The 62323-nt window shown below is 45.5% G+C and overlaps 1 protein-coding gene and 1 long non-coding RNA gene across 4 annotated transcripts in view; both read left to right on the top strand.

Annotated features, from left to right (window-relative positions):
* LOC121038906 (uncharacterized) overlaps positions 1 to 20552 on the top strand; it is a 21739-nt gene extending 1187 nt beyond the window's left edge. The window contains exons 2-3 of the long non-coding RNA XR_005794562.1: positions 15551 to 15682; positions 20542 to 20552. This is a non-coding gene — a long non-coding RNA (uncharacterized LOC121038906). The remainder of the gene's footprint in view (positions 1 to 15550; positions 15683 to 20541) is intronic.
* Positions 20553 to 37074: 16522 nt separating this feature from the next.
* Positions 37075 to 55386, top strand: GPRC5A (G protein-coupled receptor class C group 5 member A). 3 transcript variants are annotated; one of them, XM_040488873.1, is made up of 5 exons: positions 37247 to 37356; positions 37839 to 38022; positions 50818 to 51746; positions 54060 to 54118; positions 54412 to 55386. In XM_040488873.1, exons 3-5 carry the CDS (start codon positions 50825 to 50827, stop codon positions 54502 to 54504), a joined length of 1074 nt encoding a protein of 357 aa, XP_040344807.1. In that variant the 5' UTR covers positions 37247 to 37356; positions 37839 to 38022; positions 50818 to 50824; the 3' UTR covers positions 54505 to 55386. The 3 variants fall into 3 exon arrangements, with proteins under 3 accessions (XP_040344806.1, XP_040344807.1, XP_040344808.1); XM_040488872.1 differs by lacking the exon at positions 37839 to 38022 and having other exon boundaries at positions 37075 to 37356; XM_040488874.1 differs by lacking the exons at positions 37247 to 37356; positions 37839 to 38022 and adding an exon at positions 45038 to 45078.
* The last annotated feature ends 6937 nt before the right edge of the window (positions 55387 to 62323 follow it).

Raw genomic sequence — 62323 nt, 5'->3', positions numbered from 1 at the left:
CTCCCCTGTCATCTTGTCTGTCTTTTGTATTTTTGTCAACATACTGTATTCTGGCTCCAAAGTTTTTGATGAGAAACATGCTGGATTTATTGAAGATCACTTGTATGTGATAATTTGCTTCTCTCTTGCTGATTTCAAGATTCTGTGTTTGCTTTTGTTTTTGTTTGTTTTTTTTTGTGTGTGTTTGCTTTTGAAAGTTTGATTATAGTCTTGGTGTGGATCTCTTTGAGTTCATCTTATTTGGAGTACTTTGAGTTTTTTGTGTGTTTATACTTAAGTATTTCATCAAATTTGGGAAGTTTTCAGCCATTATTTCTTCAAATATTCTGCCTCTTTTTCTCTCTTCTCCTTTTGGGATTCCTCCCTTCCATGTGAATGTTTGTTGTCTAGGTTCTGTTTCACAGGTCCCTTAGGTTTTGTTCACTCTTCAATCTTTTTTCTTTCTGTTCCTCAGACCCGATAATTTCTATTTCCTCTCTTCAAGTTTGCTGATTCTTTCTTCTGCCTTCTCAAATCTGCCTTTGAATCCCTCAAATGAATTTTTACTTTCAGTTCTTGTACTTTTTAAGCTCTCAATTTTCTTTTTGGTTTCTTTTTAGGTTGTCTCTATTTTTATTGATCTTTCCATTCTGTTCACACATCATCTTCTTGACTTTCTCTGTATTTTCCCTTAGTTCTTTGCAGTTATTTTAAAGTCTGTGTCTCATAGATCTGTTGTCTTTTTCAGAGACAATTTTTGTTGATTTTCTTCCCCTTTGAATGGACCATGCTTTTTTATTTGTATGCCTTGTGATTTGTTGTTGCTGAACACTGTTGGATTTAATAATGTAGTAACTGTGGGGATTTTGCTGGGATTGGATTGGGATTGGATGGAATCTATAGATCAAATTGGGAAGAGCTGATATCTTGAAGGTATTGAGTCTCTTATCCATGAACATGGAATATCACTTCATTTATTTAGTTCTTTGATTTTGTTCATTAGAGTTTGTAGTTTTCTTTACATGGAGCTTGTATATGTTTCATTAGATTTATATCTAAGCTTTTCATTTTTTTCTGAGTACTCATATAAATGTGTTTTTAATGTCAAATTCCACTTGTTCATTGCTGATATTTAGGAAATCAGTTGACTTAAAAAATTTTTTTTATGTTTTATTTTATTTTGGGGGGAGAGAGAAAGCGAGAGAGAGGGAGAGTGAGCACAAGCAGGGGAGGGGCAGAGAGAGGGGGAGACACAGAATCTGAAATAGGATCTAGGCTCTGAGCTGTCAGCACAGAGCCTGACATGGGGCTTGAACTCATGAACTGCAAGATCATGACCTGAGCTGAAGTTGGATGCTTAACTGACTGAGCCACCCAGGTGCCCTTCAATTGACTTTTTTATATTAACTTTGGTTTGTTAATGTTTTGTTGAGAATTCTTGCTCTGTGTTCATGGGAGAAATTTATAGTTTTTTTGTAATGTCTGTGTCTGGTTTTGGTAATGGGGTAAGGCTGGTCTTAGAATGAATTAGGAAGTATTACCTCTTCCATCCTCTGAAAGAGATTTTAGAGGATTGGTGTAATTTTTTTCCTTAAATGTTTGGTAGACTTCACCAGAGAAGTCTGGGTCTGTTTTGGAAGGTTTTAACTATTGATTAAATGTCTTTAATAGGTATCGGTCTGTTCACATAGTCTGTATTTTTTCAGTCCTTGGACATTCTCTTCTTTTGTTTTCAGTTTGTGTTCTCTTTGCTTTTCAGGTTTGGAAGTTTGTACTAAGATTTCCTCAAGCTCAGATATTCTTTACTCAGCTATGTCTAGCCTATAAACCCATCAAAGGCATTCTTCTTTTTTGTTACCGTGTTTTTCATCTCTAGCATTTCATTTTTGTTCTTTCTTAGGATTTATGTCTCTCTGCACACGTTGCCCATCTATTTTTGCATGCTGTCTATTTTATCCATTAGAGTCTTGAGCATGTTAATCGTAATTGTTTGAATTCCCATTCTGATAATTTCAACTTCTTGCCATGTTTGGTTTTGATGCTTATCTGTGTCTTCAAGTTCTCTTTTCTTTTTTCCTTTTGGTATGCCTTGTAGTTTTTTCTTGATAGCTGGATAGGATGTACTGAATAAAAAGCCCTTTAGTGAGTTTATGTCTCTGCACTGTGCACTTCAAGGTTCTTCTACATAGAAGGCTGGAGAAGTTCAGCTCCAGCCTACACTAGCTTTCTATGTAGAAGAAGGGGAATACCCAACTCCAGCCCACCCTAGCCATCCTGTCTCATCTAAAGGGGGAGGAAAAAAACTGAGACACACCTTGAAGTTCACAGTCCAGAGACATAGGCTCACTAAAGGACTGAAACCTAATCATAGGACTATAGAACACTTCTCTTTTCCCTATACCTTACCACATTACTGAAGGTCTGATAACGTCCTAGTAGGTTAGGCTCTGTTTGACTAGTTTCTCTTGAAGATAGCCCTTATTAAGAAGAACAGCATACTCTGATGTGTTTCAAATCGTTCTTCTTCCCTTCCCCCTGCTGGAAGCACAGGAGGATTTTTCTCTTATATTCATTGTGAGAACCTGGTTGAACTCCTGCAGGTAGATCTCACAAATGTGGGGCTCCCCGTGACCGGGCCCGCCTGGAGGTTTTTTTTTTTTTTTTAATGTTTATTTATTTTTGAAAGCGAGAGAGAGAGAGAGCAAGAGAGAGATAGCATGAGCATGGGAGGGGCAGAGAGAGGGAGACATAGAATCTGAAGCAGGCTCCAGGCTTTAAGCTGTCAGCACAGAGCCTGACATGGGCCTTGAACTCATGAACTGCAAGATCATGACCTGAGCCGAAGTTGGACGCTCAACCAACTGAGCCACCCAGGCGCCCCCTGGAGTTTTTTTTTTTAACTTAAAAAAAATTTGTTTTTAATGTTTTATTTATTTTTGAGAGAGAGAGACAGAGTGTGAGCGGGGGAAGGGCAGAGAGAGAGGGAGACATAGAATCTGAAGCAGGCTCCAGGCTCCCAGCTGACAGCATAGAGCCCGACACAGGGCTCGAACTCACAAACCATGAGATCATGACTGAGCTGAAGTCGACACTTAACCGACTGAGCCACCCAGGTGCCTCTTTTTTTCAAACTTAAAAAAAAATAATTTATTTATTTTGAGAGACAGAGAGACAGAGAGTGAACAGGGGAGGGGCAGATAGAGAGGAAGAGAGAATTCCAAGCATGCCCTGCACTGTTAGTGCAAAGCCCAATGCAGGGCTTGAACTCATGAACTGTGAGATCATGACCTGAGCCAAAATCAAGAGTTGGATGCTCAGATGACTAAGCCACCAGGTGCCCCACCCCAACCACCTGGAGTTTTAACTCTCTGAGTTGTCCACACTCTCAGTTACAGTTCAGGTTTTCCTACCCTGGCAGTGGTTCCCACCATGGTTTCTGTTTTGAGTCTCTCCTCCAGGAAGCCATGACTTCCTGTATTCACTCATCTCTCTCCAATCTTGGGGCAGCAGTTTGACATTATCCTCACCTCTCTTATAGACCCTAAAAGAATTGTTGATTTATCAGTGTGTTTAGCTTTAACTTATTAGGGTGCAACTTCCAAGCTCCTTACATGGTTGAAGTAGAAATGGGAAAACGTAAGTCCACTCTTACGTTTTTAGATACATAGGTTGTTAGAATTTAGTGCAGCTTCCAAATTCTAGTTTCAAACCACAGATTTTTCTTCAGTTCCCTAAGAGTTCACAGAAGTTGTATGAGTTATTTTCACTGTTTCTAGAGCCTAAGAGAAGTCTTATATTTATCTGAAATAAGACTGCATGGGCCAACTTAAAGGTCAAGGGCTTTGTGTTGGTTAGAAATAACTAAGTAGTTGGAGTGGTCCTCTCATGCTGATAAGGAAATGTAGCTAGTTATGGGCATGGAGTTTACATTTGCTGCTTTGTTGACTGCCCAGCATGCCAACTCCCCTTCTTTCTTGAGGGAGTTCCTCAGAAGGATAAAGTGGGGGGCACCAATCCCACATCATGATTCCTGGACATCCCAGGAGTTTAAAACTGAACAAGCGAGGCCCTCCTCCATGCAGGCCCTCCTCCTGCTTCTCAGGACTCCCCACACTTTGGAGTGTGTTTCTTAAAATTTTCTAGGTCTCCCCTTCCTCTTTGTGTCTTCATATTTATAGTGTGTTTCTTTCAAATAGCAGATACCTGGGTGTTTTCTCCCCAGTGTGAAAATTTCTGTTTTCTTATTGGAGGGCAGCTCATTTATATTTAATGTAACTATTGATATGTTTAGGTTTAATTCTAAACAGTTTGGTTAGGTGATATTTTGTTCCTGTTTGTCCTTACTATTTGTTTCTCTGTTCGTCTTTTCCTGCCCTCTTTGGGCAAATTGAATGTTTTTAAATATACCATTGACTTTTTAGCTAAACATCACCTGTTACTTTGGTGGTTTTTCTAGAGATTACAAATATCTCTAGTTTTTCCCAGTCTACCTTTAAATAACATCATCCTAGTTCTTAAACAATGTATATATGACTCTTGTGGCACTATAATTTCATTTACTAAACTCCCATTCTTTGAGCCCTGATTGTCATATATTTTACTTCCATATGCTATATATTGTACAATATGTCATTATCGTATTGCTTGAACAGCCAGTCTTTAAACAGTCTTAAAAAACATATAGATGTCTTTTATATTTAGCTTTATATTTATAGTCTCTGGGGCTCTTATTCCTTCCTGCAGATCTACACTTCAATCTGTATCCTTTCCTTTCTTGTAAAGCAGGTTTTATGAACATAAATTCCCCCAGCTTTGCCTGAAAATGTCTTTAGTTTACCTTCATGTTTGAAATACATAGATTTCTAGGTTGATGAGTTTCTTTTTTTGTTTAGTTCTTTAAGAGAACTTTTCTATTGTCCTTTGACCTCCACTGTTTCTGATAAGAAGTCAGCCATCATTCATGATTGTTCTTTTTTTTTCCTTTGGATGCTTTTAAGATTTTATTTTTATCTTTGTTTTTCAGTACATTAACTATGATAGGTTCACTGAGATACTGTGGTCTGTGGATTGATTTCTGTAATCAATTTTGAAAAATTTGTGTCTATTATCTCTTCAAATATTGTCTCATTCTTTCTCTCTTTTCTTTCTGGGACTTCAAATACAAATACGTTAGTCCATTTAATATCATCCCAGCATCTTAGATGCTCTGTTTTATTCCACCCCCACCCTTTTCTATTTCTGTTTTAGTTTGGATAATTTCTATTGATATGTCTTTAGGTTTACTGATTCTTTCCTCTGCTGTGCCCATAATTAAGACCATCAAAGGACTTCTTCCTTTCTGATATCATATTTTTTATTTTTAGCAATTTCTTCCTTCCTTCCTTCCTTCCTTTCTTAAAAGTTTATTTATTTTGAGAGAAAGATAGAGAGAGAGAGATGATGATGATGATGATGATGATGAAGAACAGGGGAGGGGCAAAGAGAGAGAGGGAGAGAGAGAAAGAATCCCAAGCAGAGCTCTGAGCTGTCAGTGCAGAGCCTGATGCAGGGCTCGAACTTGTGAACTGTGAGATCATGACCTGAGCTAAAACCAAGAGTCGGGATGCTTAAACGACTGAGCTACCCAGACATCCCATCCCTCCTTTTCTTTTTCCTTCCTTCCTCCTCCCTTCCTCTCTCTCTCTCTTTTCCTTCCTCCCTCCCCTTTTCTTTCTTTCTTTCTTTCTCTTTCTTTCTTTCTTTCTTTCTTTCTTTCTTTCTTTCTTTCTCTTTCTTTCTTTCTTTCTTTCTTTCTTTCTTTCTTTCTTTCTTTCTTTCTTTCTTTCTTCTCTTTCTGTGTCTCCCTCCTACCATCCCTCTCTCTCTCTCTCTTATCTTTTTGATAAAATTTCTCATTTGTTCTCATGGTGTCTATTTTTTCCAAAAAACTTTTTTTTTTTTTTTAGTGTTTATTTTTGAGAGAGAGAGAGAGAGAGAGAGAGAGCACAGGGGAGGGGCAGAGAGAGAGGGAGACACAGAATCTGAAGCAGGCTCCAGGCTCTGAGCTGTCAGCAGAGAGCCTGATGTGAGGCTCAAACTCATGAGCCAAACCGTGAGATCATGACCTGAGCCGAAGTCAGACGTTTAACCAACTGAGCCACCCAGGTGCCCCTATTCCTTTATCATATTTATCAAAGATATTTTAAAGTCCCTGTCTGATAATTACAAAATTTAGACCTGCTCTATGCCTGCTATTATTGGCTGTTTCCTCTCTTGATAATGGATAATATTTTCTTCCCTCTTTATGTGCCTTATAATTTTAGATTGTATGCTGGACATTATATGTATGACAGAAAATAAAAATTGACGTAATGTTTATTCTCAACAAAGGACACACCCAATAGGAGGCTGGAATTTAAAAAAATTTTTTTTCAACGTTTATTTTTATTTTTGGGACAGAGAGAGACAGAGCATGAACGGGGGAGGGGCAGAGAGAGAGGGAGACACAGAATCGGAAACAGGCTCCAGGCTCTGAGCCATCAGCCCAGAGCCTGACGCGGGGCTCGAACTCACGGACCGCGAGATCGTGACCTGGCTGAAGTCAGATGCTTAACCGACTGTGCCACCCAGGCGCCCCTGAGGAGGCTGGAATTTTAAATGGGTCTGGGCTTTTTGCTATTTTAGTTTCATTTAGATCACCATTGGCCTCAAATGTTTTGAGGGCAGGATCAGGACTTCTCTTTAGCAGAGCTTGAGATCTGACACTAGTAAGACCATAGAGATCTCTTTTTGCTTTATATCTAGCCACCAGCTTCACAAACCATGGAAAGCTCTGTTTCTAGCCCAGCTGCTAAGTATATGTTTCTGGGAAGTTCTCTTTGCTTTCCAGTCATGTTACTGGCTTTATGCACCTTAGAAGAAAACTTCTCTCTGCCTTGCTGCTCTGTCATCAGTCTTTGGAGGGCCACAGCAGTGCTCTCCCTGAAGGCCAAGAGCACTCAGAGGTATTCCTCTCAGCTTTCTTCTTATGCAGTTGTGCACTTGGGAAGACCTGCATACCCGAGGAGACCTCTCTCAGCTCTGCTGTTCTGTCCCCAGAATTTGGGTTATTACCTCTGAGCATTTGGTGAAGGCCATGGGAAAACATGGGTGGGTAGGTGCAGATTTGCTCTGTAGCTTGCCACCCACAGCCATTAAAAGTCCACTGAAAGTTCAGCTGCTCTTCCTGTTCCTATCTCTTACAGATTTTTTATCCTTCACTACTCTGTCAGAGATGAAAGCTTCTATGGTTCTCTTATTTCCTAGGAAGAAGCCCTTATAACACTGAAATTTAGTTTATTTAGGTTTCTTTGTGTCCTCATATTTCTGATGGATTTAAAAACAAAACAAAACTGTGATCTTGTAGATTAGCCCCCTTATTCTCATCTTTAGGGTGTGAGTGGGTCTCTTGTGACTCTCCACAACCCCATTCATGTTTTAAAAATAATTATAATTTTGAAACAATTTCAAGTTGATAGAACTGTGGCAAGTATAGCAAGGAACATCTTCCCCCTAAACCACTTGAGAGAAAGTTGTCGACATGATGCTTCATCATCCCTGGGGTACTTTTGTTTTTATTTCCTAGAAACAAGTATATTCTCTTACATAACCTAAATGCGACCATCAAAATCGGGAAGTTAACACTGACACATTATTACAACCCAATCCTCAGACTCCATTCAAAACTGCAGGCCAGTTATTCTGTAGAGTATTTCTCAGTTTAGAATTGAATGTTTTTCCTTTGCTTAGATTTGGGTTATGCACTTTTGACTGAGTATGTGAGAATCGATGCTGTGTTTTTCTCATGGCAGCCTGTGAGGTGGCTCCTGATTTTGATTTTCTCATTACTGTTGTGTTCACTTTGATCCTTTGATTATGGTGGTCTCTGTGAGGCTTCTTCACCAAACAGTTACTTTTTTCCCCCTTGTAATTAGTAACTTTTATGGAGAGGTGGTTTGTAAACTTATAAATACCCCCACTTCATGAAGCTTTCAATTTATTTCTTTATATCAGTACGGATTTATGGCTTCCTGTTTTGTTTATTATTTATGTTGAAGCTCAAACTATCCCAGACTTGGCCAGAGGGGAGCCCTACTTTCATCTGGCTTCTGTGTCCTTTTAATATATCCCCAAGATTCTTTGAGCACTTTTTTATTTCTGGCACCACAAGGCATTCCAGGCAGATTTTATACTTTCCAGGAAGAGTCATTTCTTCAAGGGGCCTTTGGTACATAATGGCATTTAGAAACCAACATCTGGGCTCTATGTGTGGTCATTGCTATTGCGGTGTCACCGTTCCTAGACCCTCTCAGTGGACAGGTTAGAGAATATATGTTTGTGTACGTACAAATATATTACATACATATATTAGACATACATTCACATTTATCTCTATTTCTGCATCTATCTTTCTATATTGGAAAACATGAGTTCATGCCAATATTTCCAATTCCAATCTAACAGCACAGGGTTTATTCTAGTTTTCTTCCTTTCTATTTGTGTAACTTCCTTCTCCAACAGTGATGGCTCTTACTAGCCTTCGTATTAGTTCATTTTCTGATCAATCCCTCTGTATAGAACCAATATTCCATAACTGCTACTAACCCCACTAAGTAGATGACTTCATCACTCCATTTGGGCACTCACACACCATGCCAGGTTACCCCCCTGCTTGGACATCTTAATCTCCCTACTTGGTCTTGGACTTCTCACCTCTAGGCTGCCTTCAGGTGTGGATGCCTTCCCTACCTTGTTTGGGTTCCAATACCCTACTCCAGGCTACCTCTGTGGGGACATCACCCAGCTTAGACTCTGGTGTCTTGTGCCAGCCTATCTCATAGCATAGACATACGCATCTGCTTGGCCCCAACATCCCATGGTAGTATCCCTTCACACATATGCCCTTCTCACCCTGCTCTGGCTCAGACACCTCACACTGTGACATCCTTCTGTGGGGATACACTATTCATCTCCTTGGGCTCCATTTCTTCACGATGGACCATCTTTCCCTTCACCCTCCCTGGCCCCCTAAGGATATTTTCCTCACCTTTTAGTTCCCAACTTGCTATTCTGGGCAGCTATGATGCAGGGACATTCTTCTAATCCTGCTTGGGCTTTAAGACCCAATATCAGGGCTCAGTGATACCCCTGTCACCCAACATGGGCTTTAAAACCAATCCCATGCCAGGCTACTCATTCTATATATATATATATATCTATATATATATATATATGTATGTATATATATATGATCATTTATATATATATATATCATTTATATATAAATGATATATATATAAATGATATATATAAAAATGATATTAGATACCAATTAGATATATTAGATATTATTTAATTAGAGCTAATTGCAAGGCTGGTTTAGCCTAGTCCAATACTATACCTCCTCTAGCCATAGTACCAAGATTTAAGAGAAATCACGTAGTTCCATATTTCTGGTAAGACTATCACCCCTGGTCGTTAAGACATAATTCTGCCTGCCTCACTATCTTGAACCTCCCCAGGGACCTATCCTGGCAAGGAGACTAAATTAGAACCGATCAGCCATTTCCCCTCAGAGAGTATAGTATTAATCTCATCATTTCTTATAATCTTGTTTACCTTAGTCATTGCCTAAAGTCCAAGCAAGGTATAGTACAGAGTGTATAATATACTATCACTGTTTTAATGTATAAAAAATATATATTTACCTTCACCTTCTTTATATATATAATATAATATAATATATAATATAATAAATATCCCTCAAAGAATATACAAGAAATAGGTAACAGGTAACATTGGTACCTCCAGGGAGGGAAACCAGGTGTTTTGAGGGTGCTGAGGAAGGGAAAGTCTTCAAACACCACCCCCCGCAACACACACACATGCGCACACATACTCTTACGTAACATTTGAGTTTTGAATACTATGAATTTACCTATTAAAAAAAATAAATAACATGTAACTATAACCCATTGAATGACTATCCTCAGCTCACTAGGCACTGTGGAGTATACAAAATCAGTGTCTACTCTTAAGGGGATTACAACCTAGTTGGAGTGAAAAGTATGAAGATTACTATGATGTAATTGATGCAATGGTAATTGCATATCAAAGAAAGATGAGAATCTGTGGAAGCCAATGTCTCACAAATGATTTATTATTTAGTTATATGACCTATTTCCTAATGATTTGGGACATTTAATTTTTGTTGATTAGAAGATTCAGGATGCTAGGCTGACTTTGGCCCTGTTCCAGACACCCCTCCCATCCCACTCTCCACCTCCCATTCTATCTCACCTTTACTCTTTCTGGTCTGGGAATCATTCAGAATTTAAAAAAAAATTTTTTTTAAATATGTTTATTTATTTTTGAGAGAGAGACAGAGTGCAAGCAGGGGAGGGGCAGAGAGAGAGAGAGACACCGAATCTGAAGCAGGCTCCAGGCTCTGAGCTGTCAGCACAGAGCCCGACGCGGGGCTCGAACTCACAAACTGCAAGATCATGACCTGAGCTGAAGTCGGATGCTTAACTGACTGAGCCACCCAGGCACCCCCAGAATTTTTTTAATTAAAAAATGTTTAATGTTTTATTGTGGTATCATTTATGTAGTAAAAAAAATCACCCATTTTTATTGCACAGTTTGATGAGTTTTAACAAATTTATATAGTCATCACTATAATCCAGTTTTAGAACACTTCCATCACCCCCCAAAAGTTTCCTCATGCCCAGTTGTTTTCCGTCCCTATTGTTTTGCCCTTTCTTCTTCTTTTAAAGACAAAAAAATTAACTCATACCGTTATTTTCAATTCAGTTTGTCCTGTAGGCAGTATTTTTTTTTTCCTTCTTTTTTTGCCACACCTAGTAAATCCGAGACAGGTTTGGTTGGTGTTGAACCTGAACCTGGGAGTACCACCACGTTAAATGGTACATGACCATCCCACTTTCCTTTAGAAGAGTTCCCTAAGTAGTCAGTGCTAACAATACTCATTAATGTCCTCCTCCAGCTCTCTGTCGATTTACCTTAGAGTGGCTTGGCTCGTTTTCCTTTTCATCCCCGATTTTAGAAAAATAGTAAGGCCTAAAATGAGGATCTCTTCTGCAAGTTAGAAGCCAAAATAAATGCAGTGATGCCACATTAAGGTTTTCTAATTTAACTTTTATCAGATGCCAAAATGCGCCCAGTACTATACAAAGCACAGCATTAAACCAAGTCACTAGCTACCAGAGGTGTAGTGGGAATATGGAGGCCAGGAAAACCCAGCAAATGTACGGCACAGAAGCTTGTCCGACCTCACCCCAACGGTTGAGAGGAGGTTAATATGGAGAGCAGCTACAGCCTGCTTCTACACCATGAAAGTAAATTTCCGAGGAAAGTCCCCTCTTTTCATCCCCCTCCCCGCCGTGTGTCAGATGGGGAAAGAGGAAACAGAGGATTCAGGTGATTTGCCTTAAGCCACTAGCCAGGTGGGGCAGAACACAGCTTTGCCTGACCTGGGCAGCACGTTGCTGTCTGGGGTGCAGGCCCAGTGAAGGGGAGACTGCGGAAGAACGGGGAGGCTAGGGGGTATCCTGGGGCAGAGACCGCAAGTCCTCTGTCTTGTCTTCAGTGACATGCTTTTTGCTATGCATGTGAGGGCTGTGGCACACTGGGTGCTTATCTGCACAGTGCTCTCGGCACTGTTTTACTTTCTCTTACTGTGAAATGGGGGGTCATAGTAATAACACAACCCTCAGAGTTGTTGGGAGGATTAAGAGCGAATTCAGTACTGATCGTGGAGATTCAGTAAATGTCAACTCTGACGACTTCTGTCTCTGGGTTCTGAGGCGTTTCTAAGCGCACCTTGGCATCTGCTCTTTGGACCACCCGACCCTAGAGATGAACGTCCATGATTAGAACCACACTCCCTTCTACCTCTTCCACCGGCCCACATCATTCTTCCACCTTCCTATGCTGCCTCTGTGATTCAAAATAAATGGGAGTAGAAGCAGAGCAAACGAAGATCTAACGAATGAACACGTATTTAGATCAGCAGCATAGTAGATGATGAGAGAGCTACCCGTTTTTGCCTTTAAGGGGCTTTCAGTCTTAATGGGAAGGTTAAGATTCAGAAGGGCACAATTAAAGGATGATTGAAGAAAATTAAAATGGAGTGCTGATTATATGGCATAAGTAATTAAAGAATAAATCAATAGATAATGCTTAAGATGTAATAATAAAATAACAACAGCTAATATTTCTGAGCCCGTGCTATGTATCAGATGTTTTTCTAAGTGCTTTATGTGCATTATTGAATTTAATTTAAGAAGCTCAGAAGTTCTTTAAGGTAGCTATTATCAATATCTTCCTTTTCAGAAGAGGAAGCTAAAGCTCAAACAAGTATAGCTTGCTTAAGGTTGCACAGTTGGTAAACCAAGTAAGGGGGATACAAATAATACAAAATAAATGAGTTTAGAGGAGGCAGATCATGTCAGCCCAAATAGATGTTTGTCACTAATTCCGGTCTTTTCCCGAGTTCCCATCTAGGTGAAGCAACCCTTGTTAACTGTCAGAAAGACAAACCAACAACGAACTCACCTAACCTTCAGTGTCTTTCAGTTGCTCTTTGGAGAAAGAATAAAGACAAAGCCACTTAGCAAGGCTCTGCATGGCCCCACTGACTTCTCCAGCAACTCTTTTACTTGTCCTCTCTCCCCCGTGGCCTTTTTTGTTTCTAAGCTCTTGCCTGCCACAGGACCCTTGCACATGCCATTTTCTCTACCTGCTCTCCTCTTCTACCCTCTTCACCTATGCAGCTTCCACCCATCCTTCAGATCTCAGCTCAAGCATTCCCTTCTTCAGGGAAGCCTTGCATAATATCACTGACCAGATCAAGTCCTCTTATTGGAGACTGTGATTTCATGCTGCTGCATCGCTATAACACTTGTCACTGTATTATATTTGGTTATTTGATTGACATCTATTTCTCTCACTTGATTATTAGCACAATGAGAGGTGGGACTGAATGCATTTTTACTCATCGTTAAACACCAAGCAATGTGCCTAGCACATAATAGGCACTCGCTGAATATTTGTAGAATGAATTGAAGACTAAATTCAGGAAGATTCCACAGAGGATGGAGGACATGGAGGGTCCTAAAATAGACAAGAGCTGGGGAAGTGAGAGGAAGCATTTAAGGTAGAGGAACTAATGAGACACCTAGCAAGTGACCTTGCAACATAAATGAGCTGAAAACAAATAAACAAAATCTGAAAATGGCAATCCATAGACCCATAAAAATGGTGTCAGTGCTTATCGTGTTGGTTAGTCTCTCCCGTACTTTTGGAGTTACATTTACTGCTAAACGTATATCCACATATAAAAAACTATTCACTAAGTTATGCCTTTGCTCAAGACTGCACACATTTTTCTCTCCCTGCCACTTCTGCAATGTATGGACCTCAACCAAATACGGAGGTTGGTTTTAGAACCCAGGATATTCTAGTTCTTCATTTTTCCCACTTCTCAGCCAGTCCTGGTAATTTCTGGATTCATGGTAGAGTAGTTTCTGCACTTGTCATATTTATGTATAGAGGAAACAGAAGGATAAGCAGTGCTGTCTACTGGGTAGAATCGTGTCTCCCCCCCAAATGTGTTTAGATTCTAATCCCTGGTACGTGTGAATGTGATCTTATTTGAAAATAGGGTCATTGTAGCTGTAATCAAGTTGATGAGATCATACTTGATAAGGATGGGCCTTAATCCAATGACTGGTGTCTCTATAAGAAGAGAGGAGTTTTGGCACAGAGACAGAAGACACACAAGAGAAAGGCCACATGATGATGGAGGCAGAGATTGGAGTATGCAAGTAGGAGAACATGAACAGCAGGGATTGCTGGCAACCCCCAGAAGGTAACAAGAGGCAGGAAGAAACATCTCTTAGGGCCTTCAGAGAGAGCACAGCCCTGATGGCAGCTTGATTTAGAACTTCTAGCCTCCCAAACTGTGAAAGAATAGATTTCTGTTGTTTTGAGCCATCCACGTTTGTGGTGCTTTGTTATGGCAGTCCTAGGAAACTAAGCCAATCCTCTCTGGACACAAAGCAGTCCTCAAAGCTCAGAAAAACAATTAGGATACAAGTAAAGAAGCTCTGACTCTACCACGTTTCAGTAGACCAGAGCGATCAGAAGTTTAGTGCAGTTGCAAAGTAGAACTCTAGAAATGGCAGATAATCTTGACATTGGAGTCTACATTTGTTGTCGGGAGCATCACTATATATAGACATCCATACATTTCGATTACATAAGAAACATTCAAGGAGATAGGAGGCAGGGCAGTTTAGGCTGAAATTATATCTAGCTTGATAAAGCATGTAGGTAGAACAGTGATGACAAAGCCATATGAAATCACTGAGGAGGATGAGAACATTCTGGGATCTGTCTTCAAATTCTAAGGTTGCACTTTCTTACACCACACACAAAAATAAATTCAAAATGGATGCAAGATCTAAATGTAAGACAGGAAGCCATAAAAATACTATAGGACAAAACAGCAACCTCTTTGATCTTGGCCACAGCAACTTCTTACTTGACATGACTCTGGAGGCAAGGGAAATAAAAGCCAAAGTGAACTGCTGGGACCTCATCAAGATAAAAAGCTTCTGCATAGCAAAGGAAACAGTCAACAGAACTAAAAGGCAACCAACAGAATGGGAGAAGATATTTGCAAATGACATATCTGATTAAAGGGTTAGCATCCCAAATCTCTAAAGAACTTATCAAACCCAACACCCAAAAAACAAATAATCCAGTGAAGAAATGGGCAAAAGATATGAATAGGCACTTTTCCAAAGAAGACATCCCGATGGCAGACACATGAAAAGATGCTCAACATCGCTCATCATCAGGGAAATGCGAATCAAAACCACAATGAAATACCACCTCACACCCGTCAGAATGGCTAAGATTAACAACTCAGGAACAACAGATGTTGGCAATGACGTGGCGAAAGGGGACTCCTATTGTACTGCTGGTGGGAATGCAAACTGGTGCAACCACTCTGGAGAACAGTATGGAAGTTCCTCAAAAAATTAAAAATAAAACTACCCTATGATCCAGCAATTGTACTAGTAGGAATTTATCCAAAGGATACAAAAATGCTGATTTGAAGGGGCACATGCACCTCAATGCTTATAGCAGCACTATCAACAATAGCCAAATTATGGAAAGAGCCCAAATGTCCATCAAGTGATGAATAGGTAAAGAAGATGTGGTATGTATACACACATGCACACACACATACAATGGAATTCTACTTGGCAATGAAAAAGAATGAAATCTTTGACATATGCAACAGTGTGGATGGAACTGGAGGGTATTATGCTAAGTGAAATAAATCAGAGAAAGACAGATGTCATATGATTTCACTCATAGGTAGAATTTGAGAAATTCAACAGATGAACATAGGGGAAGGGAAGAAAAAATAAGATAAAAACAGAGAGGGAGGCAAACCATAAGAGACTCTTAAATACAGAAAACAAACTGAGGGTTGCCGGAAGGGAGGAAAGTGGGTGAGTTAAATGGGTGACGGGCATTAAGGAGGGCACCTTTCAGGATGGGCACTGGGCGTCATGTGTAAGAGATGAATCGCTGAGTTCTACTCCTGAAGCCAAGACTACACTGTATGTTAACTAACTTGAAAATAAATGTAAAAACAAAACAAAACAGAACTCTAACATTGCTGTCAGGCAGGGTAAACTTGGGCACCTAAATTCATGCCCACTTTTGTGTACTACTGTCAGAGAGCCCTGGTACAGCGGTCTTACTAAGAATATGCCTCGTTGTGTTTCTGTAATAGGATGGAAAGAGCACCTGCTTATTCTCTTTTCCATGTGAAGTATTAATTTGCTTTCCTTTCCTACATAGGTACTATGTCAGTCATCACTTTACGGCCTCTTAGCTCTGAATGCACACCCTTCAGTACCTGCTCTGTGATGATGGACTAGACTGTAAGTATTTCTTGTACATGCTGAGAATGTTGTTAAATTGTCTCAGTAGAGGGAAAGGGAGGGAATTTGAAGAGGCAACTGTAGGCTTTTCTTCCTAGTTATGGTGCCTTGTGGTTTTCCTGTCTTGCTCTTGCTCAGATGGGTGGTCAGTGGTGTGGATCTGTGAGGACAGCGGTGTTCTGTCCTGGCTGTGTGCTCAGAATGTGCAGTCTCTTGGAGACGATGCAGGCCCAGTGGCCACCTTCCTGTGGCCTTCCTGATGTGGCTTGGCATGCTTCAGGCCTGCAGTGGTGCGCCAACTCCCTCTGCACACCTGTCCAGCAGCCTTAGCTTGCGTGTGCCCTGAGGAGTTGTTTCCTGTCTGTGCAGCAACTGTGGACCCGCGCTGGCCTGGGCAACCCAGTAAACTTCTCCACCATCCAGTAGGCTGCAACCAGATCTTCTCCAATGAAATCTGAAGCCCAGCTTTTGGGACGAGGTCTCCCTTTCAAGTTTGTCTTTCCTTGGATATTTTCCCTCAGCTCTCAAGTACCCTTTATCGTTCTCTTTACATCTGATAACTATGCTCCTATCACAGTCTCATAAGTCTTTAAATTTAAAACTAAACTTTCCCTGTTGGAATTACTGTGTGGTTTCTGCCTCCTGACTGGACCCAGACTGACACAGGTACATTCCCCTCTTTGGCAGGGAGCTAAAATGCAGAGCCTTCTCTTTTTGTAGAGAGGTTCTTTGTCTCCTGACATCTAGCTTGATCTCCCAGACCGGGATTCCTGGAGTACATAAATTGCAAATTCACTTATGGTCTTGAAGGGATCTACATGCCCGGCCCTCATTCTGCTCTAGTTACTGGGCATTTATATTGGCTACGTTGCCTTCACCAGCTTATTTTAGCTTTCGAAGGGTATTCACATAGTTATGTAATAATTGGAAGATAAGCTCTGTGTGGCAGTGAGTCTTCTCTCTAGCCAGTTGGGTCAAGCCACACTTTTGCTTTCTGAAAAAGATCAGCCTCAAGTTTATGGTACAAGTGGTATTAAACTACATGTTGAATGCTGGAGAGTGGTTTCAATCAGAAGTGACTATATTGCCTATGTCATAGGGTGGTTTTGAGAAGTCAAAGAGATATTCTAGGTAAAATACTCAGCCTAGTTGTGGCACTTTGTACGTGCTCAGTAATTGGGAGTTCTCTTTTTCATTCATTCAATCATTCATTCAAATTATATTAGCAAGCAGCTACCATATAGCAGGTGCTATGATCAGCATGGGGTATGAGGATGAATAAGATTTGCTTCCTGCCCTCCAAGAGTAGCCCGTCTAGTTTCTTGTTTAGTATACATCAGAGTATAAGCCATAATCTTCCTCTTCATTCTTTCCCCCAAATATGGGCTTTCAAGTAAATGGAATATAATTAACGATTTAGTCATAAAATGTACAATATGGAGGTAAGTTCCATGTGTAGAGGGAATTTTCTCCTTAGTTTGACATGAGCTTTGACAAGTCGAGGTTATTGTTGCAACATATTCTTTTTTGGTAATTAACTATATTTAGTTACATGTGATATATATGTTATATAGCATGTTACCATATAATAAGCTACGTGATAAACATTACAAATAATACTTAACCCTTACTGCTATCTTCTAAACTAAGTATTATTATCCCCATTTTATAAATGATGAAGGCGATGCTCAGAAAGTTTGAGAAATTTTCCTTAAGTCGCTCAGAAAGCAAGTATAAGGCCAGGATTTGGACGACTTCATCTGACTCAAAAGCCCATGCTTTTATCAACCATACCATATTGCTTTCTTTCATCTTGGTTGTGCTAAGGACTGAACTGACTGAACTGTCATTCCTTTACTCTTTCTCCATCACCCAAACTCATCACACCATGTTGTACTTGCCTGTCTGTTTGACCATCTTTGCCATTAGACTAAGACTTCCTTGGGGGCATACACAATCAGCTGTTCACCACTGTATCCCCATTGCTTTGGTTATCTATTACTGCTTAACAAAACCACACTAAAGATTGGTGGCTCAAAATAACAAATCACAGTTCAGTGGGTCGATGGGACTTAGCTACATAGTTCCCTCTTGGAGTCTCTCTATAGTTGCAGTCAGGTGATGGCTGAGGCTAGTGTTATCTGAGAGTTCAACCAAGCTAGACATCCAAGATGTTTTATTTATATATATCTGGTACATGGCCTTTAGTGACTAAAACAGCTGAGGATTGGTGGGGCATCTTTCCAGCTCCACATAGTTTTCCACGTGGCTACCTTGGCTTCCTCACAGCATGAGACAGTTCTTACATAGGGTCTGATTTGCCCCATAGTGAATGTTCCAAGAGATTTGGGTGGAAGCTGTCAGGCATTTTGTTACCGAGGCCCAGGAGTTACCCAGCATCGCATCTACCATACTCTGTCGTGAGTCACAGGGTCAGCTAAGATTCAGTATGTGAAGGAACTACACGAGGGCAGGAGTATCGGGATGAATCATTCATTGGGTGCCATCTTTGGAGACTAACTACTACTACTGAGGCGAGAGGGCTGTCTGTGGAGGGAAAACTCAGAGAAGATATATACATGGGGATGCTCAGATGAAGAGTTGGAGTTAGCCAAGTGAAGAAAGGGTGGGGAAGAGAAAGGAAGAGAGAGGGAATGGCCTACCAGGCAGAGGGAACCCCTTATACAGACATGGAGATAAGAAGGGGGGATGATAAGCATGGGATAGTCAAATTCTACTATTTACTTGCCAGGTGACTTTGGATAATTATTTAACTTTTGCAGATTTCGGTTTCCCCATTTGTGAAATGGAGATCGTCATAATTGTTATCTACTAGTGCTGTAATGATTTAATCAGCAATGCATGAAGAGTTCTTTAGAATAATATCTGGTACATAGAAAAACAGCAAGTGTTGGTTATTGTTAGTATTACACAGAGAAACATGGACCGCTAAATATGGCTGGAACAAAGGACTCTAAATGGGGAGGATGAGGTTTGAGTCTAGAATGTGAAGCAGGGGCCAGAGCTTGACTTTGTAAGTTGTACAGAGGTGTTTGAATTATATATGAAAGTAAATAGAAGAGATGTTGCAGATTTCAGGGAGGGAAGAGCTGGCCAGATTTGGGATTTTAGGAAGATCTCTATATTAAAGGTCTCCAGGGTGGGGAATACTTGGGGGAGACAGAGATGAGTTGGAAGCTCCTGTGGTCCATGAGAGGGACATAGTGGCCTGGCTTATGGTAATGAGGATGGAGAGAGAAGAACCTGATAAAGGTCACGGTGCTAGTTAGTGACAGAGAAGGGACTGCAGTTGCTGACTAATTACACAGGAATGTCCTGCCAGGAAATTAGCCTTTTTACTTGTTTATATAGGCAGAGGTTTAGTATGTGCCATTTGATGGAACCAGATAAGTAGTCACAAGTAACTCCGCAGGGGTGGTTCAGCTGGGAGGTATGGTTTCCAGTTCCATTACTTATGCCTGAAATTGCTAATAATAGATGTGCTCCCCCAGAAATCACTGCATCCAAGGGAAAAATCACTAGGAGAGTGATTTTCCTTGAAGGAGAGCTTTTTTTTCTGACTCAATTCGAAGGATCACACTCCATTTTCTCATAGCTGCCTCATTTGTTCTCCTTTGGGTCAGACTGGGAGTGTTTGCTTTTCCTAGCTTATTTGGCAAGTGGAACGCTAGTAAGATCTGATTGGCTACTCTGTTGGGGCATCTTTGCCCTTACAAGCTGCGTTTCTCAAACATCCTCTGTGGACACAGGTTGGCTATGGAGTCCATAGTTCTTAGAAGATCTGAGCATAGCTGGGAACAAGCGACCCCGGTGGCTACTACTTGGAGGAATGGGATCCTGAGAAGACACATCTGAGGCAAGGGTGGCTGCTGGGACTGAGGGCAGAGAATGAGCCTGGTGTTTTTACCCGCTGAATTAGGGGACCCAGAAGGTCTAGATTATATCCTAAATGACTCCTGAGAGGATTTACTCTAATCTCTTCTCTTGTCCACCAACACCCCATGTTGATCCTGGGTCCATATGGGGCCTTGATTGACAGACAGAGTCCTACAAGTTCTTCAGGGCACAGCTCAGGTCCCACCTCTGTGGAAGCCTCTTGTTACTATTCCAGTCCTTGTGGGTCACTCCCAGATCCACCCCTGTTCCAGCTGGAAACGTAGGCGCCATATAATTCTGCACTGACTCACACATGCGGTGTATATTGTTCTCCCAGCTTTACAGGAAGCCCTGTGAGGGTTGACGGTTTTCCGTCCCTTGTCTCCAGAAAACCCTCTCAGAGTTTTCAGGCGACCTCTGTGGATTGACAGAGCCAGAAGTTTGGAAGATGCGTTAGCCCTGATTTACAGATTGGGCAGCTGAGGAGGAAAGTGTTAAGTCACCCACCCCATGTTGTGAAGGTTGGCATGTATTCAGGAGCTAACCAGGAACAGTCCTCCATTCCACATTCCACATATATTTGTTGTTTAATTTTTACAGCAACCCAAAGAGGTAAGTCCTATTATCCACATTTTACTGCTGAGGAAACTAAAGCTTACAGTTTTTAAAGAACTGCATAGCGCTTATGTGCCAAACCCACCCAGAACTGCTTCGCATTTTCAGTGCTTCCTATGTCGTAGCCCCAGTTTACCTACCTATGTCCTCTGCAAAGTAGGCCGCTACCTTTTCTGAGGGTAAGGGCGAGGCCGTGGCTTCTACTTTAATCTTGGTAACCCTGGGCCTGGCACAGAAGCTGATGCCTCGCTGAGGTTCCAGAGATCGCCGTTACTGAAATGTTCAGTGAACAAAGAGTCGGTGATAAAGCCTACTTGCAGTTCAAGTCAGGGCTGTCTCCCTTAGAAGACTAGGTTGCTGTGCCCCCTTTCAGAACAGATCTCGGAGGGGCCTCTGCTCCCTCGGAGTGATATCATCAGAAACGTTGTGTGAGGAGAAATGTGACTTCTTGGCTTCCTTCGGAAGCCCTGTGGGAGGAGGTTGGTGCCGTGGCGAGCACCGCTGGGGAGTGCAGCCTTAGACCTGTGGGGCCGGGCCTCCCTTCTGGCTGTCCTCTGTGGCAGAGATGTAGTTTCAATCCACAGAGACCCCTGAGAGAGCGACCATCAGCCTCCACTGACCTGGTGATGTTAAGCCCGGTCTCTGCCCAGAGAGACTTGGGATTTGTCCTAGCTGTCCCCCCTGGCCAGGTCTGTGGCCTTGGACCAGTTATTAACCTTATTAAGCTTCAGTTTCCTCCCTGTAAAGTGGGAATACAAGTAAGTCCTGCCTCACTGGGTCGTTGTGAGGATTAAATGAGAACACGTGCACGTGGCCTTGGTCCCAGGGTGCCGTGGATGGCAGCCTTGGTTGTCGGCCACTTACAGGCCTAGAGAGGAACGTGGAAGAGTGGCAATAATAACAACCCCGGACACTGGTGCTTTGCCAGTCACTCTGCACATACGCTGCCTCAGGCCTCTGTGTTCCTCCTCAAAGGGCCTTCGCAAGGCAACACGGTCAAGCATTGGGGATTTATTTTCCAGGCCTTTCCATTTTCCCTCTCTGACTTCCTGGTGCAGTGCCTCCTCTGTTTGCAGCTGTAGTTCAGGCTCCCTGTGGAAGTGCTCCCAGGGGGAGATCAGTGGGACGGCTGGACGGGGCAGAGGAGGGAGCGGAGGAAGGTGGGGGGTCTCTGCCTGGGCTGCCTGAAAGCGGGGAGTGGGGTAAGGAGACCTGACCCAACTGGAGCCAAGAAGTTGGAGCTTTCACACCCGGCGCTCGTACCCGCACGTGTCAGTGGTCACCAGACTTTGGTTCAGCGCCATGGACAGGCATCAGTACTGCATATGGCTGGCTTTTCACAGGTGCAGGCAAAGCGGGCTCCAAAGCAGGGAGATGGCTAGCAACTATGCAGACGGGAGAATTGCATTATACTTACACACAAGGTGTGAGCAGTAAAAGCCAGATTCATGTGCTGGCCATTTCTTGGCACGTTAGCATTTCAAAGTAAGACTCTTATTAATGCTCATGCCCCCCCCCCTCGGGCAGATCGACAGGGTTCAGGCAAGAGATTTGGGGGTTAGATGGGCCTTCCTGACGTAGCTCATGTCAAAAGCTGGCTTTCACTTAGCCAGGCGTGAAAGTAGATTTTACCTTGTTTTATAAACTTCTCACAAACCCCTGCTCATAAGGTGCCCTCCACCCTAACCAGGATGTTTGCAATGCAAATTATCTTTTACAGTCTGGTGAAAGGGGCGAGGGCACACCCTGTGGGTGCTTTGACTATGCATTATTACCATCACAGAGTTGAAGGCTGGGAAGTTAGTGCATAGCTCCCATAGGTGTTAGACTAGTATTTGTTTTTTTTTTTTTAAGTTTATTTTTATTTATTTTGAGAGAGAGAGATAGAGAGTAAGTGGGGGAGGGGCAGAGAGAGAGGGAGAGAGAAAATCCCAAGCAGGTTCTGTGCGGTCAGTGCAGATCCCGATGCGGGGCTCGAACTCACAAACCATGAGATCATGACCTGAGCTGAAATCAAGAGTCGCTCAACGCTCAACCGACTGAGCCACCCAGGCCCCCTGGATTAGTATTTGCTGAGTGAACGCAGGCAGGGCTGAAGAGCAACCCTGTAGAGAGACACACATATTGAGTATCTTCTTTGTTATGTCTGATCTTACTTATTCTTCAGCTCATTTCTACAGTGAAATCTTTCCTGCTTTCCTTAACCCTCCAGGAGAAATCGCTCTCTTTCTATTAAATTCCCAGTTTATATACTTCTTCATGTTTTATTGCAATCCTGTATTTCTACGTCTGTTTCTCCTGTTAGACTGTGAGGGCCTTAAACACAGGACTTACTTTACTTATGTCCTTAACTCCAGAGCCTGGTTCCAGGTAGGATAGTAAATACTGATTGAATACGTGAATGAATGAACCAGATGGCTAAACCAGAGGTCTGTTGTCTTCAGTTACAATATGAATGTTTCTGTGTGTGTGTGTGTGTGTGTGTGTGTGTGTACTTAAAATTGTTTATCTTGAGAACTCCTTTCATTGAAGGGAAACCTAGCCAAGAAAAATAAATAGTTGATTTATAAGGAGTAACAATAAATGAACACCAAATGGACAAGGCTAAATAAGAGATGGGTCAGAGTGGGGTCAGCTCCTGGCCTTCTAGTTCAGCCAAGTGCCTCAGGTAGAATAACTTAGCCACTCCTTTTGTTAGAGTCCAGACTGATGCCATGTGACCATCAGAGGAGGGAGTGAAGGTGGCTACAGGGTCCTTCTGTTCCACATGGCCATGGCATGCCTCCATGACAGATGGTAACAGAGAGAGGGGGCTTCATTTAGGTGTGTGTTTATACATTAGTTCTGTTTTTATTTTCTTACTTTTTTTTTTTTCTGACAAAATATCTTACGATCTGAGGGCTTGCCTTATAATTTAACTCTGTAAAGCAGCCGCTCTTATCCTCTAGTGCATTGAAGAACCTTGACAATCTCAGGAAGATACAAAACTTCTCTCCTGAAAATTGTAAAGAGACATTCATGAACTTTTTGTGGCTTTAGGAGTTCACGGGCCTCCTTTGTGTAGAGATCTTTGTGTTGCAAGAGTAGTACAAGGCCCTCACATAGTAGGTACTTCATATGTACCATTGTGCTGAATCAAAGTGAGTATTGATATTTGCCAACAGTCTCGCAGGGACTGTGAATGAACACCTGATAACATGACTCAGGGTCTTCCAGGAAAGCATCTCCAGGCTACCAAACTAAACCAAACCATGCATTTCCTTCCTTACCTGGCTTGCTAATACTTTCATATTCACAGTGACAGCCTCATGCTTTGGTGTAGATCCAGTTTCCGCCTAAGTGCCCCAGGGGTAACTTATTAAACCTTATCTGTCCTATATCCCTTGCCATGAATGTGTTTATCAGCCTCTTGGAGTGCAAAATGATTGTGATTATGGATATAAAACACGTAATGCAGTGCCTGGAATAAGAAGGTGCCCAACAGGTGTTGGCTTAGAACAGAACAAGACAAAAGAGCAGATTAGAAGTGGGAAGGTGTTCAGAAAACAGAGGAGATATGGAGAAGGATGTGGCGTTGGCAGGAGTGGGGTTGGGGGCAGGAGACCCGGGGCTGAGAGCATGCCCTTCCCAGCCTGTCCTAGACTAGCCTGGCCTTGTCCACCAGAAGCCCTGAACATGACAGGTGAGCTGGAACCCCAGGAATGGGAGGTTTATTTATTTATTTACTAAATAAAGACACAACCATTTGACAGATCTGTTACGCATCTTAGGATGTGTAGAAATACAATAATAGCACCAAATATGAATCATGGAAAACAGGCTGTGAATGGAGACATTTGCTAAGAGATGCCAGCCTGGCCCCAGTGAAGTCAGTTGGTCAGCTATTTTCACTTGGGAAAGGGAAATTAAGGGAGGATCTGCAGCCCCTGCCAAACCTAAATGTCCAAATGTCTAAAAAGCAGACTGTTTAGGGCTGCAGGGCAACACCAGCTGCAAATGAGCTCAGCAGGGTGAGGCCAGCAGGGAGGCCAGGGCAGAGCTCGCTGGGGAACACAGGGCAGAGAGCACAGCCTCAGTGTCCCTGCGAAGTCAGTCATGTGCTGGGCCAAGAGGCCAGGGCAGAGGGGTGCAGAGGAAGGACGGGCTGCCTCTGGGGTTGGGGGCCGGGCTGTGTGGGCGCTGCTCTGTTTTCTGAAGGTCCAACGACATGAGGGCCACCTACCCCTCAGTTTCCTCATCTGTAAAATGAGGAAAATGGCATCTGCTTTGAAGGGTGTCTGTAAAGATTCAAAATGAGACAGAGAAAGCCCATGTGCTGTGGAAACGGAATACTCTGGATGCCAGCGGTCATTGTCATGAACAACGAACTAAACTCGTATAGGTCAGCTCAGGCTGCTGTGTGACAAAACACCACAGACTGGGGGGCTTACTCAACAGAGTTTATTTTCTCACATCTGGAGGCTGGAAGTTTGAGATCAAGGGGCCGGTAAGGTGGTTTCACATGAGGCCTCTTCTCTTGGCTGGCAGGAGACCGCGTCTCGCTGTGTGCTCACATGAGCTCAATTTTTTGTGCACACACACACACAGAGCACAAGCAAATTCTCGGGTGTCTCTTCTCGAAAGAGTACTAATCCCATCAGGAGGGCCCCACTCTTATGACCTCATCTAACCGTAATTACTTCCTAAAGACCCCCATCTCCAAATATTGTCATGTGTGAGAATTAGGATTTCAACATAGGAACTTTGTGGGGGGACACAAACATCCAATTCGTAGTACTGGTTAAAAAGAAGCTATTCCTGGGGCACGTGGTGGCTCAGTTGGTTAGGCACCTGACTCTTGATTTCAGCTTAGGTCATGATCTCGGGGTTCGTAAGATTGATCCCCAAATTGGGTTCTGTGCTGATAGCACAGAGCCAGCTTGGGATTCTCTGTCTCCCTCTCTCTCTGGTCCTCCCTTGAGCACACACTCTCTGTCTCACAAAATAAATAAACTTAGGAAAAAGAAACTATTCCTTTTTATGAATATTCTCCGATGTATTTTAGAGAGAGAGAAAAAATTATTGGTTGTAAGAAAATGTGTCCAATCGTATGCCAAAATAGGGAAATGTTAATCCCTTAGGCTGATCCTGGATTTCTCAGCCAGAACTTTGTTGGTCTATCGCTGCTGTACCCTTTATGTCACTTGTAGAGACACCCTTTTAAAAGTGAGAGCCAGGGAAAACCTGATCTGCACTGGCAAGTACGGTGTGAGGAGACATAGGCTAATTGTGGTTCTGACCTTTGATCCCTCCATGACTACCTGTGGGAATGTGACAAAAGCTACGGACATTTTCTCAAGGAAGATGCGCATACATTTCTGACAATGGAGAGGGGTTTTCAACTTGAAATCCACCTTTGATTTGTGTGTGTGTGTGTGTGTGTGTGTGTGGTCCACGGACCTCAGTTTATGAGCCCCTGACTACAGAAAATGGGGAATGCTGGTGGTTTTTGAGAATATCAAGGGAATTTCTTCCATTTTTTTGTGTGTGTGGGGGGAGTAAAAATGCAGATTTTTAAAAATGCCGAATGTAAAAGAGTTCACCGTCCTGTTCTCCTTCAATAAGTCATGAAGTGGGTTTAGGGTGTTAAATAGCTGGCTGCCTGGAAGGGGAGTCTGGAGACCTGAGTTCTAGTCCTGACTCCCCAGTTAACTAGATTTGGGACCTAAACCATGTCCCTTTGTCTCTCTGAACTTCAGGCTTATCATTGGTAAAGCTTATTCCTTCAGGCTTATCATTGGTCAAGCTCATTCCCACAATGTCTATTGTGGGCCAAACACATTATGCCAAGTGCTACCCACACCCCCAAATATTAATAGTTCAACATTGTATAGCACAGATGTATGTAACACACACACACACACACACACACACACACACACACACAGTTATTTTGTGGGAAGAGAGCCATATTTCTTTACAATGGGAAAATAAACTTTTCCTAGGTCTCCTAGGTCTCACTTCAGAAGTTCTTTCCCAGGGGATCTAGGACAAGCCTTAGTTTGGGGAAACTCTTATCCAGAGACATCTGGGGCCCTCATCTTTAACAAGACCAAGGTGGCTGTTTCTTTTCACATTTTCCCTTAAAATCATCTTCTTTTCTCAATACTCACCTTTGTCAGTGCCTATTTACACTGTTCCCTCCCAAGGTCACACCCATCAGTTTCTTGAAAGGGTGTTTCAAACAGTTGTGGTTTGGGTAGCACAAGAGAAATAAGGAAATGGCTGGCAGGCAAGTGATGGGCCCAATGGCATCCTTGTTCTGCTCTCCACCTGCCACCGGCTAGGGCGGCTTGGGAGTTGCCACGGCAGTTTGTCCCTGCTGGCGGGCCCTGGGGTGTGCCCTGAGTGCCAGCCCAGAATCTTTCCACAGGAGTTTCACTCTGGTTTGGGTCCGTGTTGTCCTTGGAATTAGTCAGTTAATTAGTCTTCCGTGTCCACTGGAGCCATTGGACCATCTCTGGCATGAGACCAGAATCAAATTCAGATGTGGCCTGGGACTGGATAGCAGACTGGGGACCCCTCTCATTGTACCCCACCACCCAGGGGACACAGCCTTTTTGGCCACGTTCTTTGGGGTCCCCCACCAACACACTGAATAAACTTAGCAACTAAAGGAACAGGCGATAAGGTGATCATCTGTTGATAATCTGCTGATTTTCCAACTCAAGAGAGGAGACTGAGGGCATTTTGATGCAAAGGTGATTTATTGATTTGGATAAAGTCCTTTTATTCATTGACTCTGTTTCATCTAAAATACTACACACACCTGACACATAATAGCTGTTCTGTATGAGTTTATTGAGAGAATGCATGGATGCATGGATCGTTCTCCTTAGTGCTTTTGTGCTGAAAGGGGCTCTGACACAAAATAGGCCTTCAATCGGCATTTGGTTCTTACCAGTTTCTCCCCTCAGGTGATTCATTATTACTTCTGTTGACTCAGGAAATCGTGATGGAGGCTGTGTTAAAGAATATATGTATTTTCAAAACCTCAGACCAACTTGTATTGGAAAGCCAAATATTTCTCCCGCATTCGGGAGAATGGACGTTATTTACTGACCTTCTTATCTTGGTAAGAGTATTTTTTTCTCAGTTCCACTGTCTCATCAAGTAAATTTTGAGCAAGTCCTTTTTCTTCTATGGGTCTTAGCCAAGCCTACCAAATCAGGGACATAGGGAGATTGGGGCATTTGGGAAGTTCATTAATTTGAAAACAGTTGTAGAAATAAAGGCCTTCTGTGTCTTCCTAAGTTGAAACTCTGGAGTGGTCCCAATCTATGTGAGTAGAAATGTTTTCTCATCTTTTTTTATTTGCTGGGAGATAAATGTTGTGGGTTAAAGGCAGAGGAGAGAATTTGTGGTTCTGTACTGGACTCTCCATGAGTCATCGCTTGTAAACACTTGTGAAGAAAACCCTGATGACTTTAAACTTGTGGAAGATGGCACCAGAGAGGATAAAAACAATGCGGAAAAAGTTGTCACTGATGTTCCTGCTACATTTTCCCCCCTTGGCTAAATAATGACTGACTTATTCTAAACCACTCTAGGGACTGACACACTTCATGTGAGTTTCTAAGTGTTAATATCTGACTGTGTCACCAAACAACTGCTTCACTCTGCAAGTGTTCCAGTTTACCCGGCTCAGCCATGATGGCGCAAGTGGCTTGACCAAGAAATAATTTATAATTGCATGATTCTTTTGAGAATCAATGAGAAAGTGCTTCTAAAATTCTGTTAGAAAAAGTTGGTGGTTTATGGCACTTTATGGGATCATCCCAGTTTCAAATATTCATCTCACAGCCAATCCCGTAAACATTTACGTCTCAGAAGTTTCAATATTTAAGTATTTATATATATATATATATTTTAAGTATTTATTTATTTAGTTATTTATTTATTTTTAAAGTTTATTTATTTTTAGAGAGGGCACAAGCAGGGGAGAGGCAGAGAGAAGGAGAGACAGAATCCCAAGCAGACTCCACACCATCAGCACAGAGCTGATGTAGGGCTCGAATTCACGAACCGTGAGATCAGGACCTGAGCTAAGATCATGACTTGAGCTGAGATCAAGTCGGACCCTTAACCGCCTGCACCACCCAGGCACCCCAAATTTTATTTATTTTGTAAGTAGGCACCACGCCCAACATGGGGCTTGAACTCACAACCCTGAGATCAAGAGTTGCACACTCCACTGACTGAGCCAGCCAGGTGCCCCTTAAGTCTTTATATTTTTGAAATTGCCTCTTCCAGATGGGTGTGGCACAAAGTAGTTTCGTAGCCTACACTTTTTCATTTTTTATTTTCAAACCATGGTCATTTAGTTTAGAGAATAATTTAGTAATAAGGGCCCTAGTTGTTTCTTGAAAACACATGTACCAAAAGGATTTTCTTTTCAACTGCAGTTGACCCTTGGACATCACCACTTTGAACCACACAGGTTCACTTCTACAAGGGTTTTTTCAATAAACACAGTACTGTAAACATATTTTCTCTTCCTTATGATTTTCTTGGTAACATTTTCTTTTCTCTAGCTTACTTTATTATAAGAATACAGTATAGAATACACATAGCATACAAAATACGTATTAATCGACTGTGTATGTTATTGGTAGGGCTTCTGGTCAACAGTAGGCTATTAGCAGTTAAGTTTTGGAGGGAGCCAAAAGTTATACTTGGATTTTTGACTGTGGAAGGAGTCGATGCCCTAACCCCCATGTTGTACAAGGGACAACTGCATATCCAAAGCCTCAAACCTCAGAATCATCCTTGACTCTTTTTTCCCCCTTTCATATCCCACATTCAATTCACTGAGTTCTGTTGCCTTTATCATCAGAATGTATTCAGAATCTAGTCACTTTTTTTTCCCTGAAGTTTATTTATTTATTTTGAGAGAGCGAGGGAACCAGCATGGGAGGGGCAGAGAGAGACGGGGACAGAGGATCTGAAGCGGGCTCTGTGCTGACAGCAGAGAGTAAAGTAGCATCGGTTCCTCCAGCCCCTCCTCCCAACTGTGCTTAACATACTCTATTTATTTGATTATCGTTTTATTTATTATGTATTACCTTATTATTATTATTCATTATTATTCTCTTCACTAAACTGTAAGCGCCACGAGGACAGACTTTGTCTTGTTCACTGTGGAATCCCTACCTTCTGGGAGAGTGCCTGGCATGTAGAGATATTTAATACATATTTGTTGCGTGATTAAACCTAGTCTCAAATCAGGGAGTGAAGAACAAACAGGTGGGAGTGTGGGTAATCACAGAGTCTTATAAACATTCGGGTGTCTGAACCATATTTCCAAAATAGCTTATGCCTGGAAAGATTTTTGTCAATCCAGGATGTTCTCCTGAAATGCCCTCTGTGGCCTGGATCTATTATCTTCACTTGCCCTAGAATTCTACTCTCAGGGATGAGTTTTTTAGTGTTAAGCATCAACCTTTTTAAAAATTTTTTTTAATCTTTTATTTATTTTTGAGAGAGAGAGAGAGAGAGAGACAGGGTGTGAGCGGGGGAGAAACAGAGAGGGAGACACAGAATCAGAAGCAGGTTCCAGGCTCTGAGCTGTCAGCACAGAGCCTGATGTGGGGCTTGAACCCACAAACCATGAAATCATGACCTGGTCTGAAGTCAGATGCTTAACCGACTGAGTCACCCAGGTGCCCCCAAGCATCAACCTGTTCAAAAGGCCTAAAATGCATTCATTTTTTTTAGGGCACAGCTTGCTGGTTTTGACAAAGGCATACCGCTGGGTAACAACCACCATGATGAAGAGACTAGAACACATCCATTACCCCAAAACATTCCCTCGTGGGAATCCTCAGCAAGTACCCTTGGTCATGAACAAGCACTGATCTGCTTTCTGTCATCATAGACAAATTCCACCTGTTCTAGAATTAAAAAAAAAAATTTCTAAACATTTTTTTTTTTGGGGGGGGAGGGGCAGAGAGAGGGAGACAGAGGATCTGAAGCAGGTTGTGTGCTGTGAGCTCAGAGCCCAGATGAGGGCCTCGAACTCATGAACCGTGAGATCATGACCTGAGCTGAAATCAAGAGTCCAACGCTTAACCACCTGAGCCATGCAGGCGCCCCTAGAATTTTATACAACTGGAAGCATACAGTAGGTACTCTTTATTTTCTTGCTTGACATGTTTTTGAGATTCATCCACGGTGTTGCATGTATCAGTGGTTTGTTCCTTTTTACTGCCGAGTGACAACAGCAGGCCATTCTATTACATAGAAAATATTGGGGCGCCTGGGTGGCGCAGTCGGTTGAGCGTCCGACTTCGGCTCAGGTCACGATCTCGCGGTCCGTGAGTTCGAGCCCCGCGTCGGGCTCTGTGCTGACAGCTCAGAGCCTGGAGCCTGCTTCCGATTCTGTGTCTCCCTCTCTCTCTGCCCCTCCCCCGTTCATGCTCTGTCTCTCTCTGTCCCAAAAATAAATAAATGTTGGAAAAAAAAAATTAAAAAAAAAAAAGAAAATACTGTAATCCTGGCAGTCCTGTAACACTTTAGTCTGAATGATTTTTTTTTTTTTTTTTTTTTTTTTTTTTTTTTTGCTCGAGCCACATATGGAGAGTACAAGAACATTCGGGTAACTGGAAGTGAGGGGGAAGCCTGACAAAGGCAGGGCGCCGAAAGGCGGTTTTGCCAGCATCACCAGTTTGCTTGTCTGTCACGTACAGACTCCAGGAGCAGCCTTCCTGCCTTCAGTGCCAGAAATCCAAGAGTGAGTAAATGAGTATTACTGAATCCCTCCTAGGCGCGAGATGTAATTCCATTCCATGTTCATGACAACACCGTGAATTAGATGTCGTGGGCTCCCTTCTTTCAAGATGAGGAAACGGGCTCTTGATCTATTAGTGGGATTCAGGCCAGGTCTTATTAGGAGGAGAGAGGGAGGGAGGGAGGGAGAGAATGAGAGAGAAACAGAGAGGGAGACTGGGAGAGAGAAAGAGGGAGAGAGGGAAAGGGGGGGAGGAAGGGAGACGGAGGAAGGGAGGGAGAACGCAAGGGAGGAGGGAGAAAGGAATGAGAGAGGAGAAGGAGAGGTCAGGCAAATCCACTGGGTGGAAGGTGCAGACTCCTGGAGCTGCATTGGGTTTCAGGCCACTAACCAGTCTGGGCACTTGATGGGACGAGATTCTCTAACCCAGCCTTGGGGTTCCCGGCAGTGCCGCTCTGGTGTCAGCATGGCAGCCTCGGCTCATAACTTTCCTCTGAATTAGGGCCCTGAGTAGGAGCACGACATTCAAGCCAACCCCAGAAAGAGTGGGGAAGTCTGGGCCGTGACCGTGGCATTTCCAACTGCCGCCTGACTAGGGACGGGAGGCAGGCAGACACGAGCGCTGGTTCCCTGCAGGCTGCATTCCGAGGCTTCAAGTGTCATCTCTCCGGAGCCACACGTGTTTACCCTGTGCGCATTCCACCTCTCTCCCTTCTACCTGGTGGCGGTGGGAAGGGGAGACCAAGGCCACTTCGGCATGAAGCCTTGAGACTCCCGCAGTGCTAGGCAGGCTCCTCGTAGCAGTTCACAGAACCCCACGGCAGACACGAGACGGCCTACGTTGCAGGGGTGTATTAATTTCCCAGGGCTGCCTGAACAAAGTATCGCAAACCGAGTGGCTTAAAACAACAGAAGTTCATTCTTTCCAGTTCTGGAGGCTAAAAGTCTGCGATCCAGGTACTGGCAGGAACTCCTTCTGGAACTCCAAGGGAAGAACTATCCCACGCCTCTCTCCTAGCTGCTGGCGGTTGTTGTTACCCTTGGTGTTCTTGGCCTGTGGCAGTTGAAAAGTACGGGCTCTGCCCGTCTCCCTCGGCCTTCTTCTCCGTCTCCTCTGGGTCTGCTCTCTCCACGTCCCCTTTTTATAAAGACAGAAGTCACTGGATTTGTGACTTGTCCAAATGGAGTGGCTTGTCCATCTCACACATCTCAGGTCGGTCCCCTCCTTCACGCCTCAGTGACCTCTGCTTCCAAGATGAATCTGCGATGGGGAGCCTGGGTGGCTCAGTCCGTTAAGTGTCTGACTTCGGCTCAGGTCATGATCTTGCAGTTAGTGAGCGTGAGCCCCCACAGCAGGTTCTGTGCTGACAGTGTGGAGCCTTCTTGGGATTCTTGGTCTCCCTCTCTCACTGCCCCTGTCCCACACGATCTGTCTCTCAAAATAAATAAATAAACTTAAAAAAAAAAAAAGGAGTCTGCGACTCCACGCTCTGTCTGGCCACTGTCTACTTGTCCCACTTCATCCCCCACTGCCCACGCTTCGTGCTCACAATCTACTAATGGGCACAGCTGTCACACACCTCTGTGCCTTGGCAAATTCTGTTCCCTCCGCACTGGAACGCACTCCCTGTTCCTCAGCCCTCTTCCCTGTCCATGTGAAAAGCTCTCACTCACCCTTGAAGCCTCTCCCCCGGGTGAGGGCTACGCTGAATGCTGTGGGGGGCGCTACCTGGGGCCTTTGTGCCCAGCTGTGGTCCCTGGGTATTTCTCCCATGTGACACCTAACACAATGCATTGCTTTTGTTTCCTTACTGGCTACCTCCCTGCCAAACTGAGCAACGTAGAGGCAGTTATCTTTTGAGTCCCCCTCCCACCCCCAGCCATACACAAGCCATTGCTAAATGGCTGAATAAACTTGGAAATTCCCTTCAGGGGACAGAGACCAAGGAGCCTGTTTCTCATACTTGTATTATATTCCCTACAGTGCTTGGTACATAGCTGGCTCTCCAATGCCTCCTGTATCATTTAGCGATTGAATGGAAAAGCCACTATTCACAGGGAGAGTGGGAGCTGTGGGTCACTAGTGCAATTCCATTAGAGCAAAATCCCCCTGTCCTTTTCTCCAACTGACTCAGGTGCTTCAGTGAAGTTAAATTAAGTGAGATTTAATCGAGGTCAGGGAGGGGGAACGGGTGGCACCTTCCTATCTTGCGAATGAAGAAGTAAAGGGAAAGAAAGGGGAGCTCTGGGCCTGAGCAGTCCTGAATTCCAAACAGTAATTACAATTTCCTTGGTAAAGGGCCAGGACCAGGGCGCTGCTGGTTCCTGGTTTATTCCTGCAATCAAGAGTGGGGATCATGGCGATGTTGGGCGGTGGGGTAGGGAAGGGAGGTGTCAGCAGGGACTGGGCGCTGGGACACCCAGATGGAGGCTGACCCGGGCCCATCCCATGGAAAATGACCCCTTGCCGGCCTTGCAGCTGAACGAAGGTCCTCCCCAGCATCAGACCAGCCTCTCTTTTGGGGGAACAAGGCACCCTTATTATGAGGCTCTCTCTTCTCACCTCATTTCCAGTCATGTGAGCTTCCCTTCTGTGTCCCTTAACAATGCTACCTGTCACTTGAAGCCAGGTAACACTCAAAGGAGGCTAACTAGAATTGGAGTCATACCTGAGTCTCCAGACACCCTTTATACCATTTCTTCTATTGATTTCCAAGGGCCTTCAACCTTGTTCTCCGGACTGTTAGTAGGAAAAGAGACCTACTAAATGAATTATTTCCTCTACTGGCCCCCACCCTGTCCCCATCAGGGGCATCTCAAAATTACTAAGCTTTTCCACCCTCCTACTCACTTCGACCCCCCCCCCCCCCCCCCCCGCCCCGGCCCCCAACCAGACCCCAGGGGATTCTGGGGCACTGGGACAGGGCTGGGGCTAGAGGAGGTAAGCAAGTCTTACTCTCAGGGGCTCACAATTTAAGGAGGCACTCACTCTCGGGGTTAAGTGCTTCCTTAAATTTTGTGTTCTGGGGTGTCCAGGCCGGCTGCTGGGCTGGCGAATTGATGAAGGGATGGGAGGAGAAAAAGAAGTTAAAAGCAGGGAGTAGAAGACACCGTGGTAACTGAACAAGGAGGGAACTCTGAAGTCAGTGGCAAAGTGAATAATAATGGGTGTATTGGGGTAAATACCTAGTAGTGCAATTGCTGGATCAAAGGGTAGTTCTGTTTTTTAACTTTTTGAGGAACCTCCATACTGTGGAATTTAAGAAACAAAAGATCATGGGGGTGGGGGGGGGAAGAGGAAAACTAAGAAAACTAAGAAACTTTTAACTGTAGAGAACAGACTCATGGTCCCACCCACAGAAGGTGGGTGGGGGATGGGCTGAATGGGTGATGGGATTAAGGAGGGCTCTTGTCCAGATGCGCACCGGGTGTTGGATGCAGGTGTTGAAACACTGAATTGTACACCTGAAACTAACATTATATTGTGTGTTAACTAGCTGGAATTTAAACGAACACTAAAAGAGTGAAGAATGGTGGGTGCAGGCGATCAAGGGCAGCTTTTCCCCACAAAGCTGTCACACGCGCAGCCTGCCAGATGTCACCGAGAGAACAAGAAAGCAACAGGAAAAACAAAACGCCCTCATCCCCGGCGCATTAGGTTTCCCGGAGTTTCTTGTCCCAGGGAAGACAAGAAAAGGGGAAGAAATCCCCGAAGACACGTTCTCTCTGATTTGACTCCCTCCTGGACCTGACGGCTTTTTCTGGCCATCACCAACCTCACCTGGAGGCATGGTGATTCAGGGTCCTAAAATGCCTCAGCTGCCACTAGCCACACGGGGCTTCTGAGCACTTGCAATGTGGTTATTCCAAACTCCCAAGTGCTAAGGGTGATACATACGCTGAAGTTTTGAAGACCTAGCTTGAAACAAAAGAGTGTAAATTAGCTTACTGAGATTTTTGTAAAAGCTTGATTATACTGAAATGATGTTTGGGATCTATTGGGTTAAATTATTAAAATCAATCCCCCCTTTTTACTACTTATTTTAGACACAGAGAGTGAGCACAAGCCGTGGGGGTGGGGGAGAGGGGCAGAGGGAAAGAATCTTAAGCAGGCTCCACGCTCCATGTGAGCCTGACAGGGGGCTGGATCTCACTACATACTGCGAGATCAGGACTTGAGCCAAAGTTAAGAGTTGGATACTGAGCCGACTGAGCCATCCAGGTGTCCCCCCCCCTTTTTACTTATTTTAATATGGCTTCTAGAAAATTTTTTATTTTGTATTTATTTTTACTTATTATTTTTACAGACCTTTGTGTGGAGGGCTGACTTTCAGTAGATTGCAGCAATGAAGCTTCTCTGCGTATGGAACCTTGACCCAGAAGCAGGTCCTCTAGGAACGGATTGGCACCAGATTCTTCACGAACGTGGGAGGGGGCAGCCCCTTTTGTGGCTGAGCCCCATTTCCCTGGACTAGGGGCTCTTCACACCTTGGCTGCTAGAAAATTTAACTTTAATATGTGGCTTGCATTTGTCACTTGAATGGTAGATCTGTTGGATAAGGCTGGTCTAGTCCAACTTCCTCCTTAAACACAAGAAGACAGAGGTCCCGAGAGAAGGTCTCACTTAGCAAATGGTACACACGAAAATACACTGTCATTTCCACCAGGCTCTCAGTTGCCCCTTCCCCTGCCCCCACACCCTGTGAGTCTGGGCAGAGGAGTGGGTGGCCCTTGCAGCCCCCTGGGCTGCAGGCCTCAAGGAAAATGTTCCAAGACTCAAGACATTGGCTGTGGATTCTTGGGAGTGAAATTAAACCGAATAAAGTCACATTTTAAAAGCCCATTAGACCCTGGTAACTTGGGGTGTGAGGACAAAGCTGGGGAGCCCTAGGCCTTCCTGTTAATTCACATGCATAGTAACCAGGAGTGCCAATGGGCACCTTAAAAGCACAGAACTTCCCCCTCCCCCAAGGCTTTGGGGTAGAGCCTTGCCTGAGCCTTGACACTGTTTGTTTGACAAGTAAACAAAGACAAGTTTCAGTAGGATTGGCTTGATAATGGAAGAGGAGTGGGCAGCGAGGGAGGCGGAACCAGACACCAAAGGCAAATTCCTTTATTTCATAATTTTATCTGGCGTCCCCATTCTCATCAACCTGCCTGGTCAAGGCTTTTACAGAGGTAGTTAGGGAAGTACAGAGATAGTGAGGTCTCCACCCCGGGACGGCACTAATGCTGCTCATCTGAGGACAGTTCGACAGGTGGAGTTTGCGGAGCTGACTCCGGACCCCCGAGGAATCTTCCTTGGTTTCGACCTGGCTTTGGCTGGGGCGCCAGAGAGAGCGGTCACCTCCTTGCCCCGCCTGGCTTCCCATCCTGCACTGATGGGGGAGAGTGATAGGCTAAGCTAAGAGGAAAGGTGAGGAAATGGAACTTCTCCGCACCACGGCAGGAAGGGCCACCTGGAGGTCAGCTCTCCTTCCTATTTAACACACACGCGCGTGCACGCGCCGGCCGTGGGACCCAGGAGCTAACCCAGGCGCCACGACCTGGCTGGCCCAGGCCCTTGTCGGAGGGGGGTGCCCGGCGGGGAGGGCGGGTGTGGCTCTCCCCCACTCCCGCCCCGGACGTGACAGCTTGCGGGACGATAACGAGAGGTCCCCTCTGGCCACTTTTCCCCCCGGGCCTTGGGACCTGCCCGTGCGCGCGTCCCGCAGCACTTTGGATGCGCTAGGCTGGGCCCCGGTGGTTCCTCCTGTCCCCCCCCCCCCCCCCCTTCAAGGGTGACTGTGCCGCTGACGTCAGGCGACTTTTGGTTCATACCCTGGCACGGGGACTTTATTTTCATAACAGCATGCAGTGCCGCGGAACTGGAATAGGCGTGTCCTCTCCCCCTGACCCTCTCCCGCCCCGTGTCCCTCTGCTCACCCCCTCACTGTTCCCTCCCTCCGGCGACCGCTGCCTTTATAACCGCTCAGCGCTGCGAGGGCGGGATAGCTGCCTGCGGGCTTCTCCAGCAGCTAGAGGCTCCTGTGCCGCCTCCGACGCGCGCGAAACAAGCAGCCCAACTTCACGCGCCACGGCCAGGGCAGAAGGGTGAGTGAGGCGCGCGCGGCCCGGGGCGCCCTCTGCCTCCAGATTTAAATCCTTGGGGAGTGCGGCTTTGGGAGGGGTGGGATACAAGAAAAGAGAACTCCTGGTAATGGACTACAGCTGGCTGTGAGAAAAAGAAATCCCAAGAATGGAATTTCTCTAGTTTGGTTAACTGAACTCAGAATCCCCGCCCTGAGGTTCTCAGGCTGAGCAAGAGGCGTAGAGCAAAAAAATAGTCGGGATAATATTTGTGCTCAGACACGTTTACAAACTCCTAGCAGGTGGAATCCTGGCTGGGCACGTGAGCAGCTTGGGGATCACACTTAGGGAAGAGAAAAGGAGACCGATTTTAGAGGATGGGATTGGGGGTGGAGAGGGTTGGGAGTTGGGGGTGGAGGGAGGTAGGAGGAGGGACATAGTGACAGTTGCTACTTCACTCAGGTACTGAAAAGTTTTGATTTGTGTTCTCCTTTCACAACAAGCAGACCCTTGTGAATTTTGGGAAGCCGATCGTTGAAGCCACCCCTTCTCTTGATGAGAGTGTCAGGCTGTCAGTCTCACAGCTCTCCTTCCCTGGCTGTCCTTTGAGTTGCTCAGGAACCTTGGGGCTGATGGAAGTTGAATATCCAATAACAGCCCACTTTCTGGCAACAACTAGATAGGACCCAGGTATGGCCCCAAAGCTGTCCAAGATACTCCCTTAAACATCTACTGGGGGAAGGGTGTGTGTGTGTGTGTGTGTGGTGGTGGTGGGGGGCGGGGTGGGGGTAACATAGGGCTAGTAATAGAGAAAGCCTGCTTAAGACCAAAGAATTGGAAGGCTTTTCTGTTCCTGGCTTCTTTCCAGGCTGATTTTCTCCTTAGAGGGTTTGTAAAGGCCACACCTGTTGAAGGGTTCAGTTGAATCAGACACCAATGTGGGCTCACTCCTGAAGGGCAATCCTTGAACCACTTCAGATACATTGGTCTGGGACCCATGGGAGGGGTGAGAATGGGGGTCAGATTTCCCCCCTCCAGGTCTGTGTGCTGGCTATCACTAGGAGAGGGATGGAATGACAGAAAGGAACAGTCAGCAGCGGCGTTACCTGGGAAGCAGAAAGGCTCCTCTGAGGATATGGCCAGATGTGTGCTCAGAGGGCAGATAGGAATGAGCGTGACATTTCTGGGAAGTGCGCTCAGTCTGGAGTCAGAAGACTGATTTCTCATCCAGGCTCTGCGGGAACCTGCAGCTGTGAGGAGGCCAGGGCCTGGGCCTTGAGTTCCTCCTAAGGGGTCTAGGCAAGGCCCCCATCTCCTTCCCATGGCTGAGATTCTAGCCCCTCTGTATCTGCATGTGTCCCTTTGGGAATCTTCTTTGGAATTTGCAGAATAGCATTCCACTACTTAGTGAAAATTGAGGATGAATTTTGACTGTGATTTCATTCTTCTCATTTTGGAAGTTTGCCTTCAGGTCCAGTTCTGTTTAAAACCCAGACTGGGGGCACCTGGGTGGCGCAGTCGGTTAAGCGTCCGACTTCAGCCAGGTCACGATCTCGCGGTCCAGGAGTTCGAGCCCCGCGTCAGGCTCTGGGCTGATGGCTCAGAGCCTGGAGCCTGTTTCCGATTCTGTGTCTCCCTCTCTCTCTGCCCCTCCCCCGTTCATGCTCTGTCTCTCTCTGTCCCAAAAATAAATAAACGTTGGAAAAAAAAAAACAAAAAACAAAAACCCAGACTGACCTGAGGAAATGGACAGGAAATGATGTGCTGGTATATTAGGACCTTAAGAAACAATGAATTGAATAGTATTTTCATCTGAAGGATCTCAGATTTTCTGAGCAGTTTTGTGTGTTTGTTTCTACTTTTATTTCTGTATTTATTGCTTTGTGGTCAGAATATATAATCTGTATGTTTCTTATTTCAGAATTTCAGATTTTTTTGTGGTTTAAAACATGCTGTTTTTGTAAATATTTCATAACCATTTCAACAGAAGCAATCATATAGAAAGGGATTGGTAAACTAGTTCCATGGCCAAACACAGCAAACTCCCTGTTTTTGTAAATAAAGTTTTATTGGAACACAGCTATACTCATTTTTCTATGCATTATCTATGGCTGCTTTCAGCCCTGCAAACCCTAAACTACTTATTTGGATCTTTGCAGAAAATGTTTGCTGATCACAGATACAGAGGATTGGAATTATATGATTAACAATGGAGATCTAATAAGAACATAGAGACTATTTCAATTAAAGTGTCCATAGAACATTTATAAAAAGTTATCATATTATTACTCTTCTATTTCATCTGCTAAGGACTGATAAAGAATATTAAAGTCTCCTAGAAATATTAAAATCTCCTATAACTATAGTATTTCTTTTAATTTCTCCTTGTATTTCCAGTAGCTTTTGTTTTATGTATTTTGGTGCTATGTTATTTAGTGCATAAAAGTTTATGATAGTTGTATCTTCAATGTGGAGTATCCTTAATGATTATAAAGTAAGCTTTTTGGTTCCTACAATGTCTTTTTGCCTTAACTAAACGTTGTGTGATATTAATACTTCAACTCTTACTTAATTTTCTTACCTTCAGCAAGCTATTTAATTTTGTACTTGATACATAATACCTGCTAAAGAAACACTATTTCTTATTGCTTATTTTTGTGTTTATTTAGATTTTTCCGTTGTTTTAATTTATTCTTTTTTCAAATTGAAAAAGTTACCATTTACACTTATGTAATAATTGTTGCTTGCTATTGCCATATAATTTTTGGCCACATGGTCTGCTCTCTCAATCTTTTCCCACATTAGGTAGTCTATATTGTATCTTTAGATTGAGTAGGGTGCTAAGTGAGTGGTCATGCCATTCTTAGGGCTTAGAAATACAGGCTTGTAAGAAAGGATGATAAGTTTAGCTTGGGACTTGTTGGATTGAACACGAATATGTTATTTTTATATATAAAATATTTAGAAGAAGGCATATTTGAGAGCTGTGAGCTGGTATACCAGTATGGACTTTACTTTATCCACCTATTTTCTGGAAATTTTATTTCTTAAAATCCTGGGCCTAAAATATTTGGAAGTTTCACTCAAAATATTATTTTCTTTTAAAGATTTCTAGTATTTTATATTCCAGCAATTTATTTCACAGAAATCTAAAGTTCGTATGCTTTGTTTAGAATGGAGGGAGATGGTATGGAATGTCTCCAGGGAACTACCCGAAAGTAAAGAAACTGGGATATACACTGTAGTTATGCTTGTTTAGATCTGCCTAAGGTGGTAAGGTAACTTATTTTCTCTCAGTTACTACAAAAGGAACTCAATTCAGTGATGTTATTCAGAGGTTATTCATAAGCTGATGCCATAATCACTTTTATGTCATCAGAATTAGGATGACTACCCAGAACAGGGGATCCTGGAGATTTCCCTGTAGACACTTTCCATTTGTAACTAATCCTTCATCATGGGCAGAGACATTCCCTTGGGACTCCACCCTTGTCTTAGAATTCAGCCTAGATAAAAAGATGAGGATAAGCATCAGCTTGTATTCATCTTCCAAAATTCTTCTTCCCCATTAACTCACACTTGCCAGTAAATAACTTGCTTTGAGTAGATATTCAGTGGCCAGTCTTAGTCCAAAACATTTGCTCAGCAACCCCTGTGCAGAGCATATAGTGAGGAGAATACCAACAAATAGAAAGTTTGCTGTTTCCTTTAAAAAGCTTGTTATTGGGGCGCCTGGGTGGCGCAGTCGGTTAAGCGTCCGACTTCAGCCAGGTCATGATCTCGTGGTCCGTGAGTTCGAGCCCCGCGTCAGGCTCTGGGCTGATGGCTTGGAGCCTGGAGCCTGTTTCCGATTCTGTGTCTCCCTCTCTCTCTGCCCCTCCCCCGTTCATGCTCTGTCTCTCTCTGTCCCAAAAATAAATAAAAACGTTGAAAAAAAAATTTAAAAAGCTTGTTATCTGATAGTGGAGTCAGCATTGATATTAATGTGTTGTATAAAACATATATGTGGAAAAACTTGAGTACCAAGAAATACTTAATCGCAAAAACTATGATGAGAGTTTAGAATACATTTAGAATGAGATGGGACTAATAATTTTTAAAATTATTATTATTAAATTATTATTACCTCAAGATAGGGGTAAGTTTTGAGTTATATTTCAAAGCAATATGGTAAATGGATTGTGAAGAGGAGGGGAAGGGTCTTTCTGGTTGGGAGAACAAATGCACGTGCTGAGGCAAAAAGCAGGACTTTGTCACAATCCCCTTCTGGATAGAAATACTCTTGGAAGATTGGTTTGCCTTGCATGGAGGTGGGGACGGGAGTTAGGAAGGGTTGGGAGGACCAGTTGGAGAAAAGCCATGAAGCTCTGGAACTGAATCTGTTATAACAGACAAAAAGGAGCTAATATGTTAATTCAAAGATCCCTTCCCAGGCCTTCCCTTCTTTGTTCCCCTTACAGACCACTTTTTTTTTTTTTTTTTTTTATTTTTTTTTTTTTTTTTTTGAAGCTGCTCCTTGGCTTCTGGGAAACCAGTTCACTCAGGCTTATTATGATGATTGTTTTTTTACCAACCCCTGATCGTTAGAAAAAAAAATTTTTTTTTTTTATATTTTAGAGAGAGAACGAGCAGGGGAGAGGGACAGAGGGAGAGAGAATCTTAAGCAGGCTCCACGCTCAGCACAGAGCTGCATGCAGGGCTCCATCCCACAACCCTGGGATTGTGACCTGAGTGGAAATCAACCGAGCGCTCGACCAACTGAACCACGCAGGCGCCCCAATCCCTGATCAGGTTTTTTTTTTAACGTTTATTTATTTTTGGGACAGAGAGAGACAGAACATGAACGGGGGAGGGGCAGAGAGAGAGGGAGACACAGAATTGGAAACAGGCTCCAGGCTCTGAGCCATCAGCCCAGAGCCTGACGCGGGGCTCGAACTCACGGACTGCGAGATCGTGACCTGGCTGAAGTCGGACGCTTAACCGACTGCGCCACCCAGGCGCCCTGACCTGATCAAGTTTTAAACCATCTTTTGTTGACCTCTGTGTTGGTGAGATGGTGTTCCCCTGGTTCTGCCCTTGGCCCCCTACCCACCGTACTTGTTCCCAGTGTGATCTTGTTCTCCTCCCAAGGCTTCAGGTACCTCCTCTAGGCCCACTCTGTACTTACAGCCCAAACCTCTCCGGAGCCTCAGACTTGCATGTCTAAGTGCAGAGGGGGTCAGCACAACCAGGTCCTGGAGCCTAGCTTCTACGCGCCATGAGATCTTGGGCAAGTTATTTTAATTTCTCTGTGCCTCAACTGCAGAAAGGGGACGTAATAATAGGGTTGTTGTGAGAAGGCAGGAATGTGTGGCCCGGAGTAAACTCTCAGGAGGACTTTGTGTTGTCCTTTCTGGATGCCTCCAGTTGCACGTTCCATATTCATCTTAGATTCCACATGACCACGCTTGGCATCGGTCCTCACCCGCCTGCATTTCTAGGCTCCACGCAGTTGCCTAAGCCAGAAATCTGGGAACTAACCTACCTTCCTAAAAATCTCCCACTCTTTGCTGCTTATCTTTCATGCTTCACCTCCCTGGTCTCTGTAGCATAAAAAAAAAAAAAAAGAAACCCGTTAGGTAGAATGGATCACTGTTTTCCATGTGCACTTCGCATTCTCCGCACAGCCCGTGTCTCCTTCTTTGTATGTCACCGTGACTCTGTTGGGTCTCCCAGGGGCAGTAGACATACTTTTGGTCTGTGTGACTTAGCATAGTACCTAACACATTTATTTTTAGGCATTTATTTTTTTTTTTTCAACGTTTTTTTTTTTGTTTTGTTTTGTTTTTGTTTTTTTTTTTATTTATTTTTGGGACAGACAGAGACAGAGCATGAACGGGGGAGGGGCAGAGAGAGAGGGAGACACAGAATCGGAAACAGGCTCCAGGCTCCGAGCCATCAGCCCAGAGCCTGACGCGGGGCTCGAACTCACAGACCGCGAGATCGTGACCTGGCTGAAGTCGGACGCTTAACCGACTGCGCCACCCAGGCGCCCCTAGGCATTTATTTTTTTAAAAAATTGTTTAGTGTTTATTTTTACTTTTCAGAGAGAGAGAAAGGGAGAGGGCAAGCGAGCAGGGGAGGGGCAGAGAGAGAAGAAGACACAGAATCTGAAGCAGGCTCCAGGTTCTGAGCTGTCAGCACAGAGCCCGACGTGGGGCTCGAACTCGTGAACTGTAAGATCATGACCTGAGACAAAGTGGGACCCTTGACCAACTGAGCCACCCAGGCGCCCCACAGAGTGGGCATTTAAATGCGTGTTGATCAAGTGTAGTATTGCTCACTGTGGAGACTTCTCAGAGCCGGTTTAAGTGGAGAGAGGCAGGAGTTGGGAGGCAAAGCTTCAGAGTTCATCACCGTGATTTCGAGATGAAATGAAAAATTACATTATGATTAAGGCCACTCATAAAGGGATAGTCTTCTCAGCTCTGTGAAACTGGGCACAGTAACTTCTAAGAGTCTGTCTTCTCACCTATAAAATGGGTTGTAGGAATAGTAAATGAAGCAATAAATGTGAAAACATGTAAATGAGAGAATCCATACAAAAACATAAACCCTCAGCAGGGTGCCTGCCTCCGGGGAACTCAGGATGTGTCCGGAGTCATTATTTTTATTCATAATTGTATTGGGACTCTTGCGCTACATTGAATGAGGCAATTCAAGAAAAAGAGAGAAAATTAAAATGCTAGAAAATCACACGTTTTCCTGGCTCAGGTAGAGGGGACTCAGCTTCAACAAACACTAAAGTTATTTGGTATCATTCCCCAGGCACCGCTGAGAGGTAGGTATTGTCTTCTTCATTTTCAGATGAAAGAATGAGATATGCCTCATAAGGAGGAAGATAAGATTGGCTTTGGCTAGGCTCTGGGCCCCAGGTTATTCACGCTCAGAGGCGGTGGGGGTGGGGTGGAGGGGGGTGTGGCCCAGGCAACCAGCTTGGGCAACCTTCCAGGTCTGGGCATCAGGAGCTCTAGACCCCATTCTCGCCCCCCTGGGAAAAGAGGAAAGGAGTCTTGGGGAAGCTGGGGGACTCATCAATGCTGGCATTTGTTCTTGGGTCTGGCAAGAGTGGGCCCAGGTCTAAGGTCAGTATTGCTCTGCTACCTGGTGGCCTCGTCCTACAGGTGACCCTTTGCCTGGTGGCCCTCTCCTTGCTTGGCCTGCGCTCGGACCCTCAGTCACCTCCAGCCCTGTTTTGGGGTTTGGTTAGGGGTTGGCAGGGCATGTTCTTTTAATGACAGGAGGTGGGGCGAGGAGAAGAATGAGAGGGAGGGAGAAAGAGATTTGGGAATTGTCTAAAAGGAGTTTTCCAGAGGCATGAACAGTGAAGCTGGAGGTGGGCTCACACCATCGAGTTCAGCACCCCACCCTCATTTTTTCAGAGGAGGGGAGGGAGGTTCCTGGAGATAGTGTCCACACAGAAGGCAGCTGAAACCCCTTCTCTCTGAAAGGGCAGGGTGAAGACAGGGCTTGGTCTAGAGCCCAGGAAGTGACTTCCTGCCTCCCCCTTCCTCCCTTCTCTCCCTCCCTCCTTGCCTTTCTTCCTCCCCTATCACCTCTTCCTCTTATTGTCCTTTCCTTTCTTTCTCCCTTTCCCCTCTCTTTTTTCTTTTTAACTTTTCTTTTTTTTTTTTTTTTTTTTCTTTCATGCCCTGACTCATTCCAGAAGGGTTTAGGACAGCGCCAGGCGACTTCAAGGTCTGCGTGGTAGGTGTTGTTGGATTATTGGACCGTGAGTTGTTAGCTTAGTTAGCAGCTGTAATAAGTGAAGGGGGTCTCACCCTTATGACTCAAGGCCCTTTCCTGTGTCCCAGGTCAGAGGCTACATACTTTAAAACTGTACCATGTTCCTGCCAAGTACAGGGTTTAGTCATCAGGGAGTTGGGTGGGAATGTGGGACTGGATTCTAGTAAATCTCTCCCTGATTCCTGGGAAATCTCAGGACTCATACTTTCCTGGGAGACACCTGGCGTCATTCAGATAGGAGCACGGTTCCAGACATGGCCCGGAGCCCCTAGCCTCGGACCCGAAGTGTGTTTTAGACAGCCCACATGAGGAGGACAGGAGGAAGGGAGGTTGGGACTCGGGACAGTGAACGGGGAGCTAGCAAGGAAACCAGGTACGACGCACCCCACCCACGCTGTCCTCTGAGCAGCCCCTCCTCTCCCAGCGGACTCCACTTCTATCCCTGAGCGCACTCGTCCATCCTACTTAGGCATTTACCATCTATCAGGTTGGAGACTGGGGAGAAACACTTAACAACTCAGTCCCTGCCATCAAAGAGCCTTTCAGTCTGGAAGAAGACACAGACTTTCCAATAGGTATTGCAGGGCTGCGTGAACAGGGCTATGGTAGGAAGCGCAAGAGGCAGGCAGGGCTGAGGACGCAGAGCCTTACACTTTTGTGCAGGATTATGGCTCTTCCCCCCCTGGCTGCTGATAGAGCAGCTCAGAGAGGACAGGCCTGGAGCATGAGGGGGGGGGGTGTCTTCTGAAGGGGTCCAGGTGGAGGGGTCAGAGGAGTGGAATATTCAAGAGCTCCTGAAGAGGTGTCATCGGCAGGACATGAATGTTGGGTTTGCTAATGTGGGATGGGGATTTCTCAGGCCATTTCCCAGCTCTGAGGTGGATCTTAAATTGGCTTTTGGTGCCTCTGCCTTGGGCTCACCGATGGGAGCCCCCTGCGCTGCCTCCTGCCCTTCTTTCTCCTCTTCCACAGCCTTCTCTCCTGCCCTGCCTGCTGCAGTGGAGCGCATGTGGCCAGTGTGCAGGAATCTGAGGGTATTATGTGTAACTTGAACAGCTGGAGCAGCTCACAAGGGCAGGCCGCGTGCCTCGGTGGATTTCATCCATGCTCAAAGCCTAGAGCATTGCCCGAGTGCTGATGGAGTCACACCCCCCACCCCCCCACCTTGCCAATGGCAGGTCCCCCCTGGCTTTAAATTCCTTACCAGACATAGGGCTCTACGGGTGTAATGTTGGAGTTAGAATTCTGGTTTGAATTCAGAATTGGATTCAGTTGACCCTGCCTTGTCCTAGCGGTGTGACTTTGGTGAGCCAGCTGACTTGTGTCTCAGTGGCTGCAGTTGGAGGACAGGGATAATGAGGGTATGAGCTATAGCAGAAGGTGGTTGTGAGGGTTAAATGGGTAGGGCGCATAAGGGCATGCCTCACCCCTGCTGAGAATGAGTTAGTGGTGAGACATCCTCTCCCTGTTCAGAGCTGTCCAAGAGTAAATGGCTCCTTGCAGCCCCCATTCGGACTTTGTAGGAGGTAGTCTTTTCTTGATGGGACCCCAAATCTCTCTGCCCTTGACTTTGGTTACAAGCGATGGCCAAATAACCCGTGGTCTCATTCCATTTTCTCTTTCTTGCTCCCGCCCTGAGGTTCCTCTCTAGCTCCTGGCAGTTTGTTTTCCCAAATGCTCATTGCTTCCCTTTCCCCCTCAAACCTTGCTTTCTAGAAGTCCTTCGTAGCTTCTCAGAACCCCGTCCTTTCCCCCAGCCACCTTCCTGGTGTCTTTTCCTCATCTGGGCCACTCCCTGGGTGACACAGGGCCTTCCCCATACAGAGCTGCTTGTTAATGAGGCAAGTAAGTGAGTTTTATTTTCCTCTGACCAAATTCAAAGTACTTAGGACACTTTAGACCCATTGCGCAATGCCTGTCGTGCAGGGGAAGAGGTGGAGGAGGGCTAACGGAGGTGAAGTAAGGATAATTCCAAAAAAATTAGTCACTCAGATAAACACGTATTTACTAAGAAAAATTTTAAAAGGACAGTTGTGAGAGAATTGGGAAATATGAACCCTAACTGGATATTTGATATTAAAGGGTTATTGTTAATTTTTAAAGGGTGGTTAAGTTAAAAAGGAGTTTTATCTTTTAGAGATACGTGAAGTGTTTAAGTATAAAAGGATATGATGTCTGCGGTTTGCTTAAAAACAAGCTAGTGAGGGATGCCTGGCTGGCTCAAGTCAGTAGAGCATGGGACTCTTGTTCTCAGGGTTGGGGGTTTGGGCCCCACGTTGGATGTAGAGTCTACCTTAAAATAAATGGATAAATAAATTTTTAAAAAATCTAGTGAGGGGTACCTGGGTGGCTCAGTTGGTTAAATGTCTGACTCTTGATTTTGGCTCAGGTCATGATCTCATGGTTCGGGTGTTCAAACCCCGCATTGGGCTCTGAGCTCATAGCAAAGAGCCTGCTTGGGGTTCTCTCTCTCCCCCTGTGTCTGCCCCTCTCTCAAAACAAATAAATAAACTTAAGAAAAGATCTAGTGAGTGGGTGGGGATGTGGACGAAGCAAAATTGGCCATATATTGGTAATTTGTGAAACCAAGGGATGAGTCCAAGGGGTCTCCATCATATTATTCTTTTTTTGTGAGTATGCTTGAAAATTTCAGCATCTCTTTAAAAACAGTGTTTTAAAGGTACTTCAGGGACTGTTTCTCCGTCTCCCATGCATGATTGGGGGTGGGAGGTGGAGGCGAAGTTGAGGGACATAGGGTTTCTCCCCTCTCCACACCCATGGCCCATTGCTCTTGTTGGACTCTGGTCTGTGGATGCCAGGAGGCCCCCAGACAGCATCCCCCACCCTGAAAGCTGCCACCCAAGGGAGGGGCCCGGAGCTCTAAGCTGGGGGCGGGAGGTTTCTGCCTCACTGTTCCTCTGTCCAGCACCACAGGTGCCCTTCAGGCAAACACCTCATCAGTCTCTGATAAGATTTAGTCATCAGGCCCAAAGTCCTTCATAGTTTTCTGTCATTATGATGACTACCGTCAAGGGACGGCACTACCTTGAAGAGTGGGGAAGGGACAGTTGCAGGGCAGGGCTGGGAGGGTGAGATACCTTTCCTGCTGGATGCACCCTTCTGACTGATCTGAGAGGAAAGGAGAGGTGAGTGAGGATGAAATGCACATGGCCTCGGTCCCTTCCCTTGTGTGCACCGTGTTTGAACTCAACGGGGGTTCTTTCTCTTCCATATTCATGGTGCGGACCAGTAAGTGGGGTCTGCACCTCCCTTCTCCCTACCTCCATGGAGTGGACATTGGTACGCAAGGCAGATCAGACTTCGGGTCCTTGTGTTTCAGGAGTTGCCTATATCTAAGCTCAGTTGCCTTCCTTCTTCCTCCCGTTTCGTATTCTGCACTGCCCTGAAGACCCATCCTTTGCTCTGTGCTCTGCACGGTAGGGGCGACTGTGGTATAATTTCCATGGGGTAGAGTGCAGTGACACTCAACCTACTGAGCCATGCAGGTGCCCCCAGATTTTGTATCTTTAAGGGAAGCAGATGTTGGAATTCTGTCTACACTGAGGAAGCTGCTCATTTGCCCTGGACAGTCAGTGAACGGTGGCCTGTTCTATATCTCACTGTGCTGTTCTCTGACTTGTGGTTTGATCATGAGGACATAAAATGGAAGGAGAAGGGAGGGTGTTGTTTTTCCATTGGGTTGATCACATAATCCCATAGAGCCATGAAGGGCCAGAGAAGTCTTGTCTATAAGCGTGTATGGGCATGTGGTGAAGAAATTCTGAGTTGTTTTTTCTGCTACAAGGAAAGAAGCAGGATCTGGCGGATGTTTTATACCTTTTCCTGCTTCCCAATGCCAGTGGCTTCCCTTCTTTCAATTCCTTTCTTCACAGGCTCTCCCTACTTGGCATTAGCAGAAGCTGAGATCTTTCACAGGTGATTTTCTGTGTGTGTGTGTGTGGGGGGGGGGGGTTCTCAGTGAGCCTTCCCTTCCCCTACCTCTGTCCTCTGCTCCCTGTCCCGACCATATTTCTCTTCTAGTCAGTTCAGGACTCTTCATTGTTGAGTGAGCAATCCTATCAGGAAAAGAAAAACTAAAGCCCCCCCCCCCCCAAAATCGTGCACAAATAGCGTACAACAAACCAAAAGTAATGGTGTCCTAGAAACTAATAAACAGCCAGATAATTCAGAAAAAATTTTGTTGGCAAACTTTAAAGCCTTAGCACTTTTGAATTTCAGCATCTTACTGGACATTGACTTTGGAGTTTGAGAACCATACATTTTTGGGAAATTCGCAAACTCCTTCTCTCTTCCTATGTCTCAATTTATCTTCCCACTGTGCCCTGAATTCTTAGGAATTAGATTTCATGGGGTTCGGGAAATCAGCTGGGTCTGAAATTGACATGAAGGTTGTGGGAGCAGAGAAGGAAGCAGACCTGGGAGGTCAAGGAGAGATATGTAGGAAGTAATCTGCTATATAGCCAGTCAACTCTGATTGTCTTTGAGTGGGTGAGCAGATTACCTGCTTTGTGGATCATCTATCCCCTGGGAGCTCCTAGCCTGTATGGAGCTGAACTAAGTGGAATCAAGACCATGAACAGAACTGGTTTATGGGGCATCTGATAAGGGAGAAAAAGGGGAGGAGGTAAGAGAGAGAGAGACAGAGAGAATGACAATATCTCAGTTTGCATTTAAGGCCAACTAGCACTCACTTGAGTGGTGGTACCTGCAGTAGTAGAGAGCATAGATCCTATAATTTGACCTATATTCAAATGCTGCTTCTGCTATTTCCTCGTATATGATGTTGGGCAAGTAACTTGACCTGTCTCTGCCTCAGTTTTTTCATCTGTGATACAGGGCTATTTTTATTTATTTATTTATTTATTTATTTATTTATTTATTTATTTTACCTCCTAGAGCTGCTTTGAAATTAAACTAGTATATACGAAACGTGATTAGAAGAGTTTCTGATCCACAGTAAAAATGAGCATTAGCTATTCGTAATATGTTTTATTGGATTATCCACCGTTGTTTTGTGTCCTTCAGGGTGTCCCTCCTTACAGATAGTTAATAAAGAACTCTTTCTGACATAGAAGACTCTTTCCATTGCTTTTTGGAATGAGTAGAGCCATCCTTACAAACCTCAAGGAGGGGAAAAACCCTTGTAATATGTGACAGCAAAGCTGAAGTCGAGGATCCCATGGTGGTGAAGGGAATGTTTGGCCTTCTGTAGAGAAATTTACAGGACAGAATGCTTACAAATGTCCGAAACAGAGGCAAAGGTGGAGAAAGCCTTGAGACTGGCAAATTATGATTAAAGCTTTAAGCTTAGAGATTTTCATGTTTGATAATTCCTGAGAAAATACTAGCCAAAAGTATCAGGATCCCTGGCAAGGTATTTGTGACATATTTTTTTGAAATGAGACCCTGAAATTCCTCAGCAGAGCACTGAGTCGTCTGGCATCAGGGTACATATTAATATAGTTTAATTGTGGGGAGATTTGTCTTTTCCCTCCATCAGTCTGTAGAACTTGCCATGAGAGGTGGAGAAAAGTTAGTGGCTCCATCTAACGTAGCGAATTCAGAGGCAAAACCCCGGCCAAACATGTGAAAGTTCTCCCTAATCTTTTGGGTCCCCTGTGCCTGTCCGAGTTTGTTAGGAGACTCACCGCCCCTCCCCTCAACTTTGCGTTTATGCAGGACCAGAATGGCCACGACATCCCCTAGAGGTTGCCGCTCAAGCCTGGACGCCAAGTACCACAGACTTTGTGATACCACTCAAATCTGGGGCATTGTCCTAGAAGCGGTGGCCGCAGTGGGGGCTGTGACCTCGGTGGCCTTCATGCTCGGTCTCCTGATCCTCATCTGCAAGGTGCAGGACTCCAACAGGCGAAAAGTGCTCCCGACCCAGTTTCTCTTCCTGCTGGGTGTGCTGGGCATCTTCGGCCTCACCTTCGCTTTCATCATCCAACTCGATGGCAGTACAGGGCCCACCCGCTTCTTCCTCTTCGGCGTCCTCTTCTCCCTCTGCTTCTCCTGCCTGCTGGCTCATGCTTTCAACCTGACGAAGCTGGTGCGTGGGAGGAAGCCGCTGTCCTTGCTGGTGATGCTGGGCCTGGCCGTGGGCTTCAGCCTGGTGCAGGATGTCATTGCTATTGAGTACATCGTCCTCACCATGAACAGGACCAATGTCGCCATCTTCTCTGAGCTTTCTGCCTCTCGGCGCAATGAAGACTTTGTCCTGTTGCTCACCTATGTCCTTTTCTTGATGGCGTTGACCTTCCTCACGTCCTGCTCCGTCTTCTGTGGATCCTTCACTGGCTGGAAGAGACACGGGGTCCACGTCTTCCTCACCATGGTTCTCTCCATTGCCATCTGGGTGACGTGGATCACCCTGCTCCTGATTTCTGCCCTTGGCCCCGAGTGGGATGATACCATCCTCAGCTCAGCCTTGGTTGCCAATGGCTGGGTTTTCCTGTTGGCTTATGTTGCGCCCGAGTTTCAGCTGCTCACGAAGCAACGGAACCCCATGGATTACCCTGTTGAGGATGCGTTTTGTAAACCTCAGCTCATGAAGCAGAGCTATGGTGTGGAGAACAGAGCCTACTCTCAAGAGGAAATCACTCAAGGTACAGAGCACGGCTGGGTGAGAATTTCTTGTAGGAAGATGGGAGGGAATCAGAGGATATCGGTTGTTGTTTTGTTTTGTTTTTACATTTTTATTTATTTTTGAGAGACAGAGAGAGACAGAGCACAAGTGGGGGAGGGGAAGAGAGAGAATGAGACACAGAATCCGAAGCAGGCTCCAGGCTCTGAGCTGTCAGCACAGAGCCCGATGCGGCGCTCAAACTCACAAACTGTGAGATCATGACCTGAGCCGAAGTCGGACGCTTAACTGCTTAACCTGAGCCACCCAGGCGCCCCAGAATCATAGGATATTGTAATTGTAAGGAACATTCATGATTATCCAGGTCATACCCCTGACAGAACAGACAGGGTCCCCAAGGCTCATCCAGCTGGTTAGAGTTCTAGTAGAACTAGAAGCTGGCCTCTGGAGTTTTAATCTAGTACTTTCTACACAATACCCTGTGGGTTTCTCTGAGTCAAAATAAGTTGGAGCAAAGGAATGACTAGAAACATCCCTAGAGACCTGTAGGCGAGATTGTGTTCTTTATGAAGGATAGCTGGGTGTTCCTTCCAGAAACATGAAGCCTTTATAGATTTGAATGCAGAAAGCCAAGCCATGATTCCTTGCGGTAGGCACAGAGCACAGAGGAGGGAGAAAGCCCTTTTACCACAAACCCGCAGAAATCTCCATAAAGTTACTGAGGATTCTGATTTATCCTGCACAGCCACATCTTACTGCGTGTCTCTGGGCCCACGGGAGGGAAGAGATTGTATCTGACATAAAAGAATCCAATGATTTTGCTCTTGCCTGAAGTCACGAGTAACCAGGTGTTCTGTTGTTCTCACAACAGAAAAAGGCTACACCGACAGCTAGAGACTGCCCTTGCCCTTAGGGACCTATCCGTCGGTCTGTGAGGTGTCCACTGCTCTCTGGGCCTAATCAAGAGTCCCTGAGGTTTACACCGACCTCTGGGGGGATGAGTTTGGGAGAGGAGTGAGGGACCTCCAAGGCTAGGTTCTTAGGTTCAGCTAACAGTTTCCTCTGCTCTTGAAGCCCGAGGTGCACAGCTTCCTGGTGCTTCTCACGGGAGCTGTGATTCGTCTCCGGGGCGCTTGGAAGGCCAAAGGGAAAAGGGGCGGCTGGAGGGGATGTTTTAGCACCCATCCACTCCTGTCCATTCTCACGGCTTCACTCTGTCACCGCGCTCCTGGACTCCCTGTTCTCATTCCCGAACTGCGATTCCTCCCTTTCATCCTTCCTTCCATCCATTTTGTAGGCCACCTGTCCCCTTCCTCTCCCCTAAAATACTTCTCCGGCCACCACATGTTCCTGCTCGCAGACGTTGCTGGCTGTCTAAGATCCACCATGTTGACTTAGGGAGGCTTTTCCCAGCGAGAACCCAACAACCACGGAAGCTGTGCTCTCCGTCCAAACAAGCCAAGCCACTCAGTGCCTTTCCCTGCCTGTGTGTCCAGGCTCCAGGCATGCTTTTGTGCCCTGTTCTTGCCCCTTTCCAGAGCACACATTGCCCAGTCTCCTTATTCGCTCCTCCCACACGCTGTAGAACTTTGAAATGCTCTTATCAGAGTCTGTCTCATTTCATAGCTATTTGTGTAGCTGTCGTATATCCCTTGCTCTCCAGTGTCAGCCTCAGGCCAGGAATCCGTCTGGTTAATCCTTATATTCTCCACAGTAACACAGAGAAAGTATTTGAGGTGTTCACGGAGTAAACTGAATAGGTACACTTGGTGGGAAATCTCAGTAACCTGGAACAGGTGAATGGATTGCTTTAAATTGTATTCACGACAACTGTATGCGTTTACTCTTCTGTTCCAGAGTTTAAATCCCTCCAGTGTTCCCCAAATACCGAGAAAACAATTGCTTATAAGTTCTGCCCCCTCCCAAAGAAAGTAATAAAATTTTTTTTTCTTGCCTTGCTGGTGGTTAAGGAAGCAGGTAAATCCGTAGTGAGCTTCACTGTAGGTAACTGACAGCGCTTGGACAGTTCTCTCTCTGAAAAGACTGGTTTCAAGAGTGCTTTTCAAGTGGTCCTGGATTGAGGTGCGCCACCCGTGAAAGTTTCGGGAAACGTGCTTCCCTAGTGACCCTATGTTGGTGGTTATTCATTTATTCAACCAATATTGTGCTTATTTTGTGTTTGGCCCTGGGCTTGGGACAATCTCTCCCCACATGAAACTCGCGTCTGCTGGGAAGATAGATGCTTAGATAGACCGAATTGGGGTAGGCACAGGCAGAAGCATGATGTGGTGGGGGGGGACCCTAACGCTGTAATCCCCCCCTCCCTCTCTTTCAGGCCTTGAAGAGCTAGGTGATACGCTCTATGCTCCCTACGCCACCCATTTTCAGCTGCAGGTAAATGGTTTCTTTCTCCTGTTACACCAGCAGCGTCAGCCCCCCTGGAATGTCTGTCCTTTGGGAACACGGGCTGTAGCCACTCTCATGGCCCCTGGAAGGCCACCTTGAAAGGGTGCGGTGTCTTCCTTTCCCGTGATCTGCCTCAGGGGTTAGCACAGGACCCTGGAATGCAGGGCTTCAGGGGGAGGGTTGGGAGAAGGGGAGAGAGTTAGATTCCCGCCCAGATTGGAGCTCTGTGGAAATATCCGGGAATTGGAGTGGGTTTAACGATATGGTTGCTGCCTTTTCAGAATCGGACCTCCCAAAAGGACTTCTCCATTCCGCGGGCCCAGACTCGGACTAGCCCTTACAATGACTATGAAGGAAGGAAAGGCGGCAGTTAGCTGTTCCGAAGAGTGGGGCGAACACAGCAAGTCAGCCAACCAGGGGGGGTTCAAAGGGATGTGGGCTACACCCGGAGTCGCCTAAGGAAACCGTACAGAACCTTTTGGGACGAGCTTTCCTTCCCTTCTGGAGTTGCTGGGGGGCTAACAGGACGGCAGGTCACAGCACTCTAGGGTTTTTCCTTCGTCCCATACTTAGGATCCGTCTTTTAAGCGGGAGGGAGTCTCAGGCAAACTCGGGGTGTGCCCCTCGCGGTGCCCAGTCATTTCACAAGCCATGAGAGCTCTGCTCATCTGACCGCTTACTGGCGCGGTTAGCTGCAGGTGCCAGCCTTTCTAACTCAAGACGGGTTTTGTGAGGACCGCTTGGCCCGGAGCAGAATGGCAAATCTGAGCAAAAACAGCCAAGGCCTGTCCCTGCCGAAATCTACACTGGAGACCAACTCACTGGCACCCTCCCTTCTCGCCGGGGTAGGAGAGGCTCAAGGTCACCCTAAACGTTCTCATCTCTGGTGCTACCACGGGACCCCTGTGGGTCCGCCGCACCAATTCACAGGTCACCATTCCCAAACATGCTGTCCATCCCCAGACTGAAGCTCCCCTGTACGCTTCACCAGAAGTCCCTCTTCTGTAGCTCGCCAGCGGGGAGAAGCCCGATTTCTCTTTGGCAGGAGAATCTGTGCACTGTTCTTGCTATAAACTCCTGGCACTGATCCTTCTCTCAGCGCCTTGCTCCTCAGCTTCTGTAAATAGCTCTGCATTGTGTTCACCACCTGTGTCCCACAAGAGGACATTGTCCTCCAAAGGAGAGCGTTCCGTGTGTAATAAGTTATTCACTGTTCCTCACTTGGAGATGCAATAAAGATACGGTGGCGACTCTTTGACTGTGAGAGCTGCGGTGGGACCTGAAGGAGAGACGGCAGGCTCTTGTCTTCTTCACGTGGAGCTCAAGACACGGAGCCGAAGTTCAAGGTTCAGTTCCGTTGGGTGAGAGGCAAGGGTGAGAGGCAAGGGTGAGAGGGGGAGCCAAGAACGGCCACGGACTCTGAGGTTTTGTTCCAGGAAGGCAGAGGAATGGCAACCCTGGGATGGGCTTTGGTGGCCCCAGTAGGACCAGGAGGAGTCCTCAAGGCCAGCTTCCCGATCCACAGGAGGTTTAATTGTAGGAGGGGATGAGTTCAGATCCCTGTTTGACACAGTCGGTTCATAATATCCCTTGGAAAATGCATAGTCACTAGCAATTATTATTTAGTTACCTCGAGAAGCAGTTCTGTGGGGTGGGGCAATAGGAAACACTCTTTGGTGAAGGAAAAAGAATAAATCCCCATATGCAGAAACGGAATGACATTTAGAAATTCGTAGCTGAGTTTGGGAGTTATCTCCTAAGAGCCTGATGCTCCGTTTTTCATCAGAAGGAAAAACCCTGTTGGGAAGAGGTGAGGTGAGGGTGGAGAATTAATGACACTCTGAATTAAGGATGTTTACATTCCACAAAGATTTGGTGGTTTCCCACATGGCTTTGTCCCAGCATCAGCCTAGTTTTGTATTGAAAAGGGGGAATTACAAATAATGAGATGGACCCTTCTAGACCATTCTAATCTTTCTTAAGAGGTTAATCTTTTCTCAGTGAGGTTGTTGTCAGGTGAAGACAATATAATTTCACGTGTATTATCTACCACGGTGTAGGTACTCAAGAAATACATGTTCCCTTCCCTCTTTTCTTTACTCCTCTGGTGGTTAGCCCATCAACCAAGCGAAGGGGGCTGAGTGAAAAGCAAAGCCACAGAATACCCTGGATCTGCTTTCTTGTTAGGGGCAAGGATCTGCCAGGCTTTTGTAATCCCATTACGGCAGTCCTCGTGTCAGCCTCTTCAAAAACAGGAGAAAACATGGAAATGGCGCCCATTGCTGGCTTCTCTCCCAAGAAATACAGAGTTTGGACAAGTAGGCCATCACCTCGCCGAATCCTTCCTTGTTTCTTCCTTGTTTCTTGTAGATAACTGCTCCCCGTTCGAACAGATCTTGTCAAACCCTGTCCGTGGCTGCTACCCTGTCTTCAGGTCTTACGTGTCCAGGCCATAATTAAACTCTTCTGTTAAAATAGGGACATCACAGGAACTGGAGGTTTGGGCACCTGACAATTACTACGATATTGGACAAGAGGGTTTCAAAGACTTCCTGTAGGTTTCCATCTTCACTGGGCTGAAATAGAAGGTGCAAATTTAGCCCAGCTTGGGCCTCGAGTGACGCCGGTTGATTGATGTCTGGGAACCAAAATGGCATCTCCTTTGAACTAAATGGGTGATAATGAAGTGAAACTCGGCAACCTTCCTCTCATCTTACACTGTCAGAGTCTCCTCTCTGCCTCTGGCGTCGTGCGGAGGCTCTTCTGCCGCTGCCATACCCCACGCTTCCACTTGATGGCGGTAAAACCTCAGAGATCAGCCTCAGGGAGTGCCCGGTGCAGAGGCAGAACCAGAGACATTCAGTGGGCTTGAGGCAAATGCGTCCCATTTTAAAAGGCTTGTATGTATGAGCTGTTCGTGTCCTCCCTCCCACCATCATTAAAGGACCCATGTCCTCTGCCAGATGTTCATTGCCCGGTGTGTTAGTTTTGTGAAACTCTGCAAGGTATTCTAGCAGCCCATTTGCATGCAATCTGGCACCTTTACCGATAAACGGTGTCAGATGCTGTTGTTATTAATGTCGACGAATATTTATGTGGTGAGAACATTGACTTTTTGTCAGGGAATGCGTGCCAAAACAAAGAGTACAGCCTGGCCCTGGAAAGGCAGCAGTAAAGCCCATCCCTCCCGGTCCCCTGCCCCCATGCATTCTGGGTTTCCTTCCTTCATTTCTAGCCTTGTCATTATTGCTGAGAGCCGAACTGTGCCCAGCTGATCTTTTCCTTCCTGGCCCACTTCCTTCTGTTGCTATCGGGGTTTGCAGGTTTGCTGCTGTTCCAGCCCCGATCTGAAGCATGGACGTATTTTGGAATTGGAGCGTCAGAAAAATTTTTCTCCAGTGTGGACTGCTGAAACCTGGGGTCTGGGAAATCGGCCTCCGGGTTGTAGATTGTTGGCTTTGCACATGGGATGGTCCAGCCTGTGGTCGTCTTCTAGAATCTCTTCCATCCAGGGCAGACAATGCTTTGTCCGGCGGGGGGGCGGGGGGCCCCCAGCCGTGGTTTCAGGACGTTCCAGGTATGCAGATGGGTCTGTGTGGCAGGGTATCAGTGCCTGACCCTCACTTCTGCCACCTCCAGATTGCTAGAACTCTCTGAACCCTTCAGAATGGAACACTCCAGTGCCTACAATGTTGGCGTTTGAGGTCACAGACCTTCTTCAGTTGGGCCCCCTGTCCTTCATTTTACAGAGGAGAGAACTCAGGCCTAGTGGACTCAATACGACCGGGGCCAGATTTCGGGTTCTGTGTTTTGTCTACTGGCGACACTTGCGTGGCCAGTTTTAGACCCTTCCCCCCGGGGGCCCGCCCCAACCCCAAAGTGGGTGTTTGAATAAAGAATCCAAGAAAACGGCCATGGTCATTCTGTATTTTAAGCTTCCTTCTCATTTTACTTTGCCTCCCGAATTGCCTTTTCTTCCCCTGACTTCCTGTCTAGTGTCTCCTCTCCCTTCTGGTGGAGAGAAGGAGGGGGTGACGATGGGCCTATTGTGGTTAACCCCAGGTCACTCCCCGACAAGCCCCAAGCCAAGGGAACATTTGCCTCTTGGGAAAGTAGAGTGTCAGAGGAGGACTTGTAAGACAAGGCAGGATTCTTCATTTTCTCTGCCAGCGTGATAATCCTTCCTCTTCCCTGACTCCCATACTGAGTCAAAACCCATCCCCAGCACCTTCCTGTTTTCCTGGTTGTATGGAGTTATCTGTCCCCTCAGGGGGCTTTGTCCCAGCCCTCTGGAGTCTTTTACTCCCGTGTAGTTCCTGAGGGCACATTTCTGAGGCAGCCCTTGAAAAACCTTTGAAAGTAACAGTTCTATAGTTGTGACCTGACCCACATGTCTCAAGCACCAGATCCAAGCATGATGATCTCAAGAGAAAAGAAGGTGGGGACATCTGAGTCGCTCAGTCGGTTAAGCATCCGACTTCAGCTCAGGTTCGTCGGTTCGAGTCCCGTGTCAGGCTCTGTGCTGACAGCTTAGAGCCTGGAACCTGCTTCAGACTCTGTGTCTCCCTCTCTCTCTCTGCCCTTCCCCTGCTCTCGCTCTGTCTCTCAAAAAATAAATAAACATTAAAAAAATTGGAAAAGAAAAGGTGAAATTTTGATGGAATTTGGTTACTGCATGTGTACCAGCTACATCAGTTCATATTATTGTCTATCATTCCTGCGGGATTTCTATCAACTCAAAAAAAACCTCTGACAAACCCATGTAGCTTTGCCCTGAGCTCCGCGGCGTGGTAGGAGGGGACTAGCACCGTATCCTGTGATTACGTAAAACTACTTTCTCTCTCTTTCCCTAAGAAGGAATAAATCCAGATCAACATTTTTTTTACCCATAAGAAATTGAAGCGGAAAGAGCGTATATTGATTTTGGCACCATATCTTTATGAACAAGATGGAAAAAGGCAGGGGTAATGGTTAATAGAGTTAGGTGCAATCATAACGCAAACATTCAAGAAGAGATCATTTAGAGATGGAGGTCTCTAGCGGTTTCCCACAGGGCTTTGTCTTTCGATCTGTGTGGGTAACACTTTTATCAACCACCCGGTTAAAAACAAAGCATGGGTATGGGGCGCCTGGGTGGTGCAGTTGGTTAAGCGTCTGACTTCAGCCAGGTCACGATCTCGCGGTCCGTGAGTTCGGGCCCCGTGTCAGGCTCTGGGCTGATGGCTCAGAGCCTGGAGCCTGTTTCCGATTCTGTGTCTCCCTCTCTCTGCCCCTCCCCCGTTCATGCTCTGTCTCTCTCTGTCCCCCCCAAAAATAAATAAACGTTGAAAAAAAAAAACAACAAAGCATGGGTTTATCAAATTTTGCACGCGACACATTAGGAAAAGACTGAATAAAAAAATGAGAATACAAATGTATTGCAAAAGACCGGAATGAAGATCCCAAACCAAGAATCTAGTTTAATGAATGTAGATGTATTCATACCTCCCAAATACATTACATAAATATTGTTTGGAAAGGCTTGGATACCGACCGGCGATGTGGTTCAGCAGGCAAAAAGCCAACGTGATCAAAGGCAGCACTGATAAAATTGTGAAGTCTGGATCAGGGCGGCTGCTGTTCTCGCTGAACTGGGGACATGTTACCCCACCCCAGATTATTAAATCCATTTCTGCGCATCTCACTGTAATTGGGCAGCTTCTAACAGGGGAGCTGTTTCTAGAATTACTTGATATACAGCACGGTTGATGGAAATGGAGCTATTTCACCTGGAGAGGGCAAGACTTCTGCAGGCTACGTTATCCTCGACACAGGTCACATTTATTGGGAGCTTACTCTGTGCCAGGTTCCGTTTTAAGGGCTCTATTTGTATAATATTTCATACTTATAAAAAACCGTATGAGAGGCGCCTGGGTGGCTCAGTCGGTTGAGCGTCCGACTTCGGCTCAGGTCACGATCTCACGGTCCGTGAGTTCGAGCCCCGCGTCAGACTCTGGGCTGATGGCTCAGAGCCTGGAGCCTGCTTCCAATTCTGTGTCTCCCTCTCTCTCTGCCCCTCCCCCGTTCATGCTCTGTCTCTCTCTGTCTCAAAAATAAATAAACATTAAAAAAAAAAAACGTATGAGTTATTATGACCATTTATCTCCCTTTTGCTTCATACCTGCAGAAATGGAAGCCCTTAAGGTACATAGCGACCAAGTGATAGGGCTGAGGGTCAAAGATCCTGGGCTGTCTCAGGATCTCTTACGCATAACCCCTCGCTGCCTCTGATAACGACCGCATAACAGGTGGCCGAATGGTTAGAAATTTCGGGGATGCAGCTCCCAGAAGAGCTTCCTGCAGAGCGGTGGGTTAACTCCTGCTGGATGTATTCAAGCTCAATGACGCTCCGTTGAGGATGATACGGGGCGTCCCGTGTTGGGAGTAGGCTGGACTAGGAGGCCCAAGGAGTCTTGGAACTGTTGGGGTTTTGGAGTTTTACTTGGCATGTTGCTGTTGCTGGCATTGGATTCTAAGGACCGTGGACGGGTTATCGGTTTTACTGTGCAGGTTTTCCTACAACCTGCAACCCCAAACACTCCCTCAGCCCTCAGGGGAAAAGGAAAACGCTCTTCATTGGACACACCCTCACCTGTTAGTAAGTGTGTTATTTTTGGTTGTCATAATCCATGCCCTGGCCGGTAGTTTTATTCTACAGAACAATTCCCCACAGCTTTGCTTTGGAATGGAAGAGACCACGCGGATACTTTGCATCTGTATTTAATAACGTTGTATTGTGATACGACCATCAATCCCGTGGGCTCCTCTGCAAAGAGACTTGAACTTAGTAGAAACTAGCGTGCACCCCCTGCCTCAGGAACATGCAGTCAATGCCTGAAATATAGCCCGATGGAGTTCTTTGCACAAAAGCTATCATTTTTTTAAGTACAAAAAAAAAAACCAGGTCCATGTTGTTCTTTGAGGGCGATTAATTGCATAAGAAAGAAACTCATGGTTTGTCTCCTCAGCAAAATCAAAAAGGTTTGTGGGTTGTGCTTGCACAGCCTGAGCTTAGTCATCTGAGTCATAAACCCGTGAACTCGTCGAACACTTTGGGAACCGGAGAGCGGGTCAGAGGGAGCATCTGAGTGTCCTTAAGTAGCTGCCAGAGGGGGAGGCAGACAAAGCTGAACTGGGGAGGGAGTGTGGGAGTGAGGGAGGGGTGGGGAGAGAAGGCCCCTAGGTAGGAAGGAAGGCTTGGAAAATCAGGGGCCTGGCAAAATAAGGAAGAAAAAGGTATCATGAGGTGAAGTGAAAGTTAAGGCCTTGAGAACCAGAAATCCAGGAAAACATGAAACGAAGGGACAATTCCCAGAGTGTCCTGAGCGGTCCATGCACCTGGGCAACCGCATCACAGAAGGGCTTAGTAAGAGAGGTTATTTTTGTCTCTAAGTTCCCCAGAAGCCCTCGCATCACGAACGAGGGGGATGATGTGAGGAGAAGCAGCCTCCAGAAGGCGCGGACCCTGGCCTGCGAACAAGGTGGTTCTTTTTGTGGTTCTTTCATTTCATACTTATAAAAACCGTATGAGTTATTATGATTACTTATCTCCCTTTCGCTTCATACCTGCAGAAATGGGAGCCCTAAGGTGACATAGCGACCAAGTGATAGGGCTGAGGGTCAAAGCCGGGTGGGCTGCCTTGGGATCTCTTACACACAACCCCTTGCTGCCCCTCTGCTGTCTGTGGTAATGACAGCACAACAGGTGGCCCAATGGTCCCATAGCCCCCTTCAAAGGCATTGGTTGGGCCTTTTGTCCCTTCCTTTTCCTGACACACCCGGTGGCTATGACATACCAAACGGGAACCTGAAAACTTTGCCCACCCAGGGAGCTGGTATGTATGTGTGTGTGTGTGTGTGTGTGTGTGTGTGTGTGCACATGTGTGTTGCATGTTATTTATAAAGGGGAAATGATAGGAAAAAAGATCGTTCTTTTTCGTTAGAATAATTGAAAAAAATTTTTATTTTAGAGAGAGAGAGAGTGCTCAAGTGGGGAAGAAGGGCAGATGGAGAGAGAGAGAGAGAGAGAGTGAGAGAGAGAGAGAATCTGAAGTAGGCTTTATGCTCAGCAGAACCCAGCTCGGGGCTTGATCCCACGACCCTGGGATCATGACTTGAGCCAAAATCAAGAGTTGGATGCTCAACTGACTGAGC

Source organism: Herpailurus yagouaroundi, unplaced genomic scaffold (genome assembly GCF_014898765.1).
Source record: "Herpailurus yagouaroundi ecotype Mexico unplaced genomic scaffold, PumYag 166, whole genome shotgun sequence".
Taxonomy (NCBI): Eukaryota; Metazoa; Chordata; class Mammalia; order Carnivora; family Felidae; genus Herpailurus; species Herpailurus yagouaroundi.
This window is presented reverse-complemented; position numbering and strand designations above follow the sequence as displayed.

Coding starts and splice junctions, on each gene's coding strand:
- GPRC5A (XM_040488872.1), top strand. CDS start 37,115: ATGCAGTGCCGCGGAACTGGAATAGGCGTGTCCTCTCCCCCTGACCCT. Junction 37,357..50,817: donor GCCACGGCCAGGGCAGAAGG/GTGAGTGAGGCG, acceptor GCGTTTATGCAG/GACCAGAATGGCCACGACAT. Junction 54,119..54,411: donor CCACCCATTTTCAGCTGCAG/GTAAATGGTTTC, acceptor CTGCCTTTTCAG/AATCGGACCTCCCAAAAGGA.